The sequence below is a fragment of the Zalophus californianus genome, chromosome 5, assembly GCF_009762305.2.
Source record: "Zalophus californianus isolate mZalCal1 chromosome 5, mZalCal1.pri.v2, whole genome shotgun sequence".
Taxonomy (NCBI): Eukaryota; Metazoa; Chordata; class Mammalia; order Carnivora; family Otariidae; genus Zalophus; species Zalophus californianus.
The window spans coordinates 70,219,394-70,291,482 of NC_045599.1; positions in this window are offsets into that span (position 1 = coordinate 70,219,394).

Sequence of the window (72,089 nt, forward strand, 5' to 3'; positions counted from 1 at the left end):
CTGTAAATGTAACTTTATGTGAAAGTTTACATATTTTAATTGGAAGCATACATGAAATAAATGAAATAAATTGTGGCCTTTGTTCTTTTTTTGGTAGGGACCAGATAAATGCTTTTATATTGTCTTTTGCAGCTTTCTGTATTTTAATTTTTTCAAAACTATGATAAATGATTAGATGATGTAATATATCCAAATTATACATAAAAATTGAAATGTATAGCCATTATTTATTACTAAAATATCATAATATTAATAAGATAGGAGAACATAATATTACAATTGACCTTTGAATAACACAGGTTTGAGCTGCACAGGTCCACTTATTTTGAGTATTGTTTTTCAATAAATATAGTACTATAAATGCATTTTACCTTCCTTATGATTTCCTTAATAACATTTTTTCTTTGGCTTACTTTATTGTAAGAATACAGTATATAATATATACAACATACAAATATGTGTTAATTGACTGTTTATGATATCAGTACAGCTTCTGTCCAACAGTAGTATATAAGTAGTTAAGTTTTGGGGGAGTCAAAATTTATACGGATTTTTGACTTTGTTGGGACTGGTGCCCCTAACATCCTGAGTTGCTTAAGAATTGACTGTATGTCAGGGAAAGTAAATTCTCAATTACATCTACTAATAGAAGATGAGCAAATAATTCCCTAATGTATTACTGAGGCACTGGAATCATATTTTATTAATGTTTTACTTATGCTAAAAGTATGTTCATATTCCCTAAAATGTATAACTGATTAATGGTTGGAAGATGATGTAGAAATGTGGTGGATGATGAGGAAAATAAAAATTAGAGTATATAGATTACAAAATAGATAATCAAAAATCAATTACAGTTCTTCTGTGTCTATTACTTTTTTTATGCAATAGACTCCCTAAGAAAAATACCAATTAACCAAAATACTTCAGAGTTTAGGCTATATTTCTGATAAATGTGCATGTTGATTTTTGCATGTGTACATTTCTACTCTTTACTATTAGATTTTTCTTTTTTTTATTGAGATGTAATTAACATATATCGTTTTGTTAGTTTTAGGTGCATAACATTATGATTTGATATATGTACATCTTGTGAAATGGTTACCACAATAAGTTAACATCCATCAACATACATAGTTAAATTTTTTTTCTTGTGATGAGAACTTTTAATATCTACTCTCTTAGCAACTTTGAAACATATAATACAGTATTGTTAAAGTTTCTTTAAGAAATTTTTGTCCTTTTATTGATCTTTATTTTACTCACAGCTCCCAAGATTTGCTAGATACTTATAAGATGCTTTTGAAATCAACTATGTTGAATGATAATTTACATTAAATTACATTGATTTTTATTGTACAGTTTGTGAGTTGTGACAAATGTATTATCCATGTAACTTACACCACATATAGATCTATAATCCTTGACTTTGACCCTTACCTAACACTGTATATGAAAGTTGGCTCAAAATGGACAAAAAGGTAAAAGCTGAAACTAGAAAACATCTAGAGAAAAGAAGAAAATCTTTGCAACCTGTGTTACACAAAAATTTCCTAGGAAGAAAAAAAATGCTGTTAAGAAAACCATTGATAAACTGAACTTCAGCAAATTAAAAACTTTTGTTATTCACAAGTTACCATTGAGAAAATGAAAAGGTAGTCACAGAGAAATATTTGCAATATTTATATCTGGCAAAAGACTTGTATCCTAAATATACAAAGAGCTCTTACAACTCAATAATGAAACAAGCAACCTAACTAAAAATGAACAAAAGACTAAAAAAGATATTTTATAAATGAAGGCACATACTGCCAATAAGCACTTGAAGGGATGCTTAAAATCAAGTCATCAGAGAAATGCAAATTAAATCCATAATGAGATACTATTATGCATCCACTAGAGTGGATAAAGTGTAAAATTATACAGTGACTTTGGAAAAGTTTTGCAGTTTCTTCTTATAAAGTTAAACATACTCTTACTATGTGATCCTAAAATTTTCCCCTAGGTATTAGAAAAGAAAACCCATGTCCACACAAATGCTTGTACACAAATATTTATAGCAACTTTATCAAAAGTAGCCCAAAGCTGGAAACAACCCAAATGTTCAACAGAATATCTTCTGAGTATAAAGTATTCAATAAATACTACTACTGCTTCTTTCTCCATGTCTTATTATTTTGTAAGTGCATGGAATCAGATAAAATCATGAATGATCCAACTAGATGTTATTTTATCATTTGTGGATCAGGTAGAAAGGGAATAAAAAGACCACAATATTACATCAAACTTGAAAGTCTTTGCATTTAGAGTGGTAAATACTTAAATATGAGTGAAGTAACACAATATAAAATCAACTAATGCAGCAACTTGGGTAGACTTTATAGAGCTATATGGATATGTAGGTTAACTACATTGTGTGATGACTCTAAGGTATATGAGGTAAATAAACCCCTTCCTCTGTTTTTTAAATAACTTATGTCCCTTTATGAGCTCTAAGAAGGATTCAGTATGTTTCATCATTTTCACCAGAAGGAAGGAAATCAGCAAAGTAGTCCAACTCTCTGGGTAAGATGCAACCTCAACAATTACGAAGGTAAGCCTTCAGATTATTTGAAATAGCATAAATATTTCCTTGGTAGGTAAGCATCTGTATTAGTTTCCTATTGATGCTGTGACAAATTCCCACAAACTTGGTTGCTTAGAACAACAACAAAAAATTATCTCACAGCTCTAGAGGTCAAAGTTTGTTTCACTGGGCTAAAATCAAGGTGTTGGCAGGATTGGATTCTTTTTGGAAGCTCTAGAGGAGAATCTGTTTCCTTACCTTTTCCAGATTCCAGAAGCTGCCACTATCTTCCACTCGTGGTCCCCTTCCCCTAACCACTCTAGCCACTCTGTCCATAATCACAGCTTCCTCTCTGACTTTCCTGCTTCCTTCTTTCTAAGGACCCTTGTGACTGCACTGGGCTTACCTGGATTGTCCAGGGTAATCTACCTATCTCAGGGCCTTAATTTAATCATACCTGCAAAGTGCCTTTGCCATGTTGGGTACTATATTTACAGGGTCTAGAGATTAGAATGTGGACATCTTTGGGGGCCATTGTCCAACCTAATATAGCATCTTCTGACCATGGAAAGATTTACAGTTAAGTAAATAAATTTTCAAGAAAAATAAAACCTATTGTATTGACAGCTTTTTGAGAGTTGAGAAATATGAGCATATTTGGTACTTTAGTTACTTGAAGTATTTAAGAGATTTTGGCCTTTTAGACTAACAAGTCAGTTTTGCAATCCAATTTAAAATATGCCATTGAATAATTGATTTAAATTTGTGACTCCACATTGAAATCTTACCAATTTATAAATAGTATCAAACATTTAGGAGAATATAAGGTAAACTCTGTATTATTTTAAAGAATTCCTTATAAACCTAAGAAAATTTATTATTAAAAAAATTTATTCAGCCAGAAAATTAAAGTACTTAAGGGGTAATAAAATATATTTGTGGATTTAGTTTAGGTGACTAATGAGGCTAAGTTTGTAAATAGGAACACATGTTGATTAAAGACCTCCTTAAAATGGATCACTAAAATTTGCTAGAAAATGATGATGTTTGTAAGTTAGGCTTATAAATTTAAGGAAAAGCTCGGTTTTAAAATATGTAACTTTAGTAATATATGTTTTTGAAAGGGAGGATTCTTAATAATCACTGTGTATAGTATATGCATGTGTATGTGTACATGAAAGCCATCTTGAGCATCAAAATTGTATTTTCTCTACCAGTAGGCTGCCACTTTTCATGATATTTTGTACTCTCTTGTTTAGGATTATTTCCAGAGTCAGTATGGGGCCCTCATAACAAAGTGAGATCCTTATTTTGAAATCATGCAATCAGAACCATCGGCTTTCCAAAAAATATTAAAAAGAGACAGGGGAATGAATTAATCAGGCTTATCTGTTCTTGGTAAGAGATTTGTAAAGTTTTACTTCCTTTAATAAATGAAATCTCTGTTCACTTAAGGTATCATTAGAATTGGGAATAAAATAGAGGATAATATCTGTGGCACTAGTTTGCCAGTTTTCGAATGTTTACTGAAAAACAAAAGAAAGTTCCCTGAAACTAATCTCTCTGTCTGAAATATTAGGTCAGTGAATACTTTTTTTTTAAAAAAGGAATAAAGTAGTAATAATCATTTATTGGAAAAGCATACTATTCTGTACCATTTGTTTAAATAAAATATAATTATTCACCATAGACTTAATTTTCCAAGGTAATTTCATCTGAATTTCTGTCACTAGAATTAAACATTTGCTGAGTTCCTGGGTACTAATATACAATTTATGGTGATCCCATAGTGGGTGCTCAAGACATTATTTTTTTTAGATGATCAAAATTTTTTATATTTTCATCCATCCATCCATTCATTCATTTATTTATTCATTACTGAGCTCCTATTGTGAATCAGATATTTTTGTTGAATGCTTGTGAAATAAACATGAAAAAGATAACATCTCTGAATTCTGTGTCCTTGTGTTTCCACCAAGTACCAGGAAGTAGGAAAAGGAACCCAAATGATAGTTGAAAAGAATTACTTTAAAAAACCCCACTATACTAAGTTGACACCAAGCAATAATATCATTTGCATTTATTTCTATGAATAAGGCTTACAGAGAGATAGCAATAGATAGATTTGTTTATTATTTGGTGGATAAGAACAATGTTTTTTTAAAAAATTGTGTTGGCCAACAATTATTGTTTGTTCTTATACTTTAAGGCCATTGTATAAAACTAGCCATATTTGATTTCTTGAAAGCTCCTTTAAAATTTATTTATGCTGAATAATTCTATTATTGCACCTTCCTCCATGTTCCCTCTAACCTGCCATGTCCCCAGAAAAGCATCAATAAAATAAAACCAGGAAAAGAGCAGATAGGCTGTAGCTCTTGTCTGGACTCATTTTCATGTAGGAAATTTTAACCAGGTCATTGTTTTCTGTTTCAGAATTTCTTACAAAGATGCATTCACTGTGTGAAATTGTTGCTTCATGATTTTGAACCTAAGACAAAAAGCAGCTTTCAATTCCTGATTATAGCTTCTCAAAATGTACAGTATAATTAATGTTGAAAGAGCGATTATATTCTAAGTCCCCATTTCACACCCAAACTTTCTCTTGTTTTTAACTTTGAGAATTTTAGTCACATTTTCAGAACAAAGGTGAATTTTGTGAAAGACAGTGAGAAATAAAGGGCAGGTGTATTATAATTTGTGTTAATGCATATGAGACTATTTCACACATTATACTTATGTTTGAATTTTGAGTAGCTAAAAAAGTCTCACTCTTTGATGTTCAATGATTCAGGGAGGCATTCCCTGTTCATTTTATCTAAATAACTTCCCTCTACCCCAACCTTTTTTCCTGTATCAGTACACACAGGTTATTTCATTCATATATATCATTATACATTATTTACTCACTCACTTGGTCTGGGTCCTTGTACTTGGAAAACCAGCTTTGTGAAACAGGAGCCTCTTCTCTTCTGACATATAACAGATATTCAAAATATATGTTTTGAATGAGTAAATGGATAAACAAACAAATAAGTCCATTTCCAACTTAAAAAAATAGGGTGAACACAATTTGAGGCATTGCAGGTCACATGCAGGTTAAATATTTTTCTTTTGGTTTTTTTCAAAAAGATGTTTGGCAAAGCTGCTTTTGGAATAATGTGAAAATTAATAAATATTTTTAGACACTAGTTGCAGAAAGCTTGCATTTCAAGTCTTGCACATTATTTTCTAATTGCTTTACCCAGTGTTAAATGGTGTATATTTGTTGCCTAGTTGTAGACATTTGTTTGTGCAGTTCTCAGGAGATAGTTTTAACTAAAGCCATGATTCAAGCTAGGTGTTTATTTTAAACATTTTTTTTTAATGTTGTTAGCCAACATATAATACATCATTAGTTTTTGATGTAGTGTTCAACAATTCATTAGTTGCATATAACACCCAGTGCTCATCCACACGTGCCCTCCTTAATACCCATCACCTGGCTACCCCACCCCCCCACCCCCTCACTTCTGTAACCTTCAGTTTGTTTCCTGGAGTCCAGAATCTCTCATGGTTTCTCTCCCTCTCTGATTTCTCCCCCTTCAGTTTTCCCTCCCTTCCCCTGTGGTCCTCTGCACTATTCCTTATGTTCTACATATGAGTGAAACCATATGATAATTGTCTTTCTCTGTAAACATGTTTTAACAGAGTCTTTGCCCTGGCCACTTGTCCTGCGATAACTTAGAGAGCTAGAAGTTGGTCTCTTATTCATTGTTGCTTTTCAACTCCATCAATAGTATATGGCACATAGTAGGCACTCAACAAATACTTGTTGATTGAATTAATAGATAATAGTTCCATGGGTGCAAATGAGGTCATGATCATGACATGGAAGCTGGCACAGACTCTAGACAGGCACAATAAGAGTTGAGGATTATATAATTACCAAGGTTAGGAAGAATCAGGAGGGCAAAAATCCAGGTAGATAAGTAAGAAGTGAAAGTCAGACTGATGGTTGTGGTCAAGACGGTAAAAATCTGAATTCCGAGAGATAGAGAAGTCTGATCTAGGAACCAGTGAGTAGAGGATGGTACTCTGAAATACAGTCTGTTTTAGTGATCAACCCTTAGACCAGTTACAAGCCGAGGATGTGGGTATTTGTTGACAGACATATGTGGATAAAATGAAGGTTTGGACTAGGGCAGGTAAAAGAGTAATTCTTGAAGGTAGATTTCAGCACAGTGGCTGTGTTTGCATAAAGATGCCCATAGATTGGCTGGGGAAGTTTAGGTAAGATAGAAATTATTATTGTTTCTGACTTTGACACACATATTAATACCACTCATGTTTTCTTGTATGTTATGTTCCTTACAGTGAATAATAGTTAAACATTAGCATAAAACTACTTAGAATTAACAAAAAAATCTCAGGTCAATAAAAATGCACTTTAGAATGCCTAAATAATTTTCTTAGCCCTTTGAGTTCACTGGGGAGAGAAAGATAGGACATGAATCACATCAAGAGGAAAGTAGAGGCCTTAAAGAAGGGCTACTGTTGCCCAGCTGAGGTGGACATAGTACCAGGAAAATGGTGACTGAGGCTGTCACTGGTGTTTCCCTGCTCATATCTTCTCTACCCAGCCAAGAAGTCACTTATAGACAGTTTTTAATCATTCCTAAGTCTTCTGGAACCTTTCTACCTAAAGGTATTTTCTTACCTACGAAGCCAGGCTTGGCATTGGGTAGGTGGGAAGTGTAGGGAGGTAAGAATGAAGAACAGCAGTTCGTGGATAAATATCTCATGTTCTCCCTTCAGTGGCACAATTCTGTGGCATGTTTTACATCATCTCTGAGGGTATACTGCAGGCTCAGTTTCCATGGTAACTATTCATCAACACACCCTTCATTGGCTTTCTTCCCTCCCTGTCTCATTCCCTCACTTTCTCACTGTGCTTCATGGAATTATATGCCAGAAAGCTACTTGCATCCCACCTCCCATCCTACTAGGCCTTGGGGGAACTAAAACCAAATAGTAACAACTACTTGATGGGAAGAACAAAGCATTGTTGAACTGTATCAATATCACCTATACAATGTATATTCACAATCTTCTGTTTTAATACCACAATCCTCTAATAACAGAAACTTCTTTTCTTATCGATTATGCATTATATCTGAGCATCCTTCCAAATGTTGATACTATGCCTATGTTACAATCATGATCACTGAAGGCTTATCAACCCATCAAGTTTTATGTTTGTCCAAATTAGTATGTTCAGTGTCAGGAATACTACTCAATTTAAAAGAGCAAACATTGTGCTTCATAATTTAAAGATGAAATTTAAGTGTATAGAATTCAATAAATCTTTATATATATATTTATGGATAATAAATGGCTTGTAAGAGAGTGACATTTGCTTAAGTTTTATACAACTCTGACTTAATATATAAGTATGTAACAATTTGTGACCACATAAATTTTTTTTAAAAGATTTTATTTATTTATTTGACACAGAGAGACACAGCGAGAGAGGGAACACAAGCAGGGGGAGTGGGAGAGGGAGAAGCAGGCTCCCTGCTGAGCCAGGAGCCCAATACGGGCTTGATCCCAGGACCCTGGGATCATGAATTCAAGGGTCCTTTCCAATAAAAGAAGAGTAATTATTTATTGTTGGGGGGAAGGGAGTGAAGCCTACTATAAATTTAGTAACTTATTTAAAAATGTTATTTTTTTAATAAGATATCCATTATTTTAGTCCGTGGACAATACTTTTTTTTAAAAAAAAAATAGTACTTGGCAATAACTTCCAGTGGTCTAGGAAATGTTACTCTAATCTGGTTGTTCTGAAATATACAGCAAATCAGAATTACTTGGGGAGATTTTAAAAAGTACAGTCTTTCTTCTACCCCACACATTTTGAAATAAAATCTCTGCTTGTGGAGCCTTAATATGTATAGGTTAGCCATTTTAGGTTAATCACCAGACCTAGCATTGGTATTCAGACTAGCAATTTGTACTCAGTAGAGAACTTTTTGGTTTTTGCTAATATACAAATACCCCCTCTCCATTTTCACACATGCCAGCTCCCTGCTCCTCAACATTTAACCAATTCCCTTGGAACATTATTCCACAATTAAATTGAAAATATCATTAATCACAATTTCCTTTCACCAGTTTCACATTACAGGTCATGCCAAAGTTGTAATAGTCAATGGATAATAGAGCTCCAAGTTTAAGTACTGTGATCATTCTACTCCACCAGAGCTTAAGGCAGCTAAAGATGTGCTGGAGATATGTTTTAGGCTAATCCTTTGGGCTTTTCTCTAAGAAGGAAAAATTTTGATTTCTCTGAGAATTAGGTTAGAGCTTAGGAAAAATTCTGGCTACAAATACAGATATCTGGTTGAAATTTTGGAGAGGTAATGCTTATAAAGGATTAAAAGGGTAGTAAGCCAAGAGCAGTCTTGAGAAATCTTGAAGGAATTTCAACATTTAAGTAGTGGGCAGAGGTAGAGGATACAGAAAAGTAATAGAGGAGTAGGTAGGGCATCAGGGGAGAATACTATTATAGTAGGTAGTAAAGAAGTGAATTATAAGAAATAAAACATAACATGAAAATATGTATGTAAATAGAATGAAAAAAAAGGTTGAGATTTGGCAAATAGATTGATAACATAAAGAGCAGTTTCAGGGGGAAGGAAAGATGGCAGAGGAGTAGGGGACCCTGTTTCAACTGATCCCAGGAATTGAGCTGGATATCTACCAGACCACTTTGAACACCCACGAAACCAGCCTGAGATGTAAGAAGATCTGGATCTATACAAACGGAATATCACAGGCAGTTGGTTTCGAGGTACGAAGTGGGGAGCCGTGATTCCACGGGCAGATATTGGAGGATAAACGGCAGCGGGAGGGTGCCTGGCCATGGGGTTCCTACACCGCTGGTGAGCGACAGCCTCCTGTGCTGGGGACGGGGCACAGACTCGCAGACCGGTAGTGGCAGGGAAAGGACTTTAGGGCAGCCCCTGGGGCGGAACCCCAGAGCAGCGGGGTCGCGCGGGCGAACTGGGAGCGGCTGGCGGTTTTAGAAGCACAAAGAGCAGAGACATGCTGCAACCTGGAGGCAGGACTGGGGGCACTGTGGAGGGGTGCACAACCCAGGCTGCTGCAGTTTATAGCAGCACGGACAGAAATGGAGACGGTGTGGCCTGGAGAGCTCACTGAAGAACAGACTGCAGTCTCTTTGCTCTGAGTCAGAGGGTTGGAAACGGTCTCTTCTGCTCTGACTCGCGGAAGAGACATGGAAAGCCGCCAGGGAAAGCTGCCAGAGAACAAAAGCCCCCAAAACTGATTCCCGCTGAGCCCATCCCCTGCCACAGGGGGGCAGGGCAACTCCGCCCAAACAGGGTTGCCTGAGTAACAGTGCGGCAGGCCCCTCCCACAGAAGACAGGCTGGGAAAACAAGAGGCCAGCAACCCTAAGGTCCCAAGAAAACAGGTGCCTCTTGCTTGCGTTCTGGTCAATAATTTGGACTCTATACATTCCCTCAAACACACATCAATAGAATGACTAGGAGGAGGAACCCCCAAAATAGAAAAGACTCAGAGATTATGACTTATGCTGCAGATTTACAAATGGATGCAGATATAACCAAGATGTTGGCGATGGAATTCAGGCTAGCAATTGTGATGACAATAGCTAGAATGGAGAAATCAATTAATGGCAACATAGATTCTCTAAGGGCAGAAATGAAAGCTGAATTGGCAGAACTTAAAAATGCTATCAGTGAGATCCAATCCAATCTAGATAATCTAACAGCTAGGGTAACTGAGGCAGAAGAACGAATAAGCGACCTGGAAGACAATATAATAGATGAAAAGGGAAAAGAGGAGGCCAGGGAAAAACAACTCAGAATCCATGAAAATAGAATCAGAGAAATAAGTGACACCATGAAGCATTCCAATGTCAGAATAATTGGAATCCCGGAGGGAGTGGAGAAAGAGAGAGGACTAGAAGATGTATTTGAGCAAATCGTAGCTGAGAACTTCCCTAATCTGGGGAATGAAACAAACATTCGCGTCCTAGAGGCAGAGAAGACCCCTCCCAAGATCAAGGAAAACAGGCCACCACCCCGGCATGTAATAGTAAAACTTGCAAATCTTAGAACCAAGGAAACCATCTAAAGGGCAGTTAGGGGGAAGAGATTCCTTATGTGCAGAGGGAGGAACATCAGAATAACATCAGACCTATCCACAGAGCCCTGGCAAGCCAGAAAGGCCTGGCAAGACATATTCAGGGTACTAAGAGAAGAACATGCAGCCAAGAATACTTTATCCGGCAAGGCTTTCATCTAGGATGGATGGAGAGATGCAGAGCTTCCATGACCGGCAAAAACTGAAAGAATATATGACTACTAAGCTGGCCCTGCAAGAAATATTAAGCGGGGTTCTATAAAACGCGAAAGACCCCAAGAGTGATATACAACAGAAATTTACAGGGACAATCTATAAAAACAACATCTTCACAGGCAACATGAGACAATTAATTCATATCTCTCAATAATCACTCTCAACATGAATGGCCTAAATGCTCCCACAAAACGGCAGGGGTTGCAGATTGGATAAAAAGACAGGACCCATCCATATGCTGCCTACAAGAGACTCATTTTGAACCTAAGGATACATCCAGACGGAAAGTGAAGGGATGGAGATCCATCTTCCATGCCAACGGACCTCAAAAGAAAGCTGGGGTAGCAATTCTTATATCAGACAAAATAGATTTTAAGCTAAAGACTGTAATTAGAGACACAGAAGGACACTATATCATTCTTAAAGGGTCTATCCAACAAGAAGATCTAACAATTGTAAATATCTATGCCCCCAACATGGGAGCAGCCATCTACATAAGCCAACTGTTAACCAAAATAAAGAGTCATGTTGATAACAATACATTAATTGTAGGAGACCTCAATACTCCACACTCAGCAACAGACAGATAATCTAAGCAGAAAATCAACAAAGAAACAAGAGCTTTGAATGATACATTGGACCAGATGAACCTTATAGATATTTACAGAACATTCCACCCTAAAACAACAGAATACTCATTCTTCTCGAGCGCACATGGAACTTTCTCCAGAATAGACCACATACTGGGTCACAAATCAGGTCTCAACTGATACCAAAAGACTGAGATTATTCCCTGCATATTCTCAGACCATAATGCTTTAAAACTGGAACTCAATCAAAGAAAAATTTGGCAGAAATTCAAACACTTGGAAGCTAAAGACCACTCTGCTCAAGAATGTTTGGGTCAACCAGGAAAATCAAAGAAGAACTTAAACAATTCATGGAAATCAACGAGAAAAAAACACATTGGTACAAAACCTAAGGGATACTGCCAAGTTGGTCCTAAGGGGGAAATACATAGCCATCCAAGCCTCACTCAAAAAAATAGAAAAATCCCAAATTCACCAACTAACTCTACACCTTAAAGAACTAGAGAAAAAGCAACAAATGAAGCCTAAGTCATCCATTAGAAGAGAAATAATTAAAATTAAAGCAGAGATCAATGAATTAGAAACCAGAAACACAGTAGATCAGATCAACGAAACTAAAAGTTGGTTCTTTGAAAGAATTAATAAGATCGATAAACCACTGGCCAGACTTATCCAAAAGAAAAGAGAAGGGACCCAAATTAATAAAATTATGAATGAAAGGGGAGAGATCACGACTAACAGCAAGGAAATAGAAACAATTATTAGAAATTATTATCAACAACTATATGCCAATAAACTGAGCAATCTGGATGAAATGGAGGCCTTCCTGGAAACCTATAAGCTGCCAAGACTGAAACAGGAAGAAATGGACAACCTGAATAGGCCAATAACCAGTAACGAGATTGAAGCAGTGATCAGAAACCTCCCCAAAAACAAGAGTCCAGGGCCTGATGGATTCCCTGGGGAATTCTACCAAACATTCAAAGAAGAAATAATGCCTATTCTACTGAAGCTGTTCCAAAAATAGAAACAGAAGGAAAACTTCCAAACTCATTCTATGAGGCCAGCATTACCTTAATCCCCAAACCAGGCAAAGACCCCATCAAAAAGGAGGATTTTAGACCAATATCCCTGATGAATATGGATTCCAAAATCCTCAACAAAATCCTAGCTAATAGGATCCAACAATACATTAAAAGGATCATCCACCACGACCAAGTGGGATTTATCCCTGGGATGCAAGGGTGGTTCAACATTCGCAAATCAATCAATGTGATAGAACACATTAATAAGAGGAGGGAGAAGAACCATATGGTCCTCGCAATTGATGCAGAAAAAGCATTTGACAAAATACAGCATCCTTTCCTGATTCAAACTCTTCAGAGTATAGGGATAGAGGGAACATTCCTCAAGTTCATAAAATCCATCCGTGAAAAACCCACAGCGAATATCATCCTCAATGGGGAAAAGCTGAGAGCCTTTCCCTTAAGATCAGGAACACGTCAAGGATGCCCACTCTCGCCACTATTGTTCAACGTAGTACTAGAAGTCCTAGCAACTGCAATCAGACAACAAAAAGAAATACAAGGTATTCAAATTGGCAAAGAAGAAGTCAAACTCTCTCTTTTCGCAGACGACATGATACTTTATGTGGAAAACCCAAAAGACTCCACCCCCAAATTATTAGGACTCATACAGCAATTCAGTAATGTGTCAGGATACAAAATCAATGCACAGAAATCAGTTGCTTTCATATACACTAACAATGCAACTGTAGAAAGAGAAATTATAGAAACGATTCCATTTACAATAGCACCAAAAACCATAAGATACCTCAGAATAAACCTAACCAAAGAGGTAAAGGATCTATACTCTAGGAACTACAAAACACTCATGAAAGAAATTGAAGAAGACACAAAAAGATGGAAAAATATTCCATGCTCATGGATCGGAAGAACAAACATTGTTAAAATGTCTATGCTACTCAGAGCAATCTATACCTTCAACGCCATCCTGATCAAAATTCCAATGGCATTTTTCAAAGTGCTGGAACAAACAATACTAAAATTTTTATGGAATCAGAAAAGACTCCAAATTACCAAGGAAATGTTGAAAAAGAAAAACAAAGCTGGGGGCATCACGTTGCCCGATTTCAAGCTATATTACAAAGCTTTGATCACCAAGACAGCATGGTACTGGCACAAAAACAGACATATATACCAATGGAACAGAATGGAGAACCCAGATATGGACCCTCAACTCTATGGTCAAATAATCTTTGACAAAGCAGGAAAAAATATGCAATGGAAAAAAGAGAGTCTCTTCAATAAACAGTGCTGGGAAATTGGACAGCCACATGCAGAAGAATGAAACTCGACCATTCTCTAACACCATTCACAAAGATAAACTCAAAGTGGATGAAAGACCTCAATGTGAGACAGGAATCCATCAAAATCCTAGAGGAGAACATAGGCAGTAACCTCTTTGACATCGGCCACAGCAACTTCTTTTGTGATACATCTCCAAAGTCTAGTGAAACAAAAGCACAAATGAACTTTTGGGACTTCATCAAGATAAAAAGCTTTTGCACAGCAAAGGAAATAGTCAACAAAACAAACAGGCAACCCACAGAATGGCAGAAGATATTTGCAAATGACACTACAGATAAAGGCCTGGTATCCAAGATCTATAAAGAACTTCTCAAACTCAACACCCAAAAAACCAATAATCAAGTCAAAAAGTGGGCGGAAGATATGAAAAGACACTTCTCTGAAGAAGACATACAAATGGCTAACAGACACATGAAAAATGTTCATCATCATTAGCCATCAGGGAAATTCAAATCAAAACCACACTGAGATACCACCTTACACCAGTTAGAATGGCAAAAATTGACAAGGCAAGAAACAACAAATGTTGGAGAGGTTGTGGAGAAAGGGGAACCCTCTTACACTGTTGGTGGGAATGCAAGTTGGTACAGCCACTTTGGAAATCAGTGTGGAGGTTCCTCAAAAATTTCAAAATAGAGCTACCCTATGACCCAGCAATTGCACTCCTGGGTATTTACCCCAAAGACACAGATGTAGTGAAAAGAAGGGGCCATACACACCCCAGTGTTCATAGCAGCAATGTCCACAATAGCTAAACTGTGGAAAGAGCCCAGATGCCTTCAACAGATGAATGGATAAAGAAGATGTTGTCCATATATACAACGGAATATTACTCAGCCATCAGAACGGATGAATACCCAACTTTTACATCAACATGGATGGGACTGGAGGAGATTATGCTAAGTGAAATAAGTCAAGCAGAGAAAGTCAGTTATCATATGGTTTCACTTATTTGTGGAACATACGAAATAGCATGGAGGACATTAGGAGAAGGAAGGGAAAAATGAAGCGGGGGGAATCGGAGGGAGAGACGAACCACGAGAGACGATGGACTCTGAGAAACAAACAGGGTTTTGGGGGGGTAGGGGGGATTGGTTAGCCCGGTGATGGGTATTAAGGAGGGCATGTACTGGATGGAGCTGGGTGTTATACGAAAACAATGAATCGTGGATCACCACATCAAAAACTAATGATGTATGGTGACTAACATAACATAATAAAATTAAAAAAAAAAAAAAGCAGTTTCAGTGGGTTTGGCAGGGCAAGGAAACAGTAAAAAAAAATCTTGGATTAAAGAGTGGGTGATAAAAAGCAAAGAAAGCAAGTATAGACACTTGTTTCAAGAACTTTTCCTGTAAAGGTAAGATGAGAGAGGAGGTATCTGGAAGTGGTTGTTGGTTTCACAATGGTTTATGATGTGATGGTGTTATATGCAACTGATGAATTGTTGAACACTGCATCTGAAACTGATGATATACTTGGTATGTGTTGGCTAACTGAATTTAAATTAAAAAAAGGAAAAAAAATGATTTCTTGCTAGCTTGGGAGATACTTAAATGAATGTGTCAAAAAAGGAATTAAGAGCATGTACCTTAAATTAAAAGCATGTACCCTGGTTTTAGGGTACATGCTCTTGCATTCAAACACTCAAGAGTTTGAATCCTCTTGTGTTATGGTTCTCAAGAGTTTGAATCGTAGAGCGTTATGGGCTCTATGCCATTAGCTGTCCGCCTTTCTTCCTCTCTGCTGTGCCTTGAGGCCATATATTTTCCTCTAAGGATGATTTTAGCTGCATCCCCCCAATTTTGCTATCATATGTTTTTTCATTATTGTCCACTTAAAAATGTTTTAAAATATCCCTTGAGATTTTTTCCTGGACCCAAAGATGTTTTGGAAGGGTGTTTCTTTATTTTCAAATATTTGGAGATTTTCCTGGTTTTTTAACTTTCTCTTTTTAAAATGAAGATAATGTCTCTGAGTGATATTAATACTTTAAAATGTGTTGAATCATGCTTTCTGGTACAGCACACAGTCAATTTTGGTAAATGTTCCACACAATTTGGAAAGAATATATATTCAGTAGTTATTGACTGCATACAAATTAGGTCAAGCTATTTGTCTTTTTGTGTTTGCTAATGAAAAATTCTCTCACTTTTTGTCTGAAAATGTCTTAATTTTAATTGCTTTGTTGATGGATACCTTTTGTGGTGTATAAAATTTTAAAATCTTTCAGCATGTTAGATATCTTCATTGTTTTATGGCTTCCATCATAATGTTGGAAAGTCAACAGAGAATGTCTTGGATACTAAAATTCTGAAAGCCTTGGTTGATCTCCAGTGTCTTTGACAAGCTGTAATTTCAGTATTTCCATACCATTTTATGGATTTTGTTGGCAGGAGAATTGGTTGGTTGATTATAAGCTGCTCTATCATAACTGGAAGTGGGACTGTATATTTTCTTAAATCGCCCTCAATCAGCATGTTTGTAGTATGCCCTACATGTGTAGGAATTGAAAAGGGAGATGGTGTAAGTGGTTTGGGAAGAGAAACACGAGGAATTGACTGAACTCAAGGTTTTATGCTGTAATTTCTTGAGGTTTTATTGACGAATATATGCATGCTAGAGGAGGGCCATGTTTGGGAAAATATGGGTTGCCATGTGAGAAATGGTACACTGAAAATGTGAACAATATTGAGAATATGCTAAAGACACTTTAATTTTTGCATGAGAAAAATAATATATCACAGTAAAATATTCTACCCCTGAAATAAAGTTGTGGTTCAAAATAAAGTAAACTAAATATGAAATGATTTTTAATCACTTGGAAGAATGCAAGAACAGAAAATTTATTTGTCATTGATGCTAGAAGCATTCTCCTTCAAGGTACCAAGAAGCCTCATATTTCACATAGAAAAGAAAATACAATGTTCAAACACCATGTGGCTTTATAGTGAGAAAGCTAATGTTAAATATAGTTTATTGGTTTTAGAATTTTATCATCAACCTATAGCCAAAGCATGATCAAAGCCTGTCATGGTTTAAAATTTCATTTAAATACCAACAACATGGACAGTGTTAAAGTCAAAAGTAAAAGTATAATTTGTAGAAGGAGGAAAATAAAGGGAAAATGTGGAGAAGGAAGGTACCAACATCCTCATTTGACATAGCAAGGAGTCAAATGACACTGGAATTAAAAAAAAAAAAGTCTACATGCTTTATTAAATTTACCAAGTTACCTAATAAAAAAATAAAGCTAATAATTTGTTCATTAAACATTTCAGGATAAGATGAGGAAGAGTTACAAGTGTGTTCAACCCTTACATTTCATAGCAGGAATTCATTAGATACTATATGAAGTTAATAAAATAAGAATGGCATAAACATATTACTTAAAATCATACAATAATCACGTGAGGAATTAAAACCAAAAACAATCAGAAGAGGTTTACTCTGAAAGGTGGGGTGTGATGAAGGAAGAATGAGTAGCCAAAATTTGCTCCTTCATATAAATTCTGATTATTTTATCACCTTGTACACGTGTCACTGTAATAACAATTTAAAGGCTTTTATAACAATGCCATCTTGAAGACACCACATTTTTCTGATGTGAGAACTTCAGTAAACCAAGCTAAAAACTTTCCCATTTTAAGAGCAAGCTTGAACCAAAAGGATGCTGAGACTGGAGCAAAATGGAGACTAAGGAAGGACAAGATTCTTGAAGTCTCTGACAGAGGGACTCAATGAGGTAGGAATGAGAACCAATGAGTGGATAAGAGACTGCTGGCAAGACAAGAGGATAAACTAACTTGCTTAATAAACACATAAAGATTTAACTCCTTTTAACTTCTTTAGGTCGTAAGACTTTGTTTCTTTGAAAGAGATTCAGCATAGACTCGAGTTTACAAAGACCTGTTGGTTGTATTTTGAATACATATAAGATTTTGTTATGAAAACAGTTTATTTTCTTAAGATTTCTCCTTTCATTTGCAGTGTCATCATTTTAATCCAGTGATTTTTCTCTTTAAACTCCATTATTCTCTGAACTTCCCTTTGTATCTCAAGTCTATATTGTATTCCATTGCCAAATGTATCTTTGTAAAATACCTCTTTCATCATAGTAATTCCTTGTTCAGGAATTCAAAATGACTTTCTACTATATAATGCATTCAAAAGCATTACCATATAATTTATTACTATTAATGAATTTCACTGTGACAATAGCTATGAACTATGTCTTAGACAGCCTAGGTGGGATATATGGCTGCCCTCACTGCTAATCTATGATTATCTGCAAGGACTAGATATCTTTTTTCTTTTTACAATGACTTTTCTTCCAGGTTAGAATTCATCCTTTTAATTTTTCTCTCTTTTGAAATCCATCCTGATTTTTAAGACTACGAAGTCCTCCCTAAAGCTATCCTATTTGGTTCACACCTCTCTTCTTAAAACTTTCATCTCTGCTGCAACATACAGTATTTCATTAAAGGAGTCTTATATTGCTTTCCAACTGTTTTATGGAAATGATTCCTGCTTTCTCAGAATCAGAAAGTCCTTGACAACAAAAGTTGTTAAAATCTGTATCAGTCAGGGCCCCAGAAAGAAACAGTCAGCCACTCGTACTAAGATATTTTAATGAGGGGGCTCTTTGCAAAGATATGGACAAGAAACTCTCTGGATAACATTGTATCCTGAGGCTACCAACAAAGGGGTACTGTATCACATGGTAGGCCTGACAACCAAGTAGAGGGAGCTGCTCCCAGAATTCAGACACAGAGGGTTGTCTGACAGTAGCTGTGACTGGCACAGGAACACAGCCACTTGGAGAGAGACCAGATTACTAAGTGCCTGACCTTATTCTTCTCTGTACCTCCATGATGCTATTTCCGCCTCCCACCCCCCCAATACTGGTCAGCTCCTACCTGGATTGATCAACCGGCCAAACCTATAAACCTGGTATAACAGTGATATTATTGCTACCCCATAGCCATCAAGTGAACCATCAGAAGTAGTGCTCAGCCATGCTTATCTCTTCACTTGCCAGTTCCTTTCCATTTTGGAAAGGGGTTTTATAATATTTTTCACATCACAAAGCAGAATATAGGACTCAGAGCTGATAATCCATAAATACGTGCTGACAGATTGTTGATCTGATATCAATTTTTGACATTTAATTACATGAGTTTTAAACACCAATTGGAATTTTAATTTTGTTAATCCCTTTTCTACAAAAACAAAAAACTGCATAATTTCCTAGCTCTCACAATTAATATTTTATTACTAAGGGTAAAAGAATAAATTCAACTTTAGAGTTATTTATTTCTTGTTTCCTCTTGCTGTTTATTGGTCTATTTGAAAAAAAATAAACATGCTCAGTGTGAACATACGTATAGAGTTTACAAATCACTTTAATATATATCACTTTTTTGCATCTTTAGCTCTTGTCTTTGAGTTCACTATAAACAATTCTCTTTAGCCATATTTTGTATCATTTTAAAATTATTTTTTCTACCCTGGTGTAATTTCTGTGATGATAAATATGAGACTAATGTCTTACAGACTTCACTCCCTTCTTGATTAGCTCCATAGATTTTTCTTGGCCTCCAGAAAGGTGTGGAAGCTTTTGAAAGATACATTTGTTTAATGCATCTCCATACTTTTAATTCATCTTGCTTTTTCTTGTGTCACTTTTTATTTAGACATTTTATAGTTAGTACCTGTGGAAGTAAACTTGCTTAGAATTCTTTCAGTGCCAGCCACATTTTATGAAAAATTTTTACTCACAAAGAAGTTTAAAAGCCACAAAGATTTATTCTCTTCTGCTCTTTGCATCATGTACATGAGGTTAGCATGCTGCTTTATCCCAGTCTGAAGTAACCAGACTTGATATAGCTTGATGCTTGGTTCATTTTAAATAGATATTCTATTTAAAAGCAATGTTGAGAAACTCCTGCCAAGTCTAATAGGCATACATGCTTTCAGGTAAATAGAGCTCATAACTTTACAGCCCAGAACAGCAGGGGTTGAGTCAACTAAATTTTTTATTATAGTCATTTAGAAATTCATTTAAATATTGCTCATCAGCATCTATTGATCTCAACATTTTTCATACAGCCAGAGAGGCTGGTATGCATGCAACCCTAACGTATTAGAATCTATCAGATTGTTTATGAAAATTTCCTGGTACAATGTGCTGATTTCATTTTATGATTTGTTTTAGGTTGTAGCAGTCCTGAAGTAAATTCCATTTTAACTTAGACTGATGCATCTTGTTTAGTTCTAGTTACTTGGAGTTGATTGGTGTAATGAATTTCTCCCTTATTGATCCACAAGTTAATCCTTTCAAAGTCAATAAGTTTATGTGCATAATAATACAGGTACATATTTCTGTTGTTTCTGGCTCAGTACATTCTTGCAGAAAGAAGTGGTTTTGCAGCTTAATGAATGAAAATCACTGCTTGGAAATAAGAATATGGTAAATGTTCATCTTCACTGAGTGAATGAAGAACATTAAACCAACTTAATCTCACATGTTTATACTCTGATACAAATATAAATTTTAGGATATATCATGTCTTATGTTGCTCAAAAATGTTATATTTTCCATGACTTTTCATGTGAAAGATTGTGGGAGTTTTTACTGATGGCTATGAGTTTGTGAATATTTAGCACTCATACAATTAATATAGTATTCATCTCCACCCAGAAAGAAAAGAGGTTTTGTCCTTTTAAACCCTCATGGCTTTTTGTAAACTTCAATGTTTCAAAGAAACATCTTTCAAAGAAAACATAGAAATACCTGTTGGACTTTATAGGTGTCATTGATTATAAATAGTATTATTTAAAAAAAGCTGTGATTAATTTTTGGTCTCTGTGAAGAACAGACTGAATAGCACTGAGATTGAATTTAATTCAAAGACAACAAATTTAAGTCATTAAAGATCAAGATTCATTGGCTTTGTTGTGATGTATTTGGCACTCTCTGCTCTGTACTCTGATCTATGTTGGAGGTGGTAGAGCATGTAAGCTTCATACCCATCCTAAAGCCCTCTGGACCTCTTTATGGAGTTATAGAGATAACTAGAAATACCTACTTCAATGTTAAAAGGTTTATCGTACTGTATTATAAATGACCATTTCCATGTCTATGTATTCCAAGAAACTCCAAAATTTTCAGGGGGATTCCTAGGAAGGATTTATGTGGTTTTTCTCCACCACCTGTTTCTGAACTTAGTATGGTTCCTATCACCTTAGAAGCACCCAGTAAATATTTCCTTAATTAAGGCTTGTTATAAAATGTTTACCATAAGTGATGAATGAGAAACGTTTTAGTGAGGAATATAAAAACATACCATTTAACATAATCTAGTTGTTGAGTTGGTGAATATGCAAAAAAGGCACAAGGCCCTGAATGATTACATATGTCCTCTGAGGATCAGTCAGGGAGGGACTTCACTTTAGGCTGGAAAAGGATTCTCCATGGAGGAAGAATCTGAACAGATTGTTCAAGAATAGTTTGTATCCAGTCAATCAGAGAAAGAAATGTATCATATGACCTCACTGATATGAGGAATTCTTAATCTCAGGAAACAAACTGAGGGTTGCTGGAGTGGTGGGGGGGTGGGAGGGATGGGGTGGCTGGGTGATAGACATTGGGGAGGGTATGTGCTGTGACGAGTGCTGTGAACTGTGCAAGACTGTTGAATCACAGATCTGTACCTCTGAAACAAATAATGCAATATATGTTAAGAAAAAAAAGAAGATAGCAGGAGGGGAAGAATGAAGGGGGGAAATCGGAGGGGGAGACCAACCATGAGAGACGATGGACTCTGAAAAACAAACTGAGGGTTCTAGAGGGGAGGGGGGTGGGGGATGGATTAGCCTGGTGATGGGTATTAAAGAGGGCACGTTCTGCGTGGAGCAGTGGGTGTTATGCACAAACAATCATGGAACACTACATCCAAAACTAATGATGTAATGTATGGCGATTAACATAACAATAAAAAATTAAAAAAAAAGAATAGTTTGTATCCACCATTAGCTCCACATTGCTTAAACACAGGGATTTTATGATTATTTGTGTTTGTATTCCTAATGCCTACCACACTGGTACAAAGTAGGTGTTTCATGAATGTCTGCTGAAAGAAAGCCTGTTAGATGAGAAGACAGAAGGAAGTATTTTATAGGTCAGAGCATGAGGTATACGGAATTATGAAATTGCTTGGTCTCTTTAGGCAAGGAAGGGCTACTAAGCCATCCTAGCTATAGCATGAGGCAGTTATGGCTTGAAGAATAGACCATAGATGTGGAACGCATATTCTAGTCATGCCAGCCGACTGTGGCTCTGTAAGCTCAGGGAAACTCCTTCACCTCTCTGAGTCTCAAATGTTAATCCATAAAATGAGAAATAGTGTATCTGTTACCAACTTTGTTTTGAGAATTAAGGTAATATATACGTTATACACTGCATGTTTGTGTCCTTTCCAAAATTTATATGATGAAATCATATGATGGTATCAGGAGGTGGTGGTTTTGGAAGGTAATTAAGTCATTAAGGTGGAGCCTTAATGACTTAATTAAGGGGATTAACCCAGAAAGGGGATTAGTGCCCTTAGAAGAGACTTTCTTGTCTCTCTGTCTCTCTCCTTCTCTGCCAGCACCTTAATCTTGAACTTCCCAGTCTCCAGAACTTTGAGAAATAAATGTTTGTTGTTTAAGCCATTCAGTCTGTGGTATTTTTGTCATAGCATCTTGAATTAAGACAGGTTGTCACAATGCCTATTTAGGTGGCTAGTGTGGAAAGTTCTTAATTTTTTTTATGCAAGATGGAGGTGGAGAAGGGATGTGGAAGCTAAGGTGGTATTTGGTTCTAGGATAGTTATATGGTATTTAAAAATTGTTCTACAACTCTCCTGGGGGCTCCGCCAACAATGTGTTAACACCATCAGAAATAATCTTTATGTCTTAGAAGAAGTGAGCTCATAATGTTCTTCTACACACATAATAATTTCAATTCCCTAGCCTTGATTTACCATGAGACTGTAATTTTCCTTGGCTATAGATAAGTGGACATCCAGGGTTCTGTCAGTGAGCAGGAGTTGGGCAGTTTGGTTTTGAAGCTCTGGAAGGTCCTTGCTGAGGATGTCCTTGTTTGAGAATAATGATTTTCTCTTCAACTTCTGGACCATGCAGTAATTCCTGAACGTCACTTGTGGAGTTCATGTGAATCTCATAGGAATGGATTCAAGACATCCTTTAATTATCAGATCCTTCCGGCTATATCATTTGACAGTGGGTGAAATCTGCACTGCAGAGAAAGTCAAAGTGCTAGATGTTTTCCATTTGCCCCTGCAGATTTGTGTTGCACCTGTTTCTACTTTTCTCTGTGCCATGACCTCACCTGGGCTTCCCTGACCTCTGGCTCTCAGTTGGGTTTGCCAATGGAACGCAGTGTGGGGTATTGAAAGGTGGAGTTGATGAATACGGATACCAAAATTCTCAACAAAATCCTAGCTAATAGAATCCAAAAGTACATTAAAAGGATCATCCACCATGACCAAGTGGGATTTATCCCTTGGATGCAAATGTGGTTCAACATTCGCAAATATCAGTCAACGTGATAGAACACATTAATAAGAGGAGAGAGAAGAACATTATGGTCCTCTCAATTGATGCAGAAAAAGCATTTGACAAAATACAGCATCCTTTCCTGATTCAAACTCTTCAGAATAGGGATAGAGGGAACATTCCTCAAGTTCATAAAGTCCATCTGTGAAAAACCCACAGCGAATATCATCCTCAGTGGGGAAAAGCTTAGAGCCTTTCCTTTAAGATCAGGAACACGACAAGGATGCCCACTCTTGCCACTATTGTTCAACATAGTACTAGAAGTCCTAGCAACAGCAATCAGACAACAAAAAGAAATAAAAGGTATTCAAATTGGCAAAGAAGTCAAACTCTCTCTCTTTGCAGATGACATGATACTTTATGTGGAAAACCCAAAAGACACCACTCCCAAATTACTAAAACTCATACAGTAATTCAGTAATGTGGCAGGATATGAAATCAATGAACAGAAATCAGTTGCTTTCTTATACACTAACAATGTAACTGTAGAAAGAGAAATTAGAGAATCAATTCCATTAACAATAGCACCAAAAACTGTAAGATAACTTGGAATAAACCTAACCAAAGAGGTAAAGGATCTATACTCTAAGAACTACAGAACACTCATGAAAGAAATTGAAGAAGACACAAAAAGCTGGAAAAACATTCCATGCTCATGGATTGGAAGAATAAACATTGTTAAAATGTCTGTGCTGCCCAGAGCAATCTAGACCTTCCACGTCATCCAGATCAAAATTCCAATGACATTTTTCAAAGTGCTGGAACAAACAATACTAAAATTTTTATGGAATCAGAAAAGACTCCAAATTGCCAAGGAAATATTGAAAAAGAAAAGCAAAGCTGGGGCATCACATTGCCAGATTTCAAGCTATATTACAAAGCTATGATCACCAACACAGCATGATACTGGCACAAAAACAGACACATAGGCCAAAGGAACAGAATAGAGAGCCCAGATACGGACCCTCAACTCTATGGTCAACTCATCTTTGACAAAGCAGGAAAAAATATGCAATGGAAAAAAGACAGTCTCTTCAATAAATGGTGTCGGGAAAATTGGACAGCTAAATACAGGAGAATGAATGAATGAAACTCGACCATTCTCTCACACCATACACAAAAATAAACTGTATGAAAGACCTCAATGTGAGACAGGAATCCATCAAAAATCCTAGAGGAGAACATAAGCAGTAGCCTCTTTGACATCGGCCATAGCAACTTCTTTCAAGACATGTCCCCCAAAGCAAGAGAAACAAAAGCAAAAATGAACTTTTGGGACTTCATCAAGATAAAAAGCTTCTACACAGCAAAGGAAGCAGTCCTGAAAACAAAGAGGCAACCCACGGAATGGCAGAAGATTTTTGCAGATGATACTACAGACAAAGGGCTGATATCCAAGATCTATAAAGAACTTCTCAAACTCAACACCCAAAAAACAAATAATCAAGTCAAAGAATGGGCAGAAGACATGAACAGACACTTCTCCAAAGAAGACATACAAATGGCTAATAGACACATGAAAAAATGTTCATCATTATTAGCCATCAGAGAAATTCAAATCAAAACCACATTGAGATACCACCTTACACCAGTTAGAATGGCAAAAATTGACAAGGCAAGAAACAACAAATGTTGGAGAGGTTGTGGAGAAAGACGAACCCTCTTACACTGTTGGTGGGAATGCAAGTTGGTACAGCCACTTTGGAAATCAGTGTGGAGATGCCTCAAAAAATTAAAAATAGAGCTACCCTATGACCCAGCAATTGCACTCCTGGGTATTTACCCCAAAGACACAGATGTAGCGAAAAGAAGGGGCCATACTCACCCCAATGTTCCTAGCAGCAATGTCCGCAATAGCCAAACTGTGGAAAGAGCCGAGATGCCCTTCAACAGATGAATGGATAAAGAAGATGTGGTCCATATATACAATGGAATATTACTCAGCCATCAGAACGGATGAATACCCAATTTTTACATCCACATGGATGGGACTGGAAGAGATGATGCTAAGTGAAATAAGTCAAGCAGAGAAAGTCAATTATCATATGGTTTCACTTATTTGTGCAACATAAGGAATAGCATGGAGGACATTAGGAGAAGGAAGGGAAAAATGAAGGAGGGGAAATTGGAGGGAGAGATGAACTATGAGAGACGATGGACTCTGAGAAACAAACTGAGGGTTCTAGAGGGGAGGGGGGTGGGGGGGATGGGTTAGCCTGGTGATGGCTATTAAGGAGGGCACGTACTGCATGTAGCACTGGGTGTTATACAGTGAATCATGGATCACTACATCAAAAACTAATGATGTACTGTATGGTGACTAACATAACATAATAAAGTTAAAAAAAAGAAATATGGAGGAGAAAATAGATGTGGTATTTTTGCCAACTGTTTTATCCCTATGAGGCTGAGATTTTGTTTTTGTTTTTCTTTATACTAAGGCCACGGCTCCTGCTTGGCAAACCCTCCACCAGAGTTCTGGTAACACCTCTCCTTGCTCTTTCAGGCCCCAGGTGTGTAATGGTTTCCTGCTTTTATGAGGACTTGGGTCCTTCACCCTCTGTATTAGTCTTCTTACCCCTCTTCAAGTTTTTGTAAATTGTTCTTTCATTCATTAATTATCATTTTGAATTAAGTAACTATTTTCTGAGTCTAACTTTTGGATTCTGACTGATACCTCTAATTAATTAATATTAATAAGAGCAACTAATATTAATAGCAATAGTAATTAATATTAATAAATATTCCTCAGTACTGTTTAGTAACAGCTTGTACTCAGTCTAGCAAACCCATCATCAGATTTGAGAGGCAGGCTTAGCTGTACCTGTATGTGTGCAGTATTGAGTTTTGCGTATTTGTTTTTCTTACCTGTTTCTTACATATTAATAAAATCTTCAAAGGGGTAGCATTTAGGTTTTATTTACTCTTTACTTAGAGGAACATATTTGAAAATGTTAAAAAGTAATTGGAGGCATGCTGGAAATCAAAATTACACATTGAAATGAGCAACTAGATGCCAGGTTTGGCATGCGCAAATGTTTGTTCCTGATAAAAAGTAGATTTTTGTAGAGGTGTTAAGAAGATGTCACTCTGTGATCAGCCATTTTCACAGCTGAAAGTTTTGCCTCAAGTTTTGGCTTTTTACTCAACTTGGTTCAGACGAAAAGCTTTTCCTTTCGGCTATTATGTTTACGCTTGAAATACTGCTATCTCTGTATATGTTTGCTTTATGCATGATCCAGAAACACAGTGAGAGATGCATCATTAGGGTGTTAAAAGTACATTTATTAGTGTGTAAAAGATGGAATGAGGATGCTCTTGGATATTTATGTTTGTTGACAAAAGCCACATGATGTGAATTTATATTGTATTCAAGATAAAGCCATCATTAAGCATGATTAGAATTTATGTGAAAATGAGACAGATAGAAGAAATAAATTGTTAGTTTGAACAAAGTGTTATCTTTTTCTTTGAGGGAACATATTCCAATGCTTTTGTTTGTTATTCTCATTTCAATAAGATGTATTCTTGAATGACAGATGATTATTTGACAAAGAAATTTTGATTTTAAGCAGAATGATCTAATACCACATTTTGAAGGCGATGGTATTTGATGTTCTATTTTTAAAGTATATATCATATTATTAAAAACATTATAGCTTCTCTATCCTGTGTTGTCTTGGTCCACGCTGACAGCAAATGGATAAATACAGTGCATACCAGGGTTCCTTTGGTAATACCATAAACATGACACATGTCATCCTATGATAAATTGGCTCTGTGTCTGTTCAATTTCAAATCAAAAGCTCTGGAGGCAGAAGTGTTAGGAAGCAGGCATAATTGTGGCATACAGAGGCCTCAGATGCACAAAATTAGTGAGCATGGAACAGATAACAGAGAAAGAGACCCACAGTGAGAGGACGTTTGCACAGGTTTGTGGACTTCCTGGGGTTTAGGTAGTATTGACAGATGTTAGGTGGAAAAAAACATCTGTAAGCATGATAATGAGCATTCCCAGAATCTGAAGTGACAACTGTATCCAGCACAAATGCTGTCTTGTCCTATTTGCATACCAATTAAATTTTAAAGAAACAAATATTGGGTTACTGAATTTGTTTGACAAATAATCTGTAGGGCTTACTCAATACAACTGGGTCAGGCATGTTGGCTGTTTGACAGATGTTGTATCTGTGAAAGATTTAAGCAAAAAATGTATCCAGATTGTTACCACCCACAGTTCTATAAGTAGGAATCTGAAATGGGTTAGAGATGGTTTGATACCCTGAGGCAGCCACGACGGAGTGCTTTTTCTCTGTGCTCTGCTAATGCATTCAATAGGTGATATTTCACATTTAACTTTCAAAGTAGGATGTTTTAAAAAGTATAGTTGTAAATTTAACATTGCATTTTTTGATATATAGTTTTTTAGATTTAAATTATACAGTATACATTAAAAAACTAAATTTGATCTTTTTGGTGTAAACACTTTTTTTTTACAGTGTTATATTAGTTTCACATGTGCAATACAGTGATTCAACAGTTCCATACATCACCTAGTATTCATCAAGACAAGTGCACTCCTTAATTCCCATCGCCTATTTAACCCAAACCCCCACCTGCCTTCCCCTTGGTGACCCTCAGTTTGTTCTCTATAATTAAGAGTCTGTTACTTGATTTGTCTTCTTTCTCACTTTTTTTCTCTTTGCTTGTTTTGTTTCTTAAATTCTATGTATCAGTGAAATCCTATAGTATGTCTTTTTTTGACTGACTTATTTCACTTACTGTTATACCCTCTAGCTCCAACCATGTTGTTGCAAATGGCAAGATTTCATTCTTTTTGATGGCTGAGTAACATTCCATTGTATATATATACCACATCTTCTTTATCCATCATTCGATGGACACTTGTTCTACTTCCATATCTTGGCTATTGTAAATAATGCTGATATAAACATAGGGGTGCGTGTATCCCTTTGAATTAGTGTTTCTGTATCCTTTGGGTAAATACCCAGTAGTGTGATTACTGGATTATAGGGTAGTTCCATTTTTAACTTCTTGAGGAAACTTCTCGCTGTTTTCTTTTAACAGTGGCTGCACCCATTTGCATTCCCACCAACAGTGCAAGAGAGTTCCTTTTTCTCCACATCCTCATCAACACCTGTTGTTTCTTGTATTGTTGATTTTAGCTATTCTGATAGGTGTGAGGTGATAACTCATTGTAGTTTTGATTTGCATTTCCCTGATGGTAAGTGATGCACATCTTTTCTTGTGTCTGTTGGCCATCTGGATGTCTTCTTTGGAGAAATGTCTGTTCATGTCTTCTGCCTATTTTTTAATTGGATTATTTGTTTTTTGAGTGTTGAGTTGTATGTTATTTATATATTTTGGATACTAAACCTTTATTGGCTATGTCATTTGCAAATATCTTTTTTCATTCCATAGATTGCCTTTTAGTTTTATTGATTGCTTTGCTGTGTGGAAGCTTTTTATTTTGATGTAGTCCCAGTAGTTTATTTTTGTTGTTTATTTCCCTTGCCTTAGGAGACATATCTAGAAAAAAGTTGCTATGGCCAATGTCAAAGAGGTTACTGCCTGTGTTCTAGGATTTTTACAGTTTCATGTCTCACACTTAGGTCTTTAATCCTTTTTGAATTTATTTTTTTGTTTGGTATAAGAAAGTAGCCCTGGTTCATTCTTCTGTATGTCCCTGTCCAGTTTTCCCAACACTATTTGTTGAGACACTGTCCTTTTCCCATTGCATATTTTTTCCTGCTTTGTCAAAGATTAATTGACCATATAATTGTGGGTTTATTTCTGGATTTCCTATTCTGTGCTATTGATCTATGTGTCTCTTTTTGTGTTAGTACCATACTGTTTTGATTACTGTTGCTTGGTAATATAACTTGAAGTCTAGAATTGTGAGGCCTCCAGCTTTGCTTTCCTTTTTCAAGATTGCTTTGACTGTGGTTCCATACAAGTTTGGAATGTTTGTTCTAGTTCTTTGGAAAATGCTGGTGCCATTTTGATAGGGATTGCATTAAATCTGTAGATTATTTTGGGTGATACAGACATTTTAATAATATTTGTTCTTCCTATCCATTAGCATGGAAGGTCTTTCCATTTCTTTGTGTCATCTTCAATTTCATCAGTGTTTTATAGTTTTCAGAGTACAGAGCTTTCACCTCTTTGGCTAGATTTATTCCTAGATATCTTACTATTTTTGGTGCAATTGTATATGGGGTTGTTTTCTTAATTTCTCTTTTTACTGCTTCATTATTGGTGTATAGAAATGAAAAAGATTTTTGTACACTGATTTTGTATCCTGCACTTTTACTGAATTCATTTGTCAGTTCTAGCAGTTTTTTGGTGGAGTCTTTCAGGTTTTCTATATATAGTATCATGTCATCTGCAAATAGTGAAACTCATACTTCTTCCTTACTGATTTGGATGCCTTTTATTTCTTTTTGTTGTCCAATTGCTGAGGCTAGGACTTCCAGTACTATGTTGAATAGAAGTGGTGAGAGTGGACATCCTTGTCTTGTTCGTAACCTTAGGGGAAAAGTTCTCAGTTTTTCCCTGTTGAGGATGATATTAGCTGTGGGTTTTTCATATATGGCTTTTATTATGTTGAGGTATGCTTCCTCTAAACCTACTTTATTGAGGGTTTTTTTTTTATCATGAATGGATATTGAATTTGATTTTTTTTAAGATTGAATTTCAGTCTTTATAGTTGTCAGAACCTGAGGTCATGATTATGTGCAATGATGTTGCCAATAGGCAATGAAGATTTTACTAGAAGCTTGAAAAGTTGGAAAACCAATATGTATACTCCCAAATTTGGGGTATTTTCAGGTATATTCCACAATTTCTGGATTTTGAGATATGAAGTATACATTATGGTTAAAAACATGCCTTTTGAAAAGAGAAATTTATTGTCTTCTGGATGTGACATATTCAATAGAGCGATGAGATTCTAATATAGAGTCAATTCAATAAACAGAATAATTGCTAGGTACCACGTACTATGTTAAGTCCTAGTGATGCACATATGAATAAGACATGCTCTGGGGTCTTAAAAACTTTATAGCTTTGCTTAGAAAACAGACACAAACAGATTATTTCAATATGATTGATATGCACAGAGGAAAAGTAACGTACCATAAATCTTACTTCTAGGAGTCTACATATGAAAATTCTTCTGGGAATTTAGATACTGATTCATCTTTGTTCTACACAGTGGACATTTTTTTTGAAATGTGTGCAAATAAAACATGTAAATTGATTCATTTGCCTTGATTAATGCTTAAGAAGCACTTTTATTTTTGTTCGCATGTCCTTTCATTTGGTGTTGGATTCTCTTGTTAAAATTCTTTCTATCTCTCTTCCTTCTAGTTTTTCTGTCAAGTAGTTAATTAAACATTTTAAACTTATAAATCCACTAGAAACACTTGCTATTTGAAGGATCCCTGAGGTGAATCATTCTTTAAACCGAAAATTGCTTTGTTTGAGCAAAAGTTGCTTTTTCTTTTATATATTTTGCAAAAATGACTACCCTAAATATTTTCTTCAGACATGGTATTGAAGTAAAAAAAAAAAAGTTAGCTTCGATGAATATTTTCTCATCATTATATATTTAACTAGCATTTTTTGAGGTGCTATTGAGTATTATGGTAACTGAACTGTATGAGGCTTTTTCTCCTCTCAAATTATTAATACTTCTGTAGTAGATGTAGACTAATAAGAAGAGCATTGGAGTACAGAGGAGTAAATGCCTTAATAGTGGTGTATTCCAGGTGCTTTGCCACCTAAGAGAACTTAAGAACAATAAAGGGACAGAGGTGGGAGGAGACAGACATCCCAGAGAGGGTGGCCCATGAACAGCATCTAGAGGAAGGAGTAGATGAAGGTGGGTGGTGGATGATACCACGTTACAGGTAGAGAGTAAGTGTTGTGACACCATGGCAAATTCAGAGTGTGGCATAGTAAGAGAAGTCACCAGGAAGTCATGTTGGTCTACATTTTATATTAAAGGGCACCTATGAAGGTATAGCGAGAGATGAGGCTGTAAAGATGAGAGTGAAGGGCCTTGTATGCTTTATTAAGTAAAGAAGATCACACTATCCAAAAGGGATACACGGGTCACTTCTATATTTAAACAGTAGAATGACACTGTCTACTTTATATTTTAGAGAGAGTATTCTGACAGCAGCTAATGGTCTAGAATTGCTGGAACAAACAATCCAAGAAATGAAAAAATGAAGTTTAGTTGAAAAAAATCTTTAATGCCACTATGCTTTCCAAACGAAGCATTATCAAGTAGCATAATTAGGTTTTAGCCACATTATTTTTATTGGGTAAATTAGACTAGAAGTTCACAGAAGCTTTTATATTAGCATGGCTTCTTGTTTCCAGTTGGCATCCCTGATCTAAAAATGCTTCCTTAGGGCTGCGAGTCACACTGGAAATTTCAGATCAGGTTGGGCATAGATTTCTCTTGGCTGGCCCAGCCCCTGGCCAACAACCCCTACTCTCCATGGAAAGGCTCCCAGAGGGCAGACAGCTCTGCTTCTTTTTGCAGTTGACATTGCTATTGCTGGAGCACCGTGGACAGAGTCCCAAGTTCTTTCAACGAAGCAAAGACTTGCATGAGATGTGACAGGTCTATAGAGCTACTTATCAACAAGGGAGAGGCAAGGGGGTTGGCACTTCCAGGAATATGACAGAAAGAAAAGGAAGAATAAAAAGCTGCTATCACACCTGCCACAGAGGGCAATAAAAGATTTGTGATATGGCAGGGCAGAAAGCTAGTGAGGGAGTTGAATGCTTGGTGAACAAATGGCATATTTAGGGTAGCAAAAAATGTTAGAAATATTTTTTTAGGTCGTATTACTCCTGTAATGAATGAAGAGGGTCATTGTAAATCTTATGATTATCACAGTGTAGTAGTAGATTTGCAGCATTAAGGACATGCAGCACTAGCTGCATGTCTGCTTTTAGTTCCATAGACTGGAAACCCAGAAGACCATGTATATAAATTATCTAAGAAGGACCAAACTGTTCTGGAAGTTTTTGAACATTTTCTGAATGCTGTGGATTAATATCCAGTTTTAGATCTCTGCTGTATAAGATTAAAATAACAGGGGTTTTGCCTCTGGAAATCCACTGGAGTCTCTGGACTCCACTGAGTCATAGGTCTTAGATCAGAAACTCTGGTGAAACATCAGTCAGTCTAATTAAAGAGTTTTATCAAGGGCTAAATTATGCAGTAGGTGCTGGGGTCAAGTGAGAGAGAAATCTCTCAGGTCTCACCTTTTATGTATATATAGTACACAACCATTGACAGTCGAAAATCTGTATGATAAGGGCTGATTAGTTAATGGGATCTTAGGTTAGACTTGGGTGTAAGGAAGCTGGGAGGACATCAGCATAGCTAAGATTCCCTTCTGGAGAAGAAGGAGCAGCAGCGGGTGTGTGGGGGTGAGCTACTCTAGAAAAGTCATGTTAATTGAAGCTGGAGACATGACTGGACCCTGAGCCTGGGAAACTTGTATGCAGGCTAAGGAAGGCATTAAGAATTTAGGTGTGGGAATCACTGATGAATGGTAAATGAGGGAGTAATGTGACTGGTTGTGCATGTGATGAAGATCTCTCTGATGGCTTTCTCAAAGACAGATTTGTATGAGAGCTGGTACTCAGGGTGATGATGAAATGGTCCGGGGGGTGGGGTGCTTGGTTTAAGGCAATAACTGCAGTGCTGCAGGATGCAGGCTGAGAAACATGTCAGGACTTCAATGGCAGTACTCAGTGATTGCCAGGAACAGAGTCAGGATTGTTGGGAGAGAGGGAACCAATTTTAGTGAGAAGGTAATTAATTGTATTTGAGACAAGTTGAGCAAGAGAAGAAAAGACTTGGGGCACCTGGGTGGCTCAGTCATTAAGCGTCTGCCTTCGGTTCAGGTCATGATCCCAGGGTCCTGGGATCGAGTCCTGCATCGGGCTCCCTGCTCAGCAGGAAGCCTGCTTCTCCCTCTTTCACTCCCCCTGCTTGTGTTCCCTTTCTTGCTGTGTCTCTCTCTGTCAAATAAATAAATAAAATCTTAAAAAAAAAAGAAGAAGAAGAAAAGACTTTTCTATTTTTATTTTTGAGCAAAAGTCAGTCAGCGAGGTAAAGTTGGGTGAAGTGACCCAGGTCTTATAAATGGCATCCAGCTGAAGAGAAAAGTGGCACAAAAACTCCCAAAGGGGCATGCAAAGGACTGTGTTTCAGTTTTAGAGCTTTCTTTCTTGTGAGATCTTGTGTTTGCATGTGGTTGGGATTTAAGGTGGCAGAATTTTTGAAGTAAAGACAAACTATGATGAGAAAGTCTGATATGGCTTGTGTGAATGAAAATGACTAGTAAGCTTTAATTTCTTAGGAGCAATATTCATGATTCTTTTCCTTTTGTCAGAAATTTGGTCAGTAACTAACTAAAAGGTCTAAGTTCTTACTGTAACTCCCCATATAATCGAATTCTTTAGAAAAAACAATAAAAATTTTTGCAGATCTAGCCTTCTTATTTCTTCTCATGGCGCCTTTCTGATTAGCACTTCATAATTTTTCTGTCTATTGATGGATCTTGGCTAATTGAGGCAATGTGCATATTTATGTTAGTCCTTTTCCATTTATGGAGAGGTTTTCTTCCCATCAATGAAGTGGGGAACATAAATTACTAGCCCTACTTCTGTTATTTGGTTCTTATTAATTTAATCCTTTGTCCTAATATCCCTCTTGTAACATATGCATTGGCCAGAGGAAAAATTGTCTCTTTGAACATTATGTGGATCTTAACAACTGAGAAGTGAAATACCAGGTCTTTTGATATGGCTATTTATTGATGCAATAAAAATTCATTTTCATTGTAAATATATTTTGCTAAAAAGTGTTTTTTTTTTTTTTTTTTTTTTAAGAAAGAGTCCAGGCACATGTGCAGGGGTGAGGAGGGGCAAAGGGAGAGGGAGAGAGAGAATCTTAAGCAGACTCCATGCTCAATGTAGAGCCTGATCCAGGACTTGATCTGAAGACCCTGAGATCATGACCTGAGCCAAAAATCAAGAACCAGTTGCTCAGGTGACTGAGCCACCCAGGCATCCCGCTAAATAGTATTTTTAAAGAAGAAATATACCATTTTTTGAAGCCATTATGCCAAAAACCTCAGCATTTTTGCTATGCATGTTTGGATGCCAGAGTTTTCAATAACAGATATATCATCAAAATCCTCTTAGCTAAACAGGCAGGAGTTCTGATAGTGTCAGAACTCTGTGTGGCTCAACAGTGGTTCAGGCTAGATAAATGTCCTTTTTCCTTAAGGACCTAACAAAGAAATTTTTGACTCAGGAGAGCTTGTGGCTACTGAAAGGCTAAGCTGTATAAAGCCCTTCTGAATCTGTTCTCTCCCCAAGAGCTGGCATATCCTAATACATGTTACACTAGGTTTAATTTCTATTTCAGTGTTTTAAAGTTTTTACAGATATACTTACATTCTTACTATTGCCTATCTCCATTGCCAAAATAATTGATTCATAATGATGACCCCAAAATAGCATGAAATGTTGAACCAAAGCAATATCAAATTTGTTCTATGGTATCTGAGGCAGTGAAGTGGATTTTCATAAACAATATGAGGTGAAATTCAAAGGTTTGTTTTACTTAAAGGTTACATCTAGTTCACCCAGAATGCCTCATATTTGACCTCTTTGGTTAACTGTAGATTTACTTTGTAGGCTTGCTGAGAGCACAACCTTATGTTAGATGGGCAGAGGGAATTATCTAGATTTATGGAAAGTATATGTGATAATGAAATATTTAAAATGCAAATGGAGGAAATCCTTTGCACTTCAATGTGTTGAATGTGTTCAAGTCTGCTTGGCATAAGGAAGCCAAGTAGGAAATTATGTGTTTAAGGATGGCAAACTATCCAGTCACCTGGAACATCATATCACTTACCTATGCAGAAGAGTAATTGAAAATGCCCTGAATAAAGGCAAGCAGAACAGTAATGTGCCAACCCAACCTATCAAAGAAAGAAATGGAGAAAATGTGGGGTTGTCAAATTTTATATCAAGACAATGTTTAACAATATACATATACACTTTTTTAACTATAGGAAGAGATAATTCTAGCTGCCTGGAGAAACAAAGAAGTGAGTTGGAATTCACTGACAGCTTTATAATACAATAATAGGATGCATGTCTTTGGAGTGGAATGCAGTAACTGAAAAGTAGGGTCAGCTTCATTAATTACATTTTTAAAATTTTATTTTAATTTCAGTATAGTTAACATGCAGTGTTATATTGGTTTCAGGTGTACAATATAGGAATTCAATAATTCTACACATTACATCAGTGCTCATGAAGATTAGTGTACTCTCAATCCCCATCACCTATTTCATGCATCCCCACACCCATGTCCCTCTAGTAACCGTCAGTTTATTCTCAATAGTTAAGAGTTTTTTTCTTGGCTTGTCTCTCTTTTTTTCTTTTGTTCATTTGTTTTGTTTCTTAAATTTCACAGATGAGTGAAGTCATATAGTGTTTGTCTTTCTCTGACTTATTTTGCTTAGCATTATACTCTGTGGCTCTATCCACGTCATTGCAAATGGCAAGATTTCATTCTTTTTTTATGGCTGAATAATATTCTGGTGTGTGTGTGTGTGTGTGTGTGTGTGTGTGTGTGTGTGTGTGTGTGTGTGTGTGTGTGTGTATATACCACCTCTTCTTTATCCATTCATCTATCAATGGGCTCTGGGGCTGTTTCCATAATTTTTTTTATTGTAAATAATGCTGCTTATAAACATTGGGGTGCATGTATCCCTTTGAATTAGTGTTTTTGTATTCTTTGGGTAGATACCCAGTAGTGTGATTACTGGATCATAGGGTAGCTCTATTTTTAACTTTTTGAGGAATCTCCATACGGTTTTCCACAGTGGCTGCACCAGTTTGCATTCCCACCAGCAGTGCGCGATTGTCCCTTTTTCTCCACATCCTGGCCAACACTTACTGTTTCTTGTATTTTAATTTTAGTCATTCTGGCAGGTGTGAGGTGATATCTCATTGTAGTTTTGATTTGCATTTCCCTGATGATGAGTGATGTTGAGCATATTTTCATGCATCTGTTTGTCATGTGGATGTGTTCTTTGGAGAAATGTCTGTCATGTCTTCTGCCTATTTTTAATTGGATTATTTGTTTTGTGGGTATTGATTTGTATACATTCTTTATATATTTTAAATAAGCTTCATTAATTATTAATAGTTAATCAGATTAGTCATTGTCAAAATCTACTGGAGTTTGAAATCTTCTTCTGAGAATCACAGAAAATGCCAAATTTTTCAAGGAAGCTTACTTACCTGAGGCACAAGAAGGTGGCTTCCTATTAAGGAATGAGCTACTGATCTTTCACAAGATAGAGACCCATGCCTCTAGAGGGAAGCTACTTCTGGTAGGCAGAGCCTCAGCCAGAAGCCCAGGTATTGGTGTGATACCTACATGTGTATGTCACTCAGGCTTTCCCAGATTGACCAACCTGACTAACATTAGCACTCCATGTTCCCCAACTTCCATTTTGATTTTCTAGTTTATCATAACTCTTGTCTACCTGAGTTCTACTTATTCCAGTTAAAGGCCCCTAAATAAAGTATGTATTAGGTTTCTTTCTTTTTGTTGGGACCTTTCAGATTTAATTCCTTAACTCATTTAACTACCTTAAAAATGTCCTCCTGCCAGATCTGCCATTCTTACTATCAGCTTTCCTTTTAACAAATTTATATGTTCTGAAAAAAATAGATTTACTCATTGCATGCAATACTCCTATTGCAGTCATGAAAAGTCTTATTTCTGTAAATTTTTAAGTTCTCTTTATCAAGAGTTATCAAATGAAGTCTTTGCTTTTTAGCTATAACAAACAAAAATATCCTGTTTTATATGGGAAATATTAGCCTTATATCATTGTCCTGACACAAAATGACATATGGAACAAATATTTATTGAATAATTTAGCTACTACACATTAGCTACCTGAATAACTACTGTGAAATCAGTAGTTTTCTTTTTTTTATTTAATAGCCTAATTTTCCTGCCATATAGGTGACTTAATTTTTACCTAAGTTTCATTTGTTTATCTTAAAACTTAGTACTTTAGTAAAATAGGTATTTGTATTATTCTGTGTCAATTTTTCCTGGGGTACAATGTGGCATTTATATCTGTATAATCAAGTGTTCTTTCATTTTGAAATAATTTTTTTGATTTATGCATTTAAACTTTTGGTACACTTTTATTTTTCATCTTTGGGGTTACCAATATGCACAGTATGAATATCCTTGGTCTTTTTTTTAAAGTCAAATTTATTGATTTATAATTTATGTATAGTAAAATTCACCCTTTTTAACTGCACATTTTGACAAGTTGGACAAATGCTGTATGATAACTACCACAATCGATACAGAATATCCTCTATCACCCAAACCTTCCACATGCTCCTTTGTATTCACAGAGGTTGCTTTTCTAAAACTTTTTGCATTAGTGTCTTGTCTTTTGATCAGCCCACTCTTTTTGGCCAACAGTCTGCAATCACTGAATGGCTAATTAGGAAAAAAGCTTATCCTTAATAGTCATGAAATAAATGCAAATTAAACAACAATAAATACCACTTTTGTCTGACTTACTGGAACATATTAAAAATATGACACCCATTGTGGAAGTGGTATAGCTGGTCATGTTATTTTTGTTGTGGGAATAAATATTGTTATATTTTTAGAGGGAATAATACATTACAACTTGTAAAATAGCCAGTTTGTTAAACTCTTGTGCTTTCCAAGAAAGTGTTGGAGATATGTATTGGTATTAATGTATAAAGGTATTCATCATAGTATATTTGTAATAGTCAAAATTATAAAATGAATATTCAATACTATGAAGTTGATTACATTATGTTATAGCTGTTTAATGGATATTATACAGCTATTAAAATATTTTTAAATATTTAGCTGTTATGTGATATAATTATTTAAACAGGAAAAAGGGGATTGACTCCCTGGCTCATAAGAATTTCTTCTTTCTCAGGGATGGGTGAGATCCCAAAGATTCTGTCTCTTCCACAGCTTGTTGATCTGAATTTTTCAAAATTTTTATAATTAACATTGCTTCTTTTATGATCTTATTTTTATTTATTTTTTAAAAGATTTTATTTATTTATTTGACAGAGAGATAGAGAAAACAAGTAGGCAGAGGGAGAGGGAGAAGGAGAAGCAGGCTCCCTGCTCAGCAGGGAGCCCAATGCGGGGCTTGATCCCAGGAGCCTGGGATCATGACTTGACCCAAAGTCGGACACTTAACTGACTGAGCCACCTAGTCGCCCCTATAATCACATTTTTAAAAGTCCAGCTATCTCTTGTGGATAGTATATAATGAATAGAAAATTACACACTTCTGAGGCCACAATGTCAAATCTGTATGCCAGAAATAATTATTAAATACAATGTTTTATAAAGTTCATGTAATAGTTTTAGAATATAATTTTATAACAAATAAGATGGCAGGGAAAAGTTACAGTTCTTATAATATAAAAGTAATACTATTCATTTAAGAGCTATTTTAAGGGAAAGAACCTTGAGAAAGAAAACCTGAGCTAATTAAATTTTCTTTAATTGTTTTTATAGAAGATAACTTATTTTTTGTTTGGTCATTGATCTTGATAATAACCCTTAGACTTGAACTCATGGATATATAGACATGAAAAGCATATTTGATACAACATTTGGCTAACATTGATTGACATAAACATTTGAATGAATCTTCAAAAATCTGTCATGACCACAAGAACCCTGGATATAAACTCCTTGACACATGTGACCCACTTTGTAGGAATTGTTTGAATGTCTCTTTAGTCCCAGCTCAACCCTTCCTAATGGAGTTGTCTTTATGACTTCTTAAATTCATTCTTCTGGATATTTGTATCTAATGACATACATGCTTATTTACTTGTTTCAGTTAAAGTTATTTTTATACTTCTTTAACACTTAAAAAAAGCGAATATTCATTTTATTTCCAAGTCAGATTGTGGGGTAAGGAATGTCTTTTATTTCAAGACATGAATTATGTTTACAAAAATAAAATACCAACAAAGATACACACTGAATTGTCTTTGCATCTAAACTGTAAATACTTGAGAGTAGACAATGTATATTTTGTTCACTATGATTTTCCTTTGCCTAGAAAATAGATGATCAGTAAATATTGGTTTTGATTATTATACTTACATTGTGAAAAATCAACCTAATTAACAGTGTCGATAAAATTTAAGTGAATTAGACACACAAACTGTTTTTTAAAGAATGCTTGTTATATTCCAGGCATTAGAAAGTGGATATATATAAAATGGAAATGAAGGAGAATGAAGTTGATCTAATCAAGTAATGCAATATCTGTTGCTCCTACCTATTCTTTCACATGTCCTGGCATGGCTTTATCCCTGTCTCTAAATTAAATAATTCCTTTTTGTTTAAATCCTGTCAAGTAACGGAGAGTCATGGAATACTTCAGCTCTTCTTCACTTGAGCACTGCTTGTGTTCATAAAATGATTTCCATGCTGACATGTCTTTAAAGTCTTATGAATAATTAGTTGGTTATGGTGATAATTTGAGAAAGGGAGAAGATCTCACATTTCAACACTACCAGGGGATTTTGATATGTTAAGATTTTGCCATCTAGCATAAGTTAAATCTTATTAGGACCTTTTGTCAATAGTAATTCCTGGGCTTCTGTTAGTTGCTATACAAATAAGAGGAGAGAGATTGACTGTAGAGTCCTGGAACAAACTAATGTAGAATCAAGTTTCCCTGTATTTTAGGTAGATCATGATCTAAATTAGATGCTCCTTAGGTTTCTTATCTGTATAGGGTAATTAAACTCAAAGCCAAATTCTATGAAGTCAAGTGTTTCCATGGGTAAATTTTATGCTTAAATCTTTTCACACCATTTCAAATCACCTTGTTACCATTAATAAGCTCTCCACTTTTTCTTTATCAGCATTGTTGTTGATCTTGTAAGTCCTGTTTATTTCAAAAACTCAATTGTGACTGACCTCAATCATCATGAAATACTTTCTGTATGAGCTCATGCTTTGGGATGAGTTTTGTCACATTATCAGGAACTTGCTTAAATGATGTTTTGGAATGTTATTTGATTTATGTTCATTGTTCTAACTACACTTATGGACCATTAAAACTGAGGCAGAAATACAGATATCAGAGAAACTGAAAGAGCAATTTGATTCCTGAGGTGTGCCCTCTGAAAGTGACACTTGTTCAACACTCTCTTCAGGCAGAGATGTTGAGCTTGTGGTTAACATATTGTGAGAAGAAGCATTATAATGGTGAAACACTAGAAGACATTTTCAAATAGTGCCTCTTTTTTAATGTATTTGTTTCCCTAGGAGCAGACGGTACCAGCAATAGTCCTGTCTGGACCCATCACTGAGCTTGCTCCACAAATGTATGAACTCTTCTGTTTTTGCCCCAGGCACAACACTTCTGTTAGTCATAAACTTCCATGTGTTTATATGTTGTCACATTGTCATGTGAAGAACAGAAATGGCATGTGAGATTTTCTAAAAATCTTAATTTTTCTAGGATATATAATTCGAAGCTCTACTAAGGGTGAAAACCTGAAGATTATTACCTCATATCCTAAATTAATGATATATCCAATAATGATATGTCTAAAATATATAAAAGGCTCATAAAATTCAACACCAAAAAAAAAAACTGATTAAAAATGGGCAGAGGTCCTAATAGATATTTTTCTGAAGAAGATATACGGATGGTTAACAAACACAAGAAAAGACACTCAACATTAGTAATCATCAGGGAAATAGAAATCAAAAACAATGAGATCTCACTGTACACCTGTCAGAATGGCTATTACCAAAAGTTAAGAAATAACAAGTGTTGGAGAAGATGACAGGTAAGAGAAGGTATTGGAGAAATGGTAACTCTCATGCACTATTTGTGAGGCTATAAATTGGTTCAAACACTAGAGAAAACAGTTTGGAGATTCCTCCAAAAATTAAGAACAGAACTACCATACAGTCTACCAATTCCACTTCTGGGTACTTATCCAAAGAAAATCTAAACACTAGTTCAGAAAGGTATATTCACCTTTATGGTCATTGCAACATTATTTACAGTAGCCAAGTTATGGAAGCAATGCTAGTGTCCATCGATAGACGAATGAATAGAGAAGATGTAGTATATTGTATATTCTATTGTATAATGGAATATTAGCTATAAAAACGACTGTAATCTTGCCATTTGCAACAACATGGATGGATCTAGCTAGTGTTATGTTAAGTGAAATAAGTCAGACAGAGACAAATATAATCTGGTGGTTGCTGGGGAGAGGTAGGGAGATGGGTGATATAGGTGAAGGGGATTAAGAGGTAGAAATTTCTGGTTATAAAATAAGTAAGTTACAGGGATGTAGGTACAACATAGGGGATATAGTCAATAATACTGTAATCTGTATGGTGATAGATAGTGACTAGATTTACTATGGTGATCATTTTGTAATGTATATAAATGTTGAATCACCATGTTGCACACTGAAACTAATATAATATTGCATGTCAACTATACTTCAGTAAAAGATGTTAGGAAAACTCACCATACCAGGTACACTGTATATTTTTTTTCTTTAGAGCCCAGTGGCTCCTATTAGCAATCAGAAGACTGGTATGTACACACACACACACACACACACACACACACATAAATAAAGCGAGCGAGAGAATCTATCTACCTACCTACCTATCATCTATCTATCTATCTATCTATCTATCTATCTATCTATCTATCTATCATCATTTAACTATCTAGAAACTGTCTCCTTAAAGTTAATATATTTTATTTTCAAGAATGTTCCAGGAGCATCCAAATTGAGATTTCTTTTTGTAGCCATCCTTATTCTATTCCTATGGCCTCGGAAAATGTGCCTAGTTTATTTGTCTTTATTCTAGGATTTAGAAATATAGAGAAATCAGAAAATAAACTGTTTTCTATTTCTCTTCTAAAAGCAGCACTTACTAAAATTTCATTCAGCATTTGATTCTTTACTCCAACATGTGAGGTTAATGTCCAAGAAGATTCTCGCAAGTCAATAGGTCTTTTTGCATGCATGTTTCATCACCGAGATTTTGCTGCCCCCTTGACTGAAGGTCATGCTCTACTAGAAGCATGACAGTGACACCCGTCAACTCTACATGAGATCTGCTTCTTGAAGCTTGCAGAGTAGTCCAACAAAAGTCATTGAACTTTAACAAACCACATTGAAATTTGGGCTCTTCACTGGATTGGTGTTTTTATGACTATGCTGAAATTTTTGTAGGTTATTTAAATTATACAATTAGGTAGATTCCTGAAATAAATCAGTTTGGATGGAATAAATATCACTGATCATTCATTTTAAAAGAAATTAGCGGTTTGACTCTGAAATCTTACTGTGATAGAAAATGATTTGCTCTTCATGCCATCAGAGGCAAAATTGTTGATCAATGGAGAAATGCTGTTAGCTAGGAAAAAATCTACTTAGGCTAATTTATAATAAAATGTATTTGTGTTATATTGCTGGGCAAGACAGGCAGACTTTTCTGTAAATCATATGCTCTAGTCTTCATTCTTAAAGTAGAGATACATTTTCTTTCATAATCATTTAGTTTTTTACAACTGCTATAAATAGTAAAAGGGGAGTAAAAATAAATCCATAAGATTCTATTCCCTGACAAATAGTTTATAAATCATAACAAATTGTACCTCTTCATAGCCTTTACATTGTTTTATTGATAAAAGCTACTTAAATGGCGGTCAGTGCAAATGTGGCATGCTTATTGTATCTGGAAAGTTTTTTTTTTTTTTAAAGATTTTACTTATTTATTTGACAGAGAGAGAGAGACAGTGACAGAGGGAACATAAGCAGGGGGAGTGGGAGAGGGAGAAGCAGGCTTCCTGTTGAGCAGAGAGCCTGATGTGGGACTCAATCCCAAGACCCTGGGATCATGGCTTGAGCTGAAGGTAGACACTTAATGACTGAGCCACCCAGGCACCCCTGGAAACTTTTTGTTTTAGTTAGAAAAAGTATTTGGGAAGTTCTCTTATCTGTTGATTGTACTGTTGGCTGTTTGTGAAAATAAGTGTGTTGATAGTTGAAAAGGGGAATTTTTCTTTAAAAAATCAAGATACTTTTACAACAATTTTTTTCTTGATATTATTTCTCCATCCTCTACCCCATCCTTGCTGCCAATTCCTGTATGTCCTTTTCATTGAGTATGCCAGCCTTGGGGAACAGATTCACTCTAGAGTCTGCCTGTGGTGAGTTGGTTATTATAACACAGCAAAAAGAATCTTAGAAGGGGTTTTACATGTGGGGTAGAAGGATACTTTCAAAGACTCTTAGAAAGATTGGCTGCATAATTTGCAGGCACATTGCAAAATGAAAATACAGAATTTCTTGTTTAAATATTATTTAAAATTTCAATATGGTGACAGTAGAGCGTTAAACCATGTGGGGGCCTTTTTTGCCTACATAGGTTATTGCCTTTGCAGGCACACTGCAAAATGAAAATACAGAATTTCTTGTTTAAATATTATTTAAAATTTCAATATGGTGACAGTAGAGCATTAAACCATGTGGGGGCCTTTTTTTGCCTTACATAGGTTATTGCCCATGAAGTCTGTCTTGGCTCCTTGTCCTGGGAGCCTCTTAATCTTTCTCTTTTCTTTAAGTTACTGAGGTATGTCTGTTCTCTCATTTGTTGTAGACTTTGAACAGCTGCCTTTCCTCTCCTTTCAATAGTTGGAATCCTTATTTTTGCCTTTCAATTTTTGATTCATGTGCTGCCTCTAAACTGCCCAACAGTACTGTTTTTGACAACCAATTCTAGAACACTTTTCAATTTAACCACCTCTTTGATTTTCCTTCTCCCTTTTGAAAGAGGCTTTCCTCCTACTCTGCCTGTGTGATCTGGTTCCAACATCTGTTCTTTGTCTTTAATGAAATAGTCTCATTGCCCCGGGATTTTTAAATGTGGGATGGCTCACATGTTCTAAGACTTGATAGAAGGACTAGATAGCAGCACTAAGATATCATTACGATCATGTTCCTCTTCCTCTACGTTCATATTTTGGAGAGATCTAGGAACCAAATACACATTTTTTATTTCTGGACCCACAACCATTTAGCTCTGAATTTATGACCTCATTTCTACCCCTGTGAACTGGACTCGACAATAGCTTGGAGTCTGAGGTTCCCGTTCCTCATCATTGGAAACTCTTAAGAAAACCCTAAGCTTTTGCCTTCCTTTTTTCTCTTTCCCTCCCTACCAAGACATTTTAGCTCTGTAGATCAAAAGATAAGGAGGAGAATAGCTCAACGGAAGAAAGAGGACAAAAAGATGCTTTAAAAGAGTACACTCGAAACTAAAGGTAATCATGAGATCAAATTAGTTCAGCTCCTTAGGTATACAACCCAAACAAGTAAAGCCAAAAACTAAAGAACAGAGCACTTTTTTCTTTTTTTTTTTTTTTTAAAGATTTATTTATTTATTTGATAGAGAGAGAGAGAAACAGTATGAGAGGGGAAAGGATCAGAGGGAGAAGCAGGCTCTGTGCTGAGCCGGGAACCTCATGTGGGACTCGATCCTAGGACTCCGGGATCATGACCTGAGCCGAAGGCAGTCGCTTAACCAACTGAGCCACCCAGGCGCCCCAGAGCACTTTTTTCAATATTATTCTGCCTAATGGATATATCTTCTCTCCTTGACAATAGCTCAAGGCTTTGAGCCAAAGGGAGGTCAGGTCAGCCATATTTCCTCCTAGCCTTTATGTATCCCAGGATACTTCAAAATTTCTAAAGCAGCTTCTTAATTCCTTCCAATAACCCAATAAGTTAAGGTAGGTAGCAATCACTTATTATTAATGTGGGAACCGAGACTCATGTGACTTAGCTGATATTTCCAAGTGCTATAAAATTAATTTGTAAATATTTGATGAGAACTGAAATTCTCAAATACCCAATAAAGAATCTTGTCTTATATTGCTGCTAGCATCAAGATGTTTGTCACTGTTGACACTGTCTATGTACATTTCTGTTATTTCTATATTCACTATCATGTGGGTCTCTCTAACTTTATTTGTTATCTTCTTTTCTTTTACTTATCATTCCTAAGCATGATAATTCTTTAGTTTATATCTGTGTAACTTAAAAAATTTTTTTTCAAGTATTTGAATTTAGTTTTTTGAGACTTGTTACTTCAATATTGAGGCAAGATAGCAATTACTACAATTTTAAGCTAAACCAATAACTGTAGTTCCTTATGTGGCTGAGTGCCACATATAATCTCTGAGTTGCTCTCAGTAGTTGTTTGCCCTGAGCTATTTTGTTAGCATTAAACATCATCCTGCACTTAGATAAGGGTCTGAAGATCATACAGTTGCTTAGTTACTTGCTTTTTTTCATTGCTTCCCATTTAGGCCAATAACTAAATGAACAATTAGGACTTGGGTTGTGTGAGAGATGTGTTTTATTTGGCATGAACCCTAATGATCAGATAATGAACAGCTTCATTTCTATCAAGAGGATATTCTAAAGGATGGTTTCATTTCTTAATGCTGACCCTCACTCTGAGAGGCAGGCTGCTCTAATCATGATAGTTAATGACCAATAAGTGGCCATTTGTCACATTTTCATTCTTTACTCAGGGCCTCAGCCAACCTCTAACATAAAGGATTCAAACTATGATGAAATGCTTTCACAGGTAATGATGAGAGAGATGATGAGAATTTTTAGGCCAGGGTTCATGCTCCATATGTTCTCTGTAGTAATCATGTTGAAAAATAGTAGTTTGGTTCGGAAGCACTACAGATTTTGATTCACTGGACATTTATTGACTACTCTATATGTAACTCATAAGAGTAGAAAGAGAAATAAATATCAGAGCACAACTATCTGCCTCTAATAAACTTAGTCTGTAGTAGGATGTCAAGTACTTATTTTTTTCCTCTCAGGATTTTATTTAAATTCAAGTTAGTTAACATATAGTGTAGCATTAGTTTCAGGGGAGGATGCCAATTCTAATCAAAATTTAAATGGAATAGTTTAAGACTAACTTGGTTACTAGACTTGTGTGCAGAAAATATAAACTCAGAGGAGGCATCAGAAGTCTCTAAAAGTTATAAAGACCTTTAAATTGTTTCTTATGTACCCTTGGCTTATGCATACTTGACTTTGACTATAAACATAACCCAACATTGAAAAGTTCACAGTTAAATTGTGGAAGTTCATTAACTACATGATTAAAGCTGATTTGTTATGTTTAAATTTCCATAATCCATTTACAAGGTTTACCCATTTAAAATCTCTAAATTAGCAGTTTTCTCTGCTTCTATTATTCAGGTCATTGCACCTTAGATAAGCTAAATGTTTAAGTGTTCTCTGTAAAGAAAGCAAACAAAATTTAAATATCTGCCATAGGAAGGTCAAAACAAGGAAAGTCATCATCAGTAGTCTGAATAGAAGAAGCTTCCATTAATTTTCTACTTCATCTTTTCCTCCTCCTCATCAATTATAACTGAATTAATGAAATTTTGTAAAATATTTCCTTTTAAAATGAACATTTTAATTCTAACCAGAAATTATAATTTATAGAACTTAGGCCATTTGGGATTCCTTTGACATACAGTATTATCAGTAACAATGGCACTGGGGAGACATCTGCAAGATGACAGTGTAAGAAGATTCAGAGCTCACCTCATCCCATGAACACACCAGATCTACAGCTAAAAATGGATAATTTCCTTCTGAAAAATTTCTGAAAACTAAATGAACTGCTTCTCTACTAAAAGGATAAAAAGACCACATGGAGAGGGTAGGAGAGTCAGAGACATGATATTGCCAAAACCCCATCTCTTGGTGCAGCATCACATGGTAGTGAGGGATCTTACCAGTCTAGCAGTTCTCTTGGAGGAGTGAGGGATTGGTGCCCCATATCTGGCACCCTAACCCTTGGAATCTACATTGGAGAGACAAGCCCCCAGCATGTCTGGCTTTGAAAACCAATGATGCTAATGTCCAAAATGCTAGAGGAAACTGAGATTCCCCCTTTAAGGGGCTTGCATGTGGTCTCACTCACCCTGAGATCCAGGGAAAAATAGCACTTTGAAAAGCATCTAGATTATATAGGAAGGAAATTCATTTGCTAATTTGGAAGCAACTGCTGGAAGGGCAGGGGACAGATGAAACTCCCCCTAGAGATGGAGGTGCTGGCAAATGGCAAATTTTGCACTCTCTACCCACCCTGCTAGCACAAGGCGGTGAGCTTGGTTGTGGCACCTTCCTGCCACCTTGCTCAAACAGGTGGGAGTGAGTTATCATGACAATCCCATTGCCTTGCTAAAGCTGGAGCGCACAGGTGGTTGCTGCATTTCCCTGCTCCCTGGCTGGGGCTGGCAAGCATAAGTAGTCACAACATTCTGCTCCCAGCCTAAAGCCAGCACATGCACACAGACAAGGCACTTTCTTGCTATATTCCTGAAATGGAGGGTGCACATAGTCATGACATTTTCCTCCCGCCTTTCTGAAGCCAGTGAGCATGTCGTGCCCCTTATGTTCTTCCGCTAATGCTAGCCGGCATGTGTAGTTCACACAGGGAATACCCCTTGATTAGGCATCTGGCCCTGGTGGCCAAGGAGCTGGTGTGCCTTAGCTCCACAGAAATTTAACAACTGGAAAGTCACATTTTGCCAGGCCATCACCCCCAGGGCACTGCATAAACAGCAGACTGAAACACAAATCTAGTATTCTTGGAAAAAAGGCCTCTTTACTTAGCCTGGAGCTTTAGTCTAAGGGACAAGCTTCAGGTTTCCCACACATCTAGAATGCATGGAGGTGCTCCTGGAGAATGTAAACAGGGAGACACCATCCTTGTGCAACCCCTTGGTCTCACAATAGCTTGATGAGACCTCCCCTAAAGGACCCCCAATTTTTGTGACTATCACCCAGGAGAAACCTCCAGATCTCCTGGTTTGGAGTCCATCAGGGACTGTGGCCCCACAGGACTGTATATATTTGCATACTTTAAAAGCTGCTGCCTCTGGATCTGGCTTCCAGTCAGCCTGAAACTAGATGCTAAATAAGATTTCTCCACTTGGGACACTGACAGGTCTTAGCATACCCTCAACCATGGGGGCATATCAAGAATAAATCAGGGTATTTAGATATTCACTAAGGTTTGAGAGACAACCAAGAACTAGGACAAGGTTGAGTGAGGATTATTAACATCTATTGAAGGCCACTCTTTCAAGACCAAGAGGTGGTTGCTTTGCCTAATACATAGAAACAAACACAGAGAGCCAAGCAAAATGAGGAAACAAAGAAATATATTTCAAACAAAAGAACAAAACAAAACCTCAGAAAAAGACATTAACAGTATGGAGATGAGTAATGTATCTGATAGAAAATTCAAGATAATGGTCATAAAGATGCTTACCAAACTCAGGAAAAGAATTGATGAACACAGTAGAACTTTAACAGAGATAGAAAATATAAAAGAGTACCAAACAGAAATCACAGCTGAAGAATACAATAACTGAACTGAAAAATACACTACAGTGGTTCAACAGCACGTAGGATGATGCAGGAGAGCAGATCAGCAAGCTGGAAAACAAAGCAATGGAACTCACCCAGACAGAACAGCAGCAGGGAGAAAAAAAAGAATTAAAAAAATGAAGATAACTTAAGGGTCACGTAGGACAAAGTGGAATAATATTCACATTATAGGGGTCCCAGAAGAAGAGAAAGACACAGGAGTAGAAAATTTATTTGAAGAAATAATGGCTGCAAACTTCCCTAACCTAGGGAAGAAAACAGACATCCAGGTCCAGGAACCCCAGAGAGTTCCAAAAGAGAGGCCCAAAGTGATCCACATCAAGACATATTGGTATTAAAATGTCAAAAGAAAACCTAAAGAGAGAATCTTTTTTTTAAAAATATTTTTATTGTTATGTTAATCACCATACATTATATCATTAGTTTTTGATGTAGTGTTCCATGATTCATTGTTTGTGCATAACACACAGTGCTCCATGCAGAACGTGCCCTCTTTAATACCCATCACCAGGCTAACCCATCCCCCCATCCCCCTCCACTCTAGAACCCTCATTTTGTTTTTCAGAGTCCATCGTCTCCCATGGTTCGTCTCCCTCTCCGATTTCTCCCCCTTCATTCTTCCCCTCCTGCTATCTTCTTCTTTTTTTTTTTTTTAACATATATTGCATTGTTTGTTTCCAAGGTACAGATCTGTGATTCAACAGTCTTGCACAATTCACAGCACTCACCATGACATATACCCTCCCCAATGTCTATCACCCAGCCACCCCATCCCTCCCACCCCCCCCACCACTCCAGCAACCCTCAGTTTGTTTCCTGAGATTAAGAATTCCTCATATCAGTGAGGTCATATGATACATGTCTTTCTCTGATTGACTTATTTCACTCAGAATAACACCCTCCAGTTCCATCCATGTCTTTGCAAATGGCAAGATCTCATTCCTTTTGATGGCTGCATAATATTCCATTGTATATGTATACCACATCTTCTTTATCCATTCATCTGTCGATGGACATCTTGGCTCTTTCCACAGTTTGGCTATTGTAGACATTGTTGCTATAAACATCGGGGTGCACATACCCCTTCGGATCCCTACATTTGTATCTTTGGGGTAAATACCCAGTAGTGCAATGGCTGGATCATATGGCAGCTCTATTTTCAACTGTTTGAGGAACCTCCATACTGTTTTCCAGAGTGGTTGCACCAGCTTGCATTCCCACCAGCAGTGTAGGAGGGTTCCCCTTTCTCCGCATCCCCCCAGCATCTGTCGTTCCCTGACTTGTTGATTTTAGCCTTTCTGACTAGTGTGAGGTAGTATCTCATTGAGGTTTTGATTTGGATTTCCTGATGCCGAGCGATGTTGAGCACTTTTTCATGTGTCTGTTGCCATTTGGATGTCTTCTTTGGAAAAATGTCTGGTCATGTCTTCTGCCCATTTCTTGATTGGATCATTTGTTTTTGGGGTGTTGAGTTTGATAAGTTCTTTATAGATTTTGGATACTAGCTCTTTATCTGATATGTCATTTGCAAATATTTTCTCCCATTCTGTCGGTTGTCTTTTGGTTTTGTGGACTGTTTCTTTTGCTGTGCAAAAGCTTTTTATCTTGATGAAATCCCAATAGTTCATTTTTGCCCTTGCTTCCCTTGCCTTTGGCGATGTTTCTAGGAAGAAGTTGCTGCGGCTGAGGTCGAAGAGGTTGCTACCTGTGTTCTGCTTTAGGATTTTGATGGACTCCTGTCTCACGTTTAGGTCTTTCAACCATTTGGAGTCTATTTTTGTATGTGGTGTAAGGAAATGGTCCAGTTTCATTCTTCTGCACGTGGCTGTCCAATTTTCCCAACACCATTTGTTGAAGAGACTGTCTTTTCGCCATTGCACATTCTTTCCTGCTTTGTCAAAGATAAGTTGACCATAGAGTTGAGGGCCCATTTCTGGCCTCTCTATTCTGTTCCATGGATCTATGTGTCTGTGTTTGTGCCAGTACCATACGTCTTGATGATGACAGCTTTGTAATAGAGCTGGAAGTCCGGAATTGTGATGCCGTCAGCTTTGCTTTTCTTTTTCAATATTCCTCTGGCTATTTGGGGTCTTTTCTGGTTCCATACAAATTTTAGGACTATTTATTCCATTTCTTTGAAAAAAGTGGATGGTATTTTGATGGGGATTGCATTGAATGTGTAGATTGCTCTAGGTAGCTTTGACATCTTCACAATATTTGTTCTTCCAATCCATGAGCACAGAACATTTTTCCATTTCTTTGTGTCTTCCTTAATTTCTTTCATGAGTATTTTATAGTTTTCTGAGTACAGATCCTTTGCCTCTTTGGTTAGATTTATTCCTAGGTATCTTACGGTTTTGGGTGCAATTGTAAATGGCATCGACTCCTTAATTTCTCCCTCTTCTGTCTTGTTGTTGTTGTATAGGAATGCCACGGATTTCTGTGATTTTATATCCTGCCACTTTAGTGAATTCCTGTATGAGTTCTAGCAGTTTTGGGGTGGAGTCTTTTGGGTTTTCCATGTAAATATCATATTATCTGCAAAGAGTGAGAGTTTGACTTCCTCTTTGCTGATTTGGATGCCTTTTATTTCTTTTTATTGTCTGATTGCTGTGGTTAGGACTTCTAATACTATGTTGAATAGCAGTGGTGATAGCGGACATCCCTGCCGCATTCCTGACCTTAGGAGGAAAGCTCTCAGTTTTTCCCCATTGAGAATGATATTCGCTGTAGGTTTTTCATAGATGGCTTTTGTGATATCGAGGTATGTACCCTCTATCCCTATAGTCTGAAGAGTTTTGATCAAGAAAGGATGCTGTGCTTTGTCAAATGCTTTTTCTGCGTCTACTGAGAGGATCATATGATTCTTGTTCTTTCTTTTGTTAATGTATTGTATCACATTGATTTGTGGATGTTGAACCAACCTTGTAGCCCAGGGATAAATCCCACTTGGTCGTGGTGAATAATCGTTTTAATGTACTGTTGTATTCTATTGGCTAGTATTTTGGTGAGAATTTTTGCATCCATGTTCATCAAGGATTTTGGTCTGTAATTCTCCTTTTTAATGGGGTCTTTGTCTGGTTTTGGGATCAAGGTAATGGTGGCCTCATAAAATGAGTTTGGAAGTTTTCCTTCCATTTCTATTTTTTGGAACAGTTTCAGAAGAATAGGTATTAATTCTTCTTTAAATGTTTGGTAGAATTCCCCTGGGAAGCCATCTGGCCCTGGGATTTGTTTCTTGGAAGATTTTTGATGACTGCTTCAATTTCCTTAGTGGTTATAGGTCTGTTCAGGTTTTCTATTTCTTCCTGGTTCAATATTGGTAGTTGATACATCCCTAGGAATGCATCCATTTCTTCCAGATTATCTAATTTGCTGGCATAGAGTTGCTTAAAATATGTTCTTATAATTGTATTTCTTTGGTGTTGGTTGTGATCTCTCCTCTTTCATTCATATTTTGTTGATATGGGTCATTTCTCCTTTCTTTTTGATATGTCTGGCCAGGGGTTTATCAATCTTGTTAATTCTTTCAAAGAACCAGCTCCTAGTTTCGTTGATCTGTTCTACTGTTCTTTTGGTTTCTAGTTCATTGATTTCTGCTCTGATCTTTATTATTTCTCTTCTACTGCTGGGTTTAGGCTTTATTTGCTGTTTTTTCTCTACCTCCTTTAGGTGTAGGGTTAGGTGGGTTATGTTGTGTATTTGAGACCTTTCTTGTTTCTTGGGAAAGGCTTGTATTGCTATATACTTTCCTCTCAGGACTGCCTTTGCTGCATCCTAAAGATTTTGAACAGTTTTGTTTTCATTTTCATTGGTTTCCATGAATTTTTTTTTAATTCTTTAATTTCCTGGTTGCCCCATTCATTCTTTTGTAGGATGCTCTTTAGCCTCCATGTATTTGAGTTCTTTCTGACTTTCCTTTTGTGATTGAGTTCTAGTTTCAAAGCAGTGTGGTCTGAAAATATGCAGGGAATGATCCCAATCTTTTGGTACCAGTTGAGACCAGATTTATTACCTAGGATGTGATCTATTCTGGAGAATATTCCATGGGCACTAGAGAAGAATGTGTATTCCGTTGTTTTGGGATGGAATGTTCTGAATATGTCTGTGAAGTCCATTTTGTCCAGTGTGTCATTTAAAGTCTTTATTTCCTTGTTGATCTTTTGCTTAGATGATCTGTCCATTTCAGTGAGGGGGGTGTTAAAGTCCCCCACTATTATTGTATTGTTGTCAATGTGTTTCTTTACTTTTGTTGTTAATTACCTTATATAATTGGCTGCTCCCATGTTAGGGGCATAGATATTTACAATTGTTAGATGTTCTTGTTGGATAGACCCTTTAAGTAGGATATAGTGTCCTTCCTCATCTCTTATTACAGTCTAAAGAGAGAATCTTAAAAGCAATAAGAGAAAAGCAAATTATTACATACAGGGGAAACCCCAGAAGGCTATCAGCAGATTTCTGAGTAGAAACTTTGCAGGTCACAAGAGAGAGGCATGGCATCTTCAAAGTGCTGAAAGGAAAAAAAACTTCCAACCAAGAATACTCTACCTGGCAAGGCTATTATTCAAAATTAAAAGCGAGATAAATAATTTTCTAGATAAGCAGAAGCTAAAGGAATTCATTACTACTAAATCTTACAAGAAATGTAAAGTGACTTCTTTAAGCTGAAAAGAAATGGCCCTAATTAAAAATAAGAGAACATATGAATGTAAGAATCTCATTGCAAAAGGTAACTAGAGAGAAAAGGTAGTGGATTAATCACTTATAAACCTACTTTGAAGATTAAAAGACAAAAGTGCTAAAATTAATTACAATTACAATAATTAGTTAAGGGATACATAAAGTAAAAAGATGTAAAATGTGGCATCAAAAACATGGAGGGGGAGTAAAAATGTAGAGTTTGGGGATATATTCAAATTTAAGTTGCTATCAACTTAAAATAGATTGTTTATATATTTAGTTGGTTATTTGTGAACCTCATGATAATCGCAAAGGAAAAACTTGTAGTAAAGACAAAATAAATGAAAAAGGACTCTAATCCTAACACTAAAGAAAGTCATCAAACCACAAGGGAAGAGAGAAAGAGAAGAATAAAGGGACCCAGAGCAACCACAGAAACAACCAGGAACAATGAGCAAAATAATAAGTATGTATATCTATGTATAATTACTTTAAATGTAAATGGACTAAAGTCTCCAATTAAACAGCAGACAAGACACACAAAAACCAAACAAGATACATCTATATACTGCCTACAAGAGATTCACTTTAGATGTAAGGACACAGATTGAAAATAAAGGATTGTAAAAAAGTATTCTACACAAATGGAAAAAAGAGAGCTGGTATAGCTATACTACAAAGTAGACTTTAAAACAAAGACTGAAATAAAATGCAGAAAGGGTAAATATATAATGATAAAAGGGTCAATCCAGCAAGAAGATAAAACATTTATAAATACATGTGAACCTAACAGGGGAGCACCAAAATATGTAAAGCAAGTGTTAACTTTGCATGGTGATAGATGGTAGCTATACTTACTCTGGTAATCATTTCATAGTATGTGCAAATGTTGAAACATTTGATGTTGTACAGCTGAAACTAATATATTGTATGTCAATTATATTTCAATAAAAATAAAATAACAAAGGCACCTTTAAAATAGGCTTATTTTTATTTTAAAGTATAGTTGGATAATACGTCATAAGAATGGATGTAGAATATATGGTATATCATGTCCAAGTGAAAAATGATACTTTATTTTAGAATATTTCAGTTCTAAGAATATTTTTCCCTAATAATTTATATTTTATGCTATTAATTAGGTAGAATATTAGGATAAGCATAAGCAGAAATAAAAAATTACATTGATTAAACTCAAAATATCATTGGTTACCAAATATTTGCCCAAAAAAGTGTTTTGGTAATAAGAGAGAAATACCAGTCCATTACTTATTTTTCTTAGTAATTACCTAAAGTTACAGAAAATATCAACATAGAAAATTATCGATTAGTTTTTAAGCATTATGGTAACTTTTGTAATGCTTATAAGAATTTTTTGATTCTTTAAAGAAGTATTTATTTACTTAGTGTCTACTGTGGGTGTCAAACTTTGTGGGAGATAAAAATATCTCCCCAAGAATCTTAAAATCTAGTTGAAGAATTAAATTGTCAATATAAGTAGTTGCAAAAGTCTGTAGAACATAAAAGGCCCACAGCTGAGGTACAGAAGGAGTAATATGAATATTGAATTGTGGGAGTGTTGCTCCCAGCTGATGGAATGGGGAGTAAGTTGAATCACCAAAGATTCCACAGATCAAGCAGCATTGTGATGAGGAGGACCCCGTAGGGATGATATAAGGCAAACAGAGACGCCACCCTGTAGGAATAAACGGCTTAGTGAACATTCTGCCCGACTGAGGCACAGGAGAATTGATGAAGAATAGGAGCTAAAAAGTTTTGGAAAATATGTGTGAGCTGTTTTTTTTTTTTTTTTAAATTAACATATAATGTATTACTGGTTTCAGAGGTACAGGTCTGTGATTCATCAGTCTTATATAATACACAGTGCTCATTACATCACATGCCCTCCTTAATGTCTATCACCCAGTTACCCTGCCCCCTGCCCCCAGCAACCCTCAGTTTGTTTCCCGTGATTAAGAGTCTCTTATGGTTTGTCTCCCTCTCTGATTTCATCTTGTTTTATTTTTTCCTCTCTTTCCCTATGATCCTCTGTTTTCTTTCTTAAATTCCACATATGAGTGAGATCATATGGGAAACAAAGGCAAAAATGAACTATTGGGATTTCATCAAGATAAAAAGCTTTTACATGGCAAAGGATACAGTCAGCAAAGCCAAAAACAACCAACAGAATGGGAGAAAATATTTGCAAATGACATATCAGATAAAGGGCTAGTATCCATAATCTATGAAGAACTTATCAAACTCAACACCCAAAGAACGAATAATCTAGTCAGGAAAAGGGCAGAAGACATGGACAGACATTTCTGCAAAGAAGACATCCAAATGGCCAACAGACACATGAAAAAATGCTCCACATCAGTTGGCATCAGGGAAATCCAAATCAAAACCACAATGCAATACCACCTCACACCAGTCAGAATGGCTAAAATTAGCAAGTCAGGAAACTACAGATGTTGGTGAGGAGGTGGAGAAAGGGGAACTCTCATACATTTTTGGTGGGAATGTAAGCTGGTACAGCCACTCTGGAAAACAGTATGGAGGTTCCTCAAAAAGTTGAAAATAGAGCTACTCTATGACCCAGCAATTGCACTACTGGGTATTTACCCCAAATATACAAATGTAGTGATCTGGAGGGGCACCTGTACCCCAATGTTTATAGCAGCAATGTCCACAGTAGCCAAACTATGGAAAGAGGCCAGGTGTGCATGGAAAGAGGAATGGATAAAGAAGATGTGATATACACACACACACACACACACACACACACACACACACGTACACAAAATGGAATACTACTTAGCCACCAAAAAAAAAAAAAAAATGAAATCTTGCTATTTGCAACAATGTGGATGGAACTAGAGGGCATTATGCTAAGCGAAATAAGTCAATCAGAGAAAGAAAATTATCATATGATCTCACTGATATGTGGAATTTATGTGTGAGCTTATGTATGGACAACCTTGAATGCCAGGTTGAAGAGTAGAATCCTTCAGTTCTATTCCTTTAATATATATCAAGCTCTTTACTCTGTTGTGCTAAATCTGTGAATATGAAAAAAACACCAGGGCAATGTGGTTTCACCCCTCAGGAAGTTCACATTGTAGATTTTGCAGATGTGATAGACGTTAGGAGTGGGGTAGATTAGGTGGACTGTTTGATATTTGTGGTCAGAGGAGCTATGCGGTAGGATTTAGGAATAATAATTCAAAGGCAATGTGAAAAAGAAAGAGTGGACAAGAATTGGCCCGTATAACCTCAGTGTCAGCCTTCCCAATTTTATTTTATTCAGTTCTGAGAAGGACATTTCTTAAAAGAAGAAGAAAAGGAAAAATGCCAAATTATATATGCAGGCTTGTGTGAGGAAGAAATCTAATTGGAATAAAGCTTTTTTTTTCAGGAATTCCAAATTAATGTTCTGATTTCATTTAAATGAAGATACTTCTAACATAGTGTAGTCCCTAGAATGACTTATTTCTTTAATATGCACAACTGCATTCACTAATGAGCGTAGAGGCATGGTGCCAGATTGTGAAAGCACAATTGTTCTGCCCTCTCAGGAGATCTCTCAGCAGCTCAAGATCATAGTGAGAGAAAACAAGTGACACCAAGGATTTGGGTGACTGGGGAGAGTGATGGAGGAAAGTAGGAAAGAGAGATTTTGTTGAAATTAAAGTATGGAATAAATAGGTGTAAAATTAAAACTCATAACAGCTTTAGAGATACATATCTTCCTCAGCTTACCACAAGGTTATGTCTCAATAAACTCATCATAAGTTGAAAATATTATAAATCAAAATAATTTAATATGCCTAACTTAGTGAACATCATGCTTAGCCCAGCCTCCCTTAAATGTGTTCAGAACATTTAGTTTAGCCTAGGTTGGGCAAAATCATCTAACACAATGCCTATTTGATAACAGAGTATTAGATATCTCATGTAATTTCTCAAGGACTCTACTAAAAGTGAAAAACAGAACATTTGTGTGGGTACAGAGTGGTTGTGGTCATGTGGCCAGCGGGGGGCCACGGTTCACTGCTGCTGCCCAGCCTCATGAGACAGTATCTACTGCACACTGTTAGCCCCCAAAAAGATGAAAAATCAAAATCTGAAGTATGATTTCTATTAAGTGTGTATCACTTTTGCATTATTGTAAAGTTAAAAAAAATTGTAAGTTGAACCATCTTAAGTCAAGGACTGTCTGTATGGTGTACTTAAATGCTAAATGATTACTCTAAAATTCTGCTGCTGAATTATTAAAGGAATTTGACTTTTCTCCATATGGTAGGCAGGACTCTTGAATGTCCCCTAAGATTCCTACCCCATGAAGGGCATACCCTGTATAATCCGTTCTCTTTGAGGGTGGATGGAACCTGTGAATATGATGATGTTTCTCCTGTGAATAAATTAAATTACATGGCAAAAGTGAAGGGATTTTTGCTGATGTGATTATAATTCCTTTAATCAGTTGACTTTTAGTCAATCAGAAGGGAGGTTTTTCTGGTTGACCCTGAATTAATCAGACACGCCCTTTAAGAAAGTATCTTGAAGTCAGAAATGTTAATCTGCTATTGGCTTTGAAGAAGCAAGTCACCGTGAATGTTTCAGCTGAAAACACATGACTTTTGCTAATGGACACAGGAGCTTGGATTCTAAGGCTCAGATGAGGCCATTGTCCTGGCTGGTACCTTGTTTGCTCCCTGGTAACATCCTGGGCAGAGGACCTAGCTGAGCAGAATTCAGACCTCTGACCTACAGAAACAGTGAGATAATAAATGGGTGTTATTTTAAGTTGTTAAGTGTGTGGTAATTTGTTACATAGTAATAAAAAATAGCACACTCCTCATTGGATAAATATTCTGAGGGCAGGAAAGTGGATATAATATATTTGGAAAATATTTTTACTAAAAATCAAATGAAAATCTATTGTCAATGCTCAATGGATTAGTCAACCTAAAAAGATCCCATCTAAGTAGACTTCTTTCCCAACATCTTGCTCTTACTTTCAAGAGTTAGGTGTAGTTCGGGACAGAGCAGGCCATCAAATAGGGCATAAAATGGCCATGTGATACTGTGACAGAGAAAAAAATGTTTCCTTCTTTATCACAATTGATTATCATTGGGAAATTATCATTCATTTGCTAATGGGAGAAAATATATTATTTTGGTTAGAATTAGACTTGGATTTATTGAAATTTATCAGCTAATTGTCAATTGAAGGTACAGCTATATAACTTATTCTATCTCTTTTTTTCTGTTTGGAAAATATATATATTTATATATATAAATATATATATTTCTTAAATTGCACTGAGGAATGTGATTAAGAACTGAATCAAGAATTCATGAATCATATCGACACTAATGACATAATGGTTATTAGTTTTATGCAAGTCTAATATTTGTGGAGGATTCTGCTCCCTCCCCTCCCTTCCCCTTCCTGATTCCTGGAATAATATAAATTAAGTTTTGAAAAGAATGAAAAAATTAATAAAACACTGTAAGCAGAGTAAAGTTCCAGAACTTGGAGATCTTTAGGAAGGAAGAAAAAATAGGGTATTCCTCTATCAGTGAAATGGCAAAGGAGTTCAGTTATAAGAAGTGGTTCAGTGTAGCAGTTGACAGCTTTATTTGTCCCATATGTTTCATCAGAGGATGTGCTTGGGAAGGATTGTTCCTTCATCCCTTTCTTCTAAAGGCTGGATTTGGAGGCCAATGCCTTATTGTAACTGTAAGGAATGAAAAACAGAAAATAACATAATTTTCAAGAACCTGAATCAGAGGCTGAATGGAGATTGGGGGACACCCGAGTGGGGAAGGGCAGAGGAGAAAGAAGGGAAAGGAAAAAAAAAAGGGGGAAGAAGAAAGACTATATATCCTAATGTCTCTGATCAATGTGTCTTGCATTGTCTACTTAGGAAGAAACATAAAAAACAGTTTGACATCATTCTCTGGATTCTATTTCTGCATTTGATCTTATAATTTTAGAACTCTTTAATATGCAGCATATTTTTAATTCTTTTAAACATCAAGGGTTTAGATATAAGATTACACTTTTTTGTTTATTAGGATTCTAAGAACCTGGAGAAAGTCTAAGTCAACAAACAGGATTTCAAGGGTATTAGTAAGAGAAAGAGTATTATATCTATAGAGATATGTATAGATATGAACAATATAAGATACAGCAACATTTGCTATCAAATTCCTTTAAATAGTGCATATTTTGTCATATTAAATAAAATCATAAAAAATAAAATAAAATCATAAGAGTTTAGCAATAGTCTTCTCTATTTTGGTAATTATATGGATGCCTTGCCAGGGTCCATCACCTCTGAACTCCTTATCTAGCCAGTTGTTGGTAGACCACACCAGCAATTTCCTGGACTATTGAAGCTGAAGTTACCTTCTTTGCTCACACGAGGGAGTGACATGATTCTCTCTTCTGTTTTGGTAATAACAGAATATTTTGTAGGCAAAAAATATGCCATATACATTGGATATTTTTCTGCTAAAACATGGACCATTATCAAAACTCTTAAAATAATTTTCATGACCTCAAATGAAAGACTAATGAATTCTATTTTTGAATTGAAATAATGTCACTTCAGGAATAAGGCAAGGTGGGCTATAGGCTAGGATTAGAAATTTGCAAAAATAGATAATTCTCCAAAATCTCAATTTTTAACAATTCTAACTTTGCAATTATTTAGGTATGGTTTTCCTGCTAGTCATTCTAATTTTTAATGTGAAGTGGCCAAAGGGAAAAAGGATGTAACTGGAGGAAATCTTCAGATTTCGGTCGGAGAGTGGTTATGGATAATCTGCAGATTACTAGACTGTTTATTGGGAGAAAAAGTTTTGATGATGTATCAATATTGAACTTCATTTTGCATTTTCTTGCTTAAGGGTAGATGCTTTGAAGTCTTCAATGTAGCAGGAATCCGCATATGGAATATTGTTGACAGACCTTAATTTCACCTTTCAAAAGAACTGAATTCAGAAAAGTGCAGTATGTTTTAAGAATATAATAGATTTTTTTTTCAATTTAGTTAACATAGAGTGTACTATTAGTTTCAGGGGTAGAATTCAGTGACTCATCAGTTGCAGAGAACACCTAGTGCTCATTACATTCAATGCTCTCCTTAATGCTCATCACCCCATTACCCCATCGTTTGCCTCCCATTCTGTTTTTATGTTATTTATTTTTCTTCTCTTTCCCCTATGTTCATCTGTTTTTTTTCTTAAATTCCACATATGAGTGAAATCAGATGGTATTTGTCTTTCTCTGACTTATTTTGCTTAGCATAATACCCTCTAGTTCCACCCACGTCTTTGCAAATGGCAAGATTTTATTCTTTTTGGTCGCCTAGTAATAAAGAATATAATAGATTTTGATAGTCACCAGGGAGACATGTTTTTATTTTGTTTTAAAGTAAGTGATTATTTATTTTTTGGTGATTGGTTTATTTCTTAAATACATAACAAACTGAATTGATTTTGTTAAGAGTTAACCTCATTATTCAAATCATTTGTAAGGGGAAATTTGTACAATGAAAGTTAAGTAACTTGAAATAATGAGACAAACAATGCTTACACTGACAGACATATACGTCATTAAATTTTTGAACACATATAAAAATATACAGATTAAAAAACAATAATTTATGCATGAAAAACAGTCCTGGAGATCTGATTTTATGGATTAATAAAAGTTCTTATTTTGTAAGTTCCAATGTTTTATACATGTATGTGTGTGTATAAAATATATATAATATAAAAATATACAGTAAAGTTATATAAATTTTAATATATAATCTCATATTAATAATATAATATATATTATAATGAGCATATTATAGTATAAATATATAATATATAGTATTATACAATATGTAATACATTTATAGTAAGTATAAATAATATACATTATATATATATTTGGGAATAGAGGACAGTAGACTTATTTTCCTGGAACATATTACATAATAGCTTAGAAATAACGTTTTTGATCAAGCGGGTATAAACTCAAGGTTCAGGACAGCTTAAAGTTTTTTGGTGGGTTTATTTTATAAATACAATCTACCAGAAAGTGTCATGGTAAATATAAAATGTGAACAAAAGTCTTTTTAAAAAATTCAAGTGAAGTTTATAATATTAGAGCATATATTTCCCACTTGTATTTGTATTGTGTAATTATTTGTATTGTATTTATATTGTTTCAATATTTATGATTAGTTCAAGACTCTGCTTACCTACCTGAATGGGGAAGTTTTGATCTTTCTATTAGCCTGTGTTTCAGGAAAGGCACACCTTTATCCCTTGCCTATTTTCATAGACTAAGAAAGGCCTTTCTGAGGCTGTACAGAAGCAATAGAATGGAATTAATAACTATGACTTCCAGAATAATATTCTGTTTCACAGGAAGATACAAATAAATACAAATAAATGGCTGATTTTCTGTCTAGCTGTATGATAGGATTGCAATCTTTTTACTTAGTTTTCCCAAACCTAAATATGGCTATATCATGAATATCATCTTTCTTTGTGTGAATGAAAATAATTTACAGGGTAAGTACTCTGTAAGTGCATAATATTCTGCAAATGCTCAATAATTAACAGAACAGCTCATTTTAAAACATAAATCAAGTATGCTAGGGGAGGAAAAGTTGCAGGAAAGAAACTGGGCACAGCGCCACTATGTTGGAGCTCTAGGCAGTTATTCTAGCTGTGGTGAGGGATAGTGACTTTCTTGTTCAACTCCTCCATGAGGGATAATGGGCCTATCCATAGCCACACACCAGATTACCCTCAGAGCTTTTTGACCTTACCCAATGGCAAGATCTCTAACTTAAAAGAATAATACACACCTACCCAGCATGAGTCATGCAGGGAATGGAATAAAGAACCTGATGGTCTTCATAGAGCTTTTGGTTTAGTGAGGGAAGCAGGCAGTTCAGTAAGTCTTAATAATATCTCACAGTGAATTGGCACATGGCAGGGGAAGTGCAAGGTGATCAGAGCACATGGTAGGGGCACTGAAGCTCTTCCAGCTTGGAAGTAGAGCTAGTTGGTGAAAGCTTTCCAGGGAAGTGCCTTGTGCCCAGCTCTTGGCTACTGGGTAGAAGTTTGGGCTAGAAAAGAAGCATAATTGTGTAATAATGTATCAAAAAGAATTTTAGATAGGATTATTTTAGAAACCTAATTTATTTTGTTTATATCATTTGTTGACTATTGTCTCCAATTTGATGTTATCACGTGCCATCCCTCCCCACCTTCAAGATTTTAAAGTTTTCTTATGTTATCGTAAACTCCTGAATGTAGCTTCCAAGGTTCTCTTCAATCTGACACTAACTCATAAATCTTGAAATCCAATCAGAAGGAAGCACTCTCTAGACATGGCAATATTTGAGCTTTCTTATATGCGAATTTTGGTTTTCACATATCTTTGCCTGTAAAAATAATTTAAGATGTAACCCAAATCCCATCTACTTCATAAATTCTGATTCTACTCCTTGGAAAGAGACTTTCCTACTAGAGAAAAAGATTTATTGTCTACAGTATTAATTTGTTACTTACTCCATGTTATCTTTTTTTGAGAATTCATTCACAGAAAATATTGAAGTTATAGAAATTATAAAATTATTATTATTTTTTTAAAGATTTTATTTATTTGACAGAGAGATACACAGTGAGAGAGGGAACACAAGCAGGGGGAGTAGGAGAGGGAGAAGCAGGCTCCTGGCTGAACAGGGAGCCTGATGCGGGGCTCGATCCCAGGACCCCAGGTCATGACCTGAGCCAAAAGCAGACGCTTAATGCCTGAGCCACCCAAGTGCCCCGAAATTATAGAATTATTTAATCTGAAAAGAAAGCACAACTGCTTCAAAAATAAGTGATAGTTACTTAAAAGCCATAATTCTCTTTTGAACTCATTAGTCTTAATGCTGTGTAGTTAAAATCTGTACTTTACTTCTGCTCTGCCTCAAACATCAGGTGGCTCATTCTAAATAACACAACATATTTATTTAATAGCATGGAAGTTTTATGATACTTCTGGTTCAAAACTATATTTTTCTGCATAGTATTTATTTTTGGTTCTCCAACTAGATTTTAATAAGCCTTATGAAATAAAGACCTTTCTTCCTTCTCTTTTTCCTTTTACTCTCCAAAATGTGTGTCTCAGATTATTGCATTATTTTAAAAATAATAAATATGGATTGGAAAGTCTCAAAATGATCCAGTCAATTATATAATGAAATCTCTCTATTTGTATCACATATGTGTGTGTGTGTGTGTGTGTGTGTGTGTGTGTGTGTGTGTGTATCTATCTATCTATATATATTGCCTACCACATGTTTTTTCTTTTAGGTTTTAAGAAAATGATAGTGAAAGATATTACAAAAAGTGATTTTTTTCTAATAATACCACTGAGGGAAACTGATAAGTGAATGGAAAATGACAACACATGATGATAAGTTATGTGAAAGGGCAGTTTGATTATGGGAGCTCATGAGAAGCAACCATCTCCATTTTGGGAGTCTGGGAAAGCTTTCTGAAAGATAGTTCATGTAAGCTGAGACTTGAAGGATGAGAAGGAGTTAATCAGAGGAAGAGGTGGGGAAAAGAACTGTAGGTAGAGGAACTGCATGTGTAAAGTCCCTGAGATTAGAGAGACCATGACTTGTTCAGGGAACTTGAGCAAGTTGATTAAGTCTGAAGTAGCAACGGATATGGCTGGAGAGGAAGGAGAAGCAGATGAGGTAGGAGCCTATAAGACATGCTAGCGTTTATATAAGGAGCAATGTGGAGCAGTTACAGCATCTTAATCAAGGGCATGATATGATTGGATTTACCTTTTATAAAGAGCATTCATTCTGTACAGTGTGGTAAAAATTGGAAGAAAGCAAGACGAGTTTTGAGAGTATTGCAATAATTCTGCAAGATGCAATGTTATTGGAGTTTATAAAGGAAGTTGGCAACTAGACTAAAAAGAAGTATTTGGAGTCAAGTATTTTGGAAGTAAAATCTATAGAACTTGCTGGTCGTAGGCAATAAAGAAGACGAAACAGTCCAGTATGACTGGATTTTGATTTAAAGCAACCCTCTGAATTGTATCATTCACCAATATAGAAACACAGGAAAGAGAAGAGTAGGGTTGTGAGAAGAGGTAAACAATAGTTTTAGTACTGAATAGGTCAAGTTTGAAGAACCTGAAAGACATCAAGTTAGGTGTATCATTAGTTCTTGGCAGAGCAGTGCTGGCTACCAACATCTAGTAACAACTTATTTTTTAAGAAAAAGTTCAGCCTGGGTAAGAATACATTCAACATGTCTTAACTTTCTAAGTTCATCTAACCACATGCGAGGCTTCCAATGATTTTTCAAAAACACATTTCTGATTATGCTACTCACAAGTTCAATATCCTCAACATTTGAGAGAAATTGTTGCTAAGTAGAAATTTTTTATTCTGTAACTATTTTGTACATAGAGGACACTCAAATTTTTAACGATTCATTGTTTTCATTTAATGAAATTTACTAATTAAATACCTGCAACATACAAAATGCTATTGAGATATAGAAATAAATAGGTTAAGATAGGTTAAGATCTTCAATAGATTTTAAATCTATATAGCATTTATTTTAACTTTATATAGTCTACGAGCTGAAGTAGGAATTATCAAGAGAAAAACTGCATCAGACTTTGCTTTAAAAGAACCAAGATTCAATAGAGCCTCAGAAACCCAGAAATGTTAGGGAATTCATAAGGAAATAAAGATTAACCATGTGGGTATTGAAAAGATACTAAAAATATGAAAAAAGTAGATTCTCATTTATCTAGTGATGAAAAGGTCATTCATTACTTTTGTGAGGGCAATTTCAGGAGATCAGTAAGGCCCTAAGTCAATTGCAAGAATATCAGAGAGAGAAATGGAGAGAACAACCATAGTTTACATTCAGTTGGCTTTAATATAAATGGATGAAGTTGATGGATAAAAACAAACTAAAACTGTGATTCAGATATGTGTGTGTGCCTGTGTTTATATAAGTGTGTGCATATATATATTTGCAAATGCTTATGAAGAATTGGAACAACTGGGGTCTCTAAAGGGAGTATTGTGGCAAGTGCTATGAGTTTTAAAAAGGTATTTAGTCTGTGTACAAATAATAAAGAAAAACTGTATATATTCAACTGTGGCTAAGGAAGAACACATTGCTGCATGGTTAAGTTAAACCAGAGGAAAAGAAAGATTGAGAGAACTGAATAATGATCATGTTATTCTATTTCTTGTGAATAAGCTTTCCAAAGAAGAATGAAAGATTGGAGTCAAGCAAAGGAGTGAGAGCCATTTGAAGAAGAGAATCCAAAAGAGTTTTGGACAATCTCATAGATGTGGAAAGACAAAACACTGGGGGTTCAGGGCTGCCAAAGCAATCAGACTTGAGGGAGCAAGGTCCTGGGTAACTGGCAGATAGAGCCAAGTGTCCAATGTTCATCAGTCTTCTCTCTTGAGGTATTTGTGGAATTTCTGAGCTCCACAGGGTAGGAAGAAAGCAGAAAGCACCTAAAAAGCAGAGAGGAGGCAATTTTTGGCAATTTCAAAATTCCAAGGAGACAAATAATAAAGAATTACCAAGGAGGAAGGGCACTGCAGAATGACCTAGGCTCTTGGACCTGAAGGGCTATGTTCTAGTCACAAACATGAATTAGAGGAAGAAAATCAGCCTTATAAAACCTGCAACCTAACCTTGAGTCAGACAGAAACAAGGAAAATATATTATTAGCAGAGAGAATAAATAGCATAAATTTCCTGGGAGTAAAAATAAAACTTAGGATTACCTTTTCAACAGAAATGGAAGAAACCAGAAAACAGTGGAATGTTTTTCATTCAAAAAGTGTTTCAAGAAGACAACTGTCTACTTGGAATTTTACAAACTAGTAAAACTATCCTACATAAGTGAAGATGCAATGAAATCTTTCCCGATAAAAAAGGGTGAACTTTTAAAACACAAATTCAATTTTAGACATTGAAAAATACTAAGAGCCTTTTTTTTTTTTTTTTTTGGTTAAGGAAAATGCTGGGAGATGGAAATACAAATACGCATGAAGAAATGGAGAGCCCTTGCAAGGGAAAACATGCGAGTCCATATGAATGAATATTCACTATGCAAAAAATGTCAAAAGCTTCTTATGGAGTCTAAATATTATGTAAAAATACAACACTACAGTAACACAAAATGTGGGATAGGTACATGGAGTAAAAGTCTTCCAGAGTCATAGAAATTTCTGGGAGGTGATAAAAGACATAACTAACATTAGAAGGTAATGAATTAAATATGAATATTGTAGTATGTACAACAGACTTTTTCAGGATTTTTATCCTAGCAGAAACCTTGAAATAATAAATTTCAGGTCTCAGGGAAAGTCTGCATAACAATTATTTCTATAGTTCATGGTACATTAGTATGATCAGTAAGTTGCAGATATAACGATCCGATACTAATTTGCAATGATCATTTTAATAGAGAATGATATTTTTCTTTGTTTTTTTTTAGGCCATTATGTTACCCTTCTCTTTTTGTGTTATTTCTCTTTCCTATAAAATATATAAAGTGAATACAAGTCAGTAGTGTAGTTAGAAATAACTTTAGTTTTCACTTTGCTAAAAAAAAAAAACTACATAATTTTTACCTTCTCCAAGAAGGTCATACAAGGTATGTCATCCCTAATAAGATATGGTATGTGGTCTATTGTAGGCACAAGAATGGTTTTTCATCTTATTTAAAATAAAAATAATTTTTTAGCCAATCTTTAGAAACAAAATAATCAAGTTTAGCTCACTTTTCTTAATATTAATCTTTTTCATAAATGTTAGATATATACAGTTTTATAAATGTACATATAGTTTATAAAATTCTGTATTATAAAGACACAAATATGTCACACACATACACACAACTGACTAAAATCACTAAACGAAAGATACAAAGAGCTCTATAAATAGCAAGCAGGATAAATACACACACAAAAATCAGTTCTTAAGCACATCATACTAAAACCCACTTAAAGGCAAAGACAAGGAAAAATACTGTTAGCAGAGACAGAAAAGACAGTGATGTGCATTTATTGTAGGTATCATGTACTTAGGTTTTGTCTTTTTCACCAATCTCACAGTGTCTGCCTTTTAAGTGGGCTTTTAATGTTTATATTTAATGTGATTAGTGATATGGTTGGATTTTAATCTATCTTGTATTTCTTTTTGTCCCATCTGTTCTTTGTTATTCCCTTGTTTTCTGTCTTCTTTTGCATTAATTATCTTTTATGATTTATTTGATCTTCTTTTGGCTCATTTTAGTGAACCAATATTTTAGTGTTTATGTGTGCTAACACAGTCACTCAAGAAACAGAATAGTTATAGCACTGTTTGTTGTGTTATTTGAGTGATTGCTTTAGTATTAATAGTACATATCTTTAACTCATCACATTCTACTTTCAGGTAATATACTATTTCATGTGTAGTAAAAGGATTTTAAAATAATTTATTTATACTTTCCTGATCTTTGTGTTGCTGCTGTCATGCATTTTATTTTATTTTATTTTTTTAAAGATTTTATTTATTTGACAGAGGGAGAGACAGCGAGAGAGGGAACACAAGCAGGGGAGATTGGGAGAGGGAGAGGCAGGCTTCCCGCTGAGCAGGGAGCCCGATGTGGGGCTCGATCCCAGGACCCTGGGATCATGACCTGAGCCAAAGGCAGACACTTAACTACTGAACCACCCAGGCGCCCCTGCTGCCATGCATTTTATATCCATATATGCTGTTAGACCCCAAGTGCATTGTCCTTATTTTTGATTTAAACAGTCAACTATCTTTGAAAAAGATTTAAATAATAAAAATTATTTAAATTGAGATTATGTAAATTGGGCTACACAGTTACAATTTCTTATGGCCTTATTTCTTGTGTGTGTTTACCTAGTTTTTAATCCGGTATTATTTTGCTTCTGCTCGAAGGACTTCCTTTAATGTTTGTAACAGTGCTGATCTGGTGATGAAGAGCTCTTTCAAATGATCCATATCTGAAAAAAGTCATGGTTTCACCTTCATATTTGGAAGAAATTTTGACTGGTTAAAAAATTATAGGCCAAATTTTCCCTTCCCCCTCCCTCACCCCAACTACTTAAAGATGTTGCTTCCCCGTCTTTTGGCTTCGTTGTTTCTGACAAGACTTATGTTGCCATCCTTACCTTTGTTCCTCTGTATGTTAGGTGTATTTTGCTCTGGCTACTTATAAAATTTTCTCTTTATTCCTGGTTTTAAGCCATTTGATTATGATGAGTCTTGTGTAGTTTTCTTCATCTTTAATGTGTTTGGGACTGGCTGAACATTTTAGCCTAGTGATACAATTTTCATCACATTTGGAAAAAATTCAGCCATTATTACTATATTACTTACATCTTTTCACCCCCAAACACCCTACACACCTTTCAGGGATTCCAATTACATGTAATTTATCTGCTTGAAGTTTCAGCCTAGAGCCTTCCTCCAGGCAGTAAGTTAGAGAAATAGCAGGGCTCATTTCCCTTTTCCCCCATCTTTTCACATTCACTGTCCTTTTTGGCCTGAATGCCAATGTCTTAAGTGCTGTTGCTTCATATATTTTGTCCATAATTTTCATTGTTTCACATGAGAGAGTAAATCCCGTGCCTGCTATATCATCTTTACCGGAAACAGAAGTCTCCAGAATGCCTCTTACTTTCCAGTGAGAAAAATATTTTGGATACTTTTATAAGCTTCTAAGTAAATTTTCTTCTCGAAGGCAGATAAATGTTAGATAAAATTATAACGTTGTTTGGTGAGCATGAATGCATATCAAGAGAAAATTCCTGTAAATTATAAATGCATAAAGACTTAAAAAATCTAAACATCTTATTACTCAAAAGAAATAGAAAACAAGAGGAAAATACATGACACTTACTTATAATCAAGGAAAACATCTGATTAATAGTGAGTTCTGAAACATTTGAAATTAATTTTTTTTATTTTTTATTTTTTAAAGATTTTATTTATTTATTTGAGAGAGAGTGAGAGAGAGCACGAGAGGGAAGAGGGTCAGAGGGAGAAGCAGACTCGCTGCTGAGCAGGGAGTCCGATGTGGGACTCGATCCCGGGACTCCAGGATCATGACCTGAGCCGAAGGCAGTCGCTTAACCAACTGAGCCACCCAGGTGCCCTTGAAATTAATTTCTTTTCAGTCCTCTGATGTACATCACCACAGAAAGGAACAAATACAATGTTGTATATTTGTATGATGAAATTCTGTAAAATAGTAAAAATGAATGGAGACTATATAAATATGGATTATAATAATGACACTTTCAGAAATAAATCTTTGTCTAGGCAAAATATATAAGGCAGAATTAGGAAGACTTAGTGCAACGTGTGGCAAATGAATTGTAGACTTTGTTATGGGCTTAGGTAATTCTTATTCGATTGCTTTATTTCCTCAAGACTAAAGGAGAAAAATGTATCAAATAAAGTAAATTGTAAGGGTATTGGGAGTATGAGGAAAGAGAAATTGTCAAATGTCTGCCTTGGACAGTGGGAAGGTACATTTTCTATGAAACTAGAGAATTGACAGGTAGCACTGAGTGCCATATTGCTGTGATTTTCTCCATCCATATTCAGCTGTTCACAGAGTGCCTAATACTGGGTTTAACTACTCTGGCGTTCTGCCAGATGAAGAGGACAGATGGTGAGAGAGACAATAGAAGAAAGGGTGTTATATCCTAGAAGGAAAAAAATGTGTAGGTTTAATTAATCTGAGCTTTCAGTGGTATAAAATATTTGTTATCATGGGGAAAATGACATTTCATGGATCAGGATCTCTAACCCAGTGGACTTACAGTAATGGGTGGATTGCCTTTGCAGATGTTGTGTTTGCCTGATGGAACTAGGGCTAAAGATCTAGATGGTTTACTGAGTACTGAAGTCTTCAATAAATTGGGGAACTTAGCAATGAGATTTTGAGTGTTACAGGCTTATCACAGATGCTTCAAAGTGTCTATAGGTTTTTGAAAGATAAAGGTGAACCATGTTGTAGAAGCACTGAGTAGAAGGTATAGACTAAGGGTCTGTCTGATAGGTGGCATGGATAAGGCTCTGAGGGGTTGTGAGCACCAGAGAGAAGTGATATAGAATCAAGTGAGCAGGAAGAAAGATCATTGAGATTACAACTTCGATCTCCTACTCCAAAGCCTACACACTTATTATGCTGAGAAGGCCCAACTCTTGCAGTTCGATCAGCAGACTTCAGCAGAAGGTGACAGCATGGATCCTCACAGTCAGTGGGATCAGGAGTATTTTCACAGGTGCCAGCATCTGTACTCAGGGACTAGATTAACCTGCAAAACTCTAGAAAACTACAGAAGGATCAGAAGTCATGTCATGAGACAACTTTAATATCTTTTTTGAGAAAGGAGCCACCTGTTAGGTATATTCTAGGGAAAAACACTAGAGACAGGTTAGTAAGGTAATTCCGAAAAGATTAGACATTTACTCAATAACAACTATTTAACACTGAAAGAGACATTTTTTTTTAGCCAGAAAAAAAAATTGTGTTAGCTTTACACCTCTCCTCTCTTCTACACCTTCCCCCCAAACAGTATAATAGCTTTTGAAAAAGTTTAAATTTATTTTAGAAAATTTAGAGGCTATATATGAACATGTATTATTTATCCCCCCACCACATACACACACAGGAGAATAGAGTCTCTTTCTCTCTTCCTCCCTTTTTTTATTCATCAGTGTATTGTAGCCACTTAAAATAGCATTGGTTCAAGCTAGGTTAAGTCTTTATTGTTTAAATGAATACACACAAGAATTGAATATATGATAAAAGAAACATCACAAAAGAAAATACGGATAATGATGAGAAAGTGATCCGAGATACAAAGAAAATTAGGAGAATCATAAGAAACTATTTTGTTTTACTCTGTATTAATACATTTCTCTACCAGGATGATTTTATGAGAAAACTGAAATTTTCAAAACTCATATCATGAGACTTAAAACCTACAGAGGCAACTTATGTAAGGACAGAGAGAACACTGTAGAAGAGCTACCTCCACCTTCCAAAA